We start from the raw sequence: 72,089 nt of genomic DNA, 5'->3' as shown, positions 1-72,089 counted from the left end.
TAGGGTTTTGTCCAACAGAACTTCTCCTATCAATTGGGGAATGCGTTGCAGGGCCTGTGCTGGAGTATTGATAATGATAATATTGGTAATATTCTGTTGATTTCTTGTTCGTGGCTTTCTATTCTAGTCAACAACAGTCGGTTATCCATTCTTCCCTTTGCCTCCACTTGTCTGGATCAGCTGGTATCATCCCAGATTTGGGGCATCCAGAGTTGGCAGAGGAGTTGTTTCTTCAGAGGGGTGGGGTGTAGAGAAGCTTGGTGAGTGTGTTAGGAAGGGAGACAGGGCTAGTGCTGCCCCTTAATAGAAGAATGTGCAAGTTTCCCTGTGGGCATTCAATAGGATTGTCCCCTGTACAAGAAGAAAAGATGGGGGGGTGCTTTGAATTATTATAGGCTGTGGACTAGAACATGTGAACCAGAAAATATGAACCTGGATGTAGAAAAAGGGTTGGAATAGTTTTCTTGAAGCACGGAAGCAAAAACACCAAATTTACATTATATTCCGAACTCCTTTGAAGGTTCACATTAGGATTTGTGTCTCCCCCCAAATTCCCTTGTTTTTATATCATAGTGTTCTCCATTCTCTCATTCACTGATTTCTTCCCTCTGTAGTATTGCTGAGTGCCCACTAAGTGGGGCTATACCTGCGAGTGGGGGAGGTAAGGTCCTAGCCTAGGTAAGGTCCCATTCTGTCAATGCTAGTGTCCTCTCCTGGAAGACACGTTCAGGTGAGGACACTGAAGCCAGAGATGAAGGACTCACCGCTGGTATGATGGAACCAGCATTCCGACCCAGAGTCCCCAAAACTTTACTCCAGTAAGTGGACTCAACTGGACCATGCTGGCGCCTGTTGGTTTTTATGTCTTTCAGGATTACTCCTTATAATTGTCCACTTAGGGGCGCCTGGGTGGCTCAGTCAGTTAAGCGTCTGCCTTCAGCTCAGGTCATGATCCCAGGGTCCTGGGATCGAGCCCCACATCGGGCTCCCTGCTCCGCGGGGAGTCTGCTTCCTCCTCTGCCTCTGTTACTACCCCACTTGTGCTCGTTCTCTGGCTTGCTCTCTCAAATAAATAAATAAAAATCTTAAAAAAAAAAAAAGAATTGTCCACTTAGACTCTGAACACCCAGGGGCAAGAGTGGGGTGTCTTTTCTTGTGTCTTTTGGAGTGATTAGCCCAGTATTGCAGAGATCCTCCAGATGACCTGCATTGATTATGACATGGATTATTGGGAAAGAGCTGTCTATTCTGCTTGTTAGGCTTTGATTCCCAATTCTGGCCATTGCACACTGAAGAGAAACAGAGGGAAAGGGGGCACTTTTGCAATGAGTAGGGCAGCATCAGCTGCGGGCCAGGAATCAGGCCGGACTTGGATTGCTGGAGTGACGAAGGCACCGTGCCAGTGCCAGACCTTTAGCAGCTCGTTGTGGGACTCAGCAGAAGCCAAATAAACATCTCACGGGGAGTCATGGAGAGTAGGGTACAGGGCCTGAGTAGCACAGCTTGAGGGTGGCTGATTCAGGCTGTTACCGCATGAGATGCATTTGAGCCAGGCCCTAAAGGAGGGAGAAAGAAGGATATCTAGTTATTGGTTACAGGGACAAGCACAAGGACAGTGCACGGACCACTTGGGGGCATGGAGTGTCTTATGGTGCGGTCACAATATAGACTTCGTGCAAATGCCTCAGGGTCAACAAGGGTGCATGCTTACTGAGAGCTGACGGCCTGGTTGCACACTGGGAAAATGTGTGGACTTCACTCTGTAGGTCACTCACAGCCATTTTAACGGGGATGGTAACAAGACCCCAGTGACAAGGTGAGAAAGATCACTCGGTGGGGCAGGAGAGATGGAAGGGGATTGTAGCAATGGGCGAGAAAGAGGCTGAGGGTCTGTCTGTTCTAGGGCACTTCCCAGGACGAAAGTTGGAGGGGATGGAGATGCTTCACAGGTGACTAACTGTTAAGTGAAAGGAGAATCAAAAGAGACTCTGAGGCCTTCTGGGTACCTGGTTGGATGGTGGTGCTATGGTGGGGCAACGAGGTACAAGGCTCAGAGATCCCAGGGAGAGATTTGGGCCAGAGATGTAATTCTGAGAATTACAGGGTGTACATGCCCTGGGCGCTTGTGGGCATGAATGAGATCAGCCACGGAGAGGGAAGAGGTTGAACGAGGAGTAGAAATGTAGGCAACACGCACATTAAGCCCCTGGGAAGCAGGGGCCACCAAAGCGGGCAGAGAAGACGGAAGGAGAGAAACTTATCTCAGAAGCCAGGGTAGCAGAAATCTTCTAGAGGGTAGAGGAAAGCAGAATTTACGATGAAACTCTTAGGCTGGAGGTTGATCCATTTTCAAGAATATTCTGTTGTGTTCCATGCTGCACTCCTCACTGAAAAACTTGTGTGTCTTATTAAATGTCCTCCCAGGCTCCCCCAAATCTGTGTGCTTGGGCAGGACTGGGGTTGCCCCTCAGAGTCCTGAATGGACTTCTCTTTATTGGAAATTGAGGTCATGTCACTTAATAAAAGACAGAGTCCCTGAGAAAATGGAATATGCTTGCCTGGGCTCAGAGTCATCACGGAAGGAAAGGCTGAGAATCTGTCACCGGCTCTCAAGGATGGAACCTACTTTTGGGCACCCCATCCTTTGTTGAAAAAATTAATCTGTAAATAGTTTATTAAGGTCGGAAACGCTGCCAGCGACCCTTTGAAAACAGATACAACATCTTTAAGAGATTGCAAAGGTAAATCTTATTGTCTGGGGAAATGACTTCTGCACAGTTATTTCTTTTATTGCTCTGCTGAATGTGACGGCATTACTCAGTTTAATAAATCCTAGTGTATCTCTCAGTCCATGTAGGCTGATATAAATATCTCCAGTATGTCACATTACCACCTTTGTACAGCTATACTGGGCGCTGATGACTGGGGCCTGATAAATGCAAAACCTCATTTGGTTTGTGAGTGATTGAGCGCTAACACTGTTTAGATTTCTTAATATACTTGTATTAGCATGAATAAGTAATGAGTGTGCCAGGCTTTTTTGAATATTTGATTGTATCTTTGTAATGGATTTGTGTCTCTCTCTTTGTGCTAATGTCATTGTAACTTTGTTGGTGTCATAACTCCAAGCCCCGGTAATTGATCTTTATCACCCCATCTGGAGTCAATCACCCTCTCCTTGCCGAATGGCAGCATGCTTGCGCCTTTCTTTCCCGCATGACTCTGCATATTGTCTTTTTGAGGAGAGGTGCTGGTCATCACCCCGTTCTCAGGGAATGCTTTTCCTGCTTTGTGAAGAGCAGGTTTTAGATTTTCAAGCAAGGTGGAGAGAGCCAAAGGTTGAAGGTTGACAATGCCTTCACGTAAAACCACCAACTCTGAGCCAAGTTCAGACCCTTACCCCCAGCAGTGCCCTTCCAACCTGTTCATCACTGTAGGGCTGGTGGGTCTAACCACTGCATAAGCCTCTATAAACAAGGAGGCTCTGAGACCGAGCAGTCTCCTTTCCTAAGTCTAGAAAGGGGCTACAATACTCATAGAAATCTCCTGTAATGAAGGCTCCTTGCTTGATGTGAAGAGAGCGTAAAAACCTTGTCCTTATATGCAAAGACCGAATCTTTTCTGCTTGTGAGAGTTGTCCTCTGATGGAAGATTACCTCATTCCTCAGACCTGCTAGTAATTGGTATTCTGGATCAAACACCTAGCAGGACCGTTCACAAGCTGCAAGCCTGATTCCATATGCAGATGGGGTCACCAGGACCCGGGGTTCTCTGGGTAGCCACCGGGGATGTCAGTGACACTGCACGCTATGTACTCCTGGGGCAGGGAAAGTGGCACGCGGATAGTACTTTAAATCTGGGAAGAAGCATTGAGCAAGCATGCTTAAAGTGCAGGAGCCTGCTTGTGTTTCCGTTGCCCGGTGAAGTTGCTTTGTTACGTAGGAGCTGTGTCTTGAACTGAATCCATCAGTGACGGTGAGGGCTTACAAACGTGTCTGAGTTTTCCCATGTCCCACGTCACAACGGGAGTCGGCAGAGGTGGTACTTTCACGACATGATGGTTATCATGTGTTCCTCGGATCCCTGATACACAAAGAAGCAATAATAATTATTACCATGATCCTCGTAATAAACCGGCTTTGAACTTTTAGTTACTTTTCTCTATACTAATGTCTTTGATTTTTAGCCGTAGTAGGTACAGACTAAATAAACAGTATTGGTTTGGCCTTTTTGTTTCTTCTATAACAATTATTCCCCTTCACCCCAATTTAGTATCCTCAACCTGACCCTCTCCCTGGCCTCTTTCTTTTTTAGTGCTTAGCTTCTCACAGGACTCTTTTCTGTGCCTTTGGCTTCTGCTTTCGTGTCTCCTCTTAGCTGCTCAGAGCCTGCTGATCTGGCTTCCTTGCCCGGCGCTGCCAACTCTGTTTTTTGTGGGCACCAGGGACAGCCTGCTTCCGGGGTCTCAGGATTTCTTCTCTGCTCTGCCTCATCTGCCTGCCCCACAGTTCTGGTCTCTGGGGGTCAGTCTTTACTGCTCAAACCCCTCTATTTTAAATATTTTATTTATTTGAGAGAGAGAGAGAAAGAGAGCTCGAGTGCATGAGCAGGAGGGTCAGAGGGAGAGGGAGAAGCAGGTTCCTCACTGAGCACGGAGCCAGACGTGGGGCTTGATCCCAGGACCCTGGGATCATGACCTGAGCCAAAGGCAGATGCTTAACTGACCGAGCCACCCAGGTGCCCCTGCTTAAACTCCTCCTGTCTTGGCCTTAGGGACCTAACCTTCTTTCCCTTTCCTGTCCCAGGCTTCCTGGGTCCCCCAGGAATGTGACCTGCTGGGTTCCCTTCCTCACCGGCTGATTTGTGCCCCCCAACACATACATATGTTGAAGCCTTAAACCCCGTGCCTCTGAATGTGGCTGTGTTTGGAGACAGGGCCTATAGAAGAGACAATTAAGTTAAAATGAGGCTGCTAGGGTGGGGCCTATTTCATGTGACTGGTGTCCTTAGAGGAAGCAGAGATTTGGACATACTAAGAGACCCATGGAAGAAAGACCACGTGAGGACAATGGGGGATGATGGGCAAAGAGAGAGACCTCAGGAGAGACCAAGGCTGCCATCTTGAAATTCCAGCCTCCAGCACTGAGAGAAAATATGTTTGTTGTTAAGCCCCCCAGCCCAAGTCTGTGTATTCTGTTACAGCAGACGGAGCAAATGAATACACCAACTCTCTGAACGCTCAGGCCCAGGGAGAATGAAATGTGAGTGTCTCTACTGGACCCCTGACCTGAGTCATCCACAGGCCCCTTGGGCCTCTACAATGCCGCTGGAGGAAAATTTTTATTCCTCTTCAGACAGGGTTAACCTGAGCATGCCAGGGGGTAGGAGGAGGGGGCCGTGGGGAGGAGGAGACAGAAGGTGCTGGAATTAGAGGACGTTTGGGGATCTGGAGAGGGAATGACAGAGGGATCAAGTGTGAGGAAGGCACTGGGCCCGGAAAGGTTCTTTGGGATGAGAGCTTCTGTTTGGACTGAATCTGTTTGTGATCAGGAGGCTGCAAAAGCATGTTTGGAATTGTCCCAGGTCCCCGACTCTGCCACAGAAATCTGGGTAGAGATGGTCCAAGTGGAGACGGCTCAGACAGCTGTGGGTGAAGGAAAGACTTACGTGTGTTGCTTTTGTTCTTTCTGGAAGTAGGGAGCGCAAGGGTGGTGTGTGTGGTCTCCGTGGGGCTCTGGCCGGGGCAGTCACCAGCCCCAGCCAGAGGAGGGTCTGAATGGGGCTGTACAGCAGAGATGCGCAGAGGGCAGGATCAGATCTGAGACTTCACGAAACACCCCGCTGGTCCGGGGCCAGACATGAGGCAGAAGTGGGGTGGGCGTGCCTTGGGGTAAGGGAAGCCCTAATATGTCTGGTGCAGGGTCCCATCCCAGAGGGAGTCTCTGGCATGAAAGTAAAGCAGCTTCAACTTCCCTGATGAAGGGAGTTAATGGGACCCTGACCCAGGGATGGCTGGAGTCACTGCAGGTCTCCTGGGAGTGAATTAAAAGGAGATTGGGCTGGGGGAGGGGCAGAGGTAAACAGTAAAGAGTCTTTCCTCAGAGAAGAGGCAAACACTCTGCACCTCAGAGGGGTAGTTATAGGATGACAAACACCAAGGAGAAAAATCAGTGCAGGATGAAAGAGAACTTTCCCCGGGTGGATTAGCAGTTTCAGAGAAAGAACAGCCAGACAGGATCTCAGCAGGGCAATCCCACTTCATACCCTCATGTTTTCAAGCGATGGAGGCGATGAGAAGCCCCCACCTTCTAGTCAGAGAGGTCAGCAGCCCCCAGATGCTGCTGTGTGGAGACGGGATTCCGCTTTCCAAAAATTGGCAGGGCCTGGAATCCCTCCCCTATTTCTCCTTCAAACCACATGGTGAATTTCTTAGCAAAAGATTCAAGGATCTTTTGAGGCCAATGGGATACTGAACATGCATATTTCATTTAAAAAAAGCATGTAGCGATATGACACAAGCCCTATATTCTGGTGTCATCATTCCTGCTCTGCGTGGGGTAGGAATACCTTTCCATGCTATTTTCATTGTTATCATGTAAATGAATGAGTCACCCTGAACCTTGGTGTCATCCTTCTTTTCTTTCCTAAATAGTCTTTTCCTCTGATGCAGTTGTGTAGAGGAAATACACATGCATACACACCCACACACCACAGCCAGATGCATTCTGATTTCCTCCCGTTCTGCTGAAATCGGGCCTCTCCCACTACATGTCACATGACGATGGGGAAAAAAAATGTGTTAAAAAAGAAAAAATCTCCCGTTTGTGTGTGTCATCTTCTCTATGAGCCATCAGTAGAGTTGAATGCCTATAGGAAGCCAACTGCTCTGTAGATTTTGTCCCGATTATTAAACGCTGAATGTGAAGAGCTAAGCATATAGAAGGAAGAGTTATTCTCTAGTTTATGTAAAGTCAGCAGTGAAAATAAAAATTTTGGCATGTACATAGATGTTTATTTGCTTTACCTTATAGTCATACTGCAGAGCTTTGTCTTCTGTGCCAAAGTTTTTTTTTTTTTCCCAGCGATGACAATGGATTATTTCTGTAAGCAAGTGCTCTATCCATTATTAAATTGATTATTCAAATCTCATTTAAAAAAAGAAGCCAGATGGCAATTTTCCATTATTTGTTGCTACTGACAACCACCAACCCTAAACTGAAAGATTTTCCTTTTTTTTTTTTTTCTTCTCCTCCTGGCTGAAGAGCCTGCTGCATTTCCATGCAGGCTAAACGTAGATCCCATATTGGAAACAAATAGCCAATTACCAAACAAGATTGTCATTATTGATTATTTTAGAATCATCTTTGCATTGACAGAACTGTTGTTCTTTTGATGATTCCATAATTAACTTATCTATATTCAGGCACAATAACTTTGTTCCCCATAGTCATTCGGATGTGAGCATTATTGTTGTTATTTGGTTGTCATGACGGCAAGAAACATGTTTTTACATGTCCAGCAGCCTGGTTATTTTAAGATCCTAATAAGTATGCCTTGCTAATGAATCAGAATAATGGCGATCCTGCAAAATAATGATTTTTAAAATTCTAAGGAGGTTTAAAATCCAAATGCGAGATAATTGCTGGCACTTGTGATAATCACGAAGTGTGTTCCTTTCACCACGTGCACTCATGTGCACACTCACGCGTGTGACCTCTTCCTCTTCTCCATGTGAGTGCATTTGTATATTTTTATTTTGGAGTTAGCACACTCTGTGGAGATGGAACTTCCCCTGGAGAACCTTTCAAAACCAGCATTTGTCAGATCATCTCGTGGCTGGGGCTGTGCTCAGCGTGTTTGTGCTTTTAGAAACTTATTGTGGGGACCCATCTTCAAATTCTTTAGTTGCTATCTTTTTAACACTTTATGGATGTGTGTTTGTGTGTGTGTGTGTGTGTGTGTGTGTGTGTGAATCCGCCTCTTTCGATGTCTTCTGCATGTGTACAAGTGGGATTTGTTTTAAGTAACAAAAACTAGGAAGGTCATACTTCTAGTTGATTAGAGATTCTTGCAATTCAAAGTGTTGTCCCTTTCAAGACTCCAGCTTCACCTGAAATTCTGGGTTGGTTGATCTGGCCAGGAGAAAGGGCATTCAAGTTACATAAAAGAGACTCACTTGCCTTCAAAGACACAAAAGTCTTTGGAGGCATCCAAAATGAAACCCGTGGTGTCTATTAGTTCAAGGGAATTTTTTCTAAAACTTTCTGGTTAATAGTCAGTTAATTTCCTTGGCCTGGGGAGGAATCCAATAAACATTTTGGTCTGTGGTGCTTAATTCAAATTCTGGCCAAAAGAATTTGGTTCCTTCTGTCTCATAAAATCAGGATTGTAAGATTGGAATGGTTCCTCTTTTGGAGAACGCCTGGTTGTTAGGGGAAGGCCAGGTGCGAGATGGGTGGCCTCCTCCCCTACTTGTTTCTGGAGGATTTCCAAATAATTTAACAGCTAATAATCAGTTCCAAACTGAATGTACCTCGTAAGCGACTCCGCTCCACCCTCCAAAAGTGAAGTGTCTTGTTAGCATCAAGAAGCACTTCCTGGTAGAAAGACTTCACATATTGTTAACCAGAAATACACTTCGGTTCTGTAATTCAGAATATCTATTCTGGCAATTGTAAGAAACAAAATATTAACATATAAATGCTGTAATGGTAAAAATGCACTAGCATACGTGTTAAGTTTCTAATCAAACATTGCAAAAATGCATTAATCAGTATTTCATAGTTCATTACAGTCTGACTAATTTTGAAATCCCTCATGTAAATTGATTAAATGTCTTCTGCAGGCAGATAAATGGGCTTTTGTTTTAAGCAACCTTTACTGAGAAAACCATAATTCTCTGTGACTCAATTCTTGTGCATTTGTGACTGGAGTTCCTGTAGGCTAGCTCTAGATAACGTAGAATTTTCCTGTTTGCAACTGGACCTACAAGCTGGCTGTAACACACTTTATGGGCTTAAGTATTTAGTGAGCATCTGTTCTGTGCCCAAGATTGTGCTAGGTACTGAGAGAAATAAGAGAAGCATGAGACACAATCTCTTCCCTTACGGATAGAGATGACTCATATATGTGAACAACTACAGGCAACAAATATACACACTTAATCAAGACTGGATTATAAGCTTTCTTTACTTTCCAAAAATATAAACCAACTCTAAATAGCATTTTAAAAAAGACAGGTGGTTATTTATTGGCAGGATCTTGGAGTTGTTTTCACATGAAATCATGGAGAGGCCAGGAACATCTGGAACCAGAGAAATTGATGCTCTCAGAACTTTCTGTCTTTGCCTTTCTCTCTTTACCTTCCTGACAAGACTGGTACCTTTTCTCAGGTAGTTTTGAGCGTGCTTCCCAGTGGAAGGAAGCTTACCCCATGAGCTCCAGTTAGAAACTCCTCAGGAGTGTCTCAGATTGGCTCAGCTGGTCATTTGGACCAATCATTGTGGCTGCTCAAAGTCTGTGATTAGCTTAACTGGGTTATTTTCCCACAACCTCAGACAACAGAGATGGAGTTTAAATGAGTCCAGGTCTCCTGACAGCTCTTTGGGATGTAAGGGCAGCAATGAGAATCATATGCTACTTGAAGAAGGGGACTTGGTTATATAACCATGAAGGGAGCTTTAAGGTTGGGAGGGGGCAGAGCATTGGGAAATGTACAGAGGTTGTCTGAGCATACCCAGTTGGGGAGTGGTGGGAAGATTTGACCCAGGAGGACAGTGTATGTGGGGACATTAAGAAATATGGGTGGAGGCACCCGGGTGGCTCAGCTGGTTGGGTGTCTGCCTTCGGCTCAGGTCATGGGGGTCCTGGGATGGAGGCTCTCATGGGGCTCCCTGCTCAGTGGGGAGTCTGCCTCTCCCTCTGCCCCTCCCCCTGTTCATGCTGTCTCTCTCTCTCTCAAATAAGTAAATAAATAAATAAAATCTTAAAAGAAATATGGATGATAGGACTATGTGAGGCCAAATATAGTGGGACTTAGAAGCCTGTCAGAAAGTTTGTTTTTGAGTGGTTAGGAAATAAGGAAATATTGGCTTCTAGACAGAGAAGCAGAAAGGTGCTCTAGGCCAAGTTGGATGGATGGGGGTGAGATCTAAGAGATGAAGTTTGCTGGGGGCTGGTGCCCTGAGCTGGGAATGAGGTGAACAGAGAATGGTCTGGGAATGAGAATACAGTGAGCCAGGAAGGGTGAATCCCAGGGTCTTCTCCCAGGAAAAGATAGCAAAGCTGGATGTCAGAGTAAGGAAGTCATTGAACTTGAGAACTTTGAAGCATGAGGTATTTGGGAAAGAAATCTATTTAGCAGGGTATAATAATAGGTAATAACTGTAATGATAACTCATACATAGGGAATGCTTTTGTGTTCCAGACACTGGTTCTAAGTGTTTGCATGCATTAACTCATTTAATTTGGCCCAACTACTCTATCAGGGAGATAGTATTATCATCCCAGTTTTACAGATAATGAAATTGGGGCACAAAGCAGAGAAGCAATGTGCTCCTAGTCACACAGGCGTTGAGTGGTAGGGCTGGCTTCTGAGCCCAACGGGCCGGCTCCATAGTCTACTCGGAATGAGTTCAGTTGTTGCCAGGTTGAGCTTCATGTGATACTGGCCCACCCCACTCATGATGTCTAGGTCAGCAGAGAAAGGTTGGGAGAACTTGCAGGAAGAAGGGAGAATGGCTCAGAAGAATAAACACAATTCGAGACTCAGTGGGATTGACAGGTGAAAAGTCAAAAGGGATTCTACATCCCAAACTCGGAGAGCTGAGAAGAGACACACCAACTGATTAATGTTGATTTGTTTGCCAAAAAACGTGGCTTAATTTAAGTGAAAGGCTTTGTCACAGTCTTGCTTTTTGACAAAAGAAAGAGTAAGGAGTGCTTCCCAGTATGGAACCTGGATCCCTGGATCAGTGGGTTAAATACTTCCAGGTGGTAGCAGATGGACTTTTGTGGTGACATTTTTATTTTTTTAAATATTTATTTATTTATTTGAGAGAGAGAGAGAGAGAGAAGTGAGAGCATGTGGGTGGGGGGAGGGGCAGAGGGAGAAAGAGAACCTCAAGCATACTCCCCACTCAGTGCGGAGCCCTATGTGGTGCTCAATCCTATGACCGTGAGATCATGACCTGAGCTGAAATCAAGAGTCAGTCCAACTGACTGAGCCACCCAGGGGCTCCATTAATGTATATCAGAAAAAAACGTTAACTAGCATATGAGAATCATGAATTTGATAGAGCTCATTGCTTAGGATGAGGATAATTTTTTTTAAGTTAGGCAAATTTTTTAAAAAGTAAATTTTAGAATAGATGGTTTGCAGATGGAACAAAAAATGCCAAGGGAGTGAAAATTATAGTTTGAGGAAACTTTGGGCCAAGGTCAGATTTCCAATGTCCTGGCCCCAGAGAGCAGGTCCCAACCCACCTCGATTTATAATCAGACTTTCACCTGCCTGCCTGCATACATTCTTTCCTTTGTGGCAGCCCTAGCTGACTTCTCACCGTTCCCAAACATACCAAGGAGTGCCGCCTACACCGAGCCTTTCATTCTTGCTTTCCTTCCATCTGCACTGCCTCCATATTTATTTCTTCTTATCAGAATCCTACCTTTCATTTACTTATTCCCAGGGTAGCAAATGCACATGCCTACCTGGGCCATTCAGGTAATATAAATGAATATAGTGGGCGGGCAGTAAGACTAGGGAGCACGGCCAAGATCCCGGGGAACCCGAGAGGGGATGCCTCACCGGAAGGCAATCAAATGTAACGAATAAAAGTTCTGGCTCTCCCGAGAGAATGCAAAGTCAGGCGAGGTTTTGTTGCCTAGCTGCTGTTTGCCCCTTCTATCATGTTTATGGGGCACATGGCAAGTGTCAGACACAGGTGACAAAGGAGGTGCTCTTGCATTGGAGAGGGCCACTGTCTGTTGGGGCAGTGGGCACACTTAGTGGACGTGGGCACCCATGACGTGGGAACACAGCATGGACAAGCTCTGCCTCTCCTCTGCGAAACCTTTCTGATCACCATTCTTTCCCTTGGCACTGGAGTTGATTTCTCTCTACCAAATGGGGTAGCTGCAAATTGAGGGGATCTCTCAGCTTGAGTGTCAAGACATGGTCTGGGAGAATCAGGTCTCATGGCTAGGTCTGCATCGGCTCTCTGTTCAAAGCAAAACCCACCACAGGAACCAACACGGTGGCCTAAATGTGCATGTGGAGCATCCCTCCCAGCCCGCTGGGCTGGGATCTCCCGTTTCCCACAGAGAACCCACACCGACCGGCCCTCCTACGATAACACTGTGGATGATCATCCCCATTTTGCAGATAATGGAACATGATGAAAATGTCTGGTGACTGTTCTTTTTTGCCTTGGGTCCTCTGGACTCAGCTCTGTCCCTGCTTGGGGGCTGATCCCACTGAAACAGCTTCCTTCACTCACCTACAACATCTCCAGAATGCATCCATGTGGACCAGATACTGGGTGGAGCCGAGGTCTCTAGCACGTGGCAGTGGCAGTGACCTGGCAAAGAAGCGGGTGTCAACCAGAGTGGACAGTAGGGGACAGCTGTACTAGATGCCTGCTCCAAGTGCAGGAGCAGAGCAGGGGGGAGCAAAACAAGGGGCTGGAGATGGAGGTCTTCCCGACCCAGGCTCTCCAGCAGGTAGGTCTGTCCTGGAGAGAGAATGTGGGGGGAGAATCACCTGCAGGCTCGGTGGCCCCAGCCCTAAGGCCCAGAATAAGCTCTCAGATGCATTTGGAGAGTATGTATGAAATGCAAAGTCTAATTATGAAACACAGTGTAAATGTTCTTTTAAAATATGATCCTTAATAAGGCTCCTCCTTTCAGCCCACAGTCTGGCAGTAGATGGTCTTTAAAGGCCCTCAAGGATCTTAACTGATTCTGCTACAGTCAGATAAAAATAGTTTCAAAAAAAAAAAAAAAAAAAGGCAAGGCAAACTGATTCTTAAACGGACCGATTTGTGCCTGACTTTTCACTCCTCTTGGCTGAGATTATTGAAGTTTGGCTCTAATTTTCTCCTTTTGGTTGTCATGACCGATGGCTTCAGCATTCACCATGAGATGCAAGTAACTTGTGGGGCTGTTACTAGCCACGGCCTTCAGTGACTTTTGTCCCTGTCACCTGGATGACTGACGTGGGTACACACAGGCCCGGCCGTCTCTGCAAGGGGCATGTGGGAGGGATGGGTTTCCTTTGAACAAATCCCAGGGAACCCTGGAGCCAGAATCCGCCCACCAAATGACCTCTGATTATTTTTATTTCTCTTTCAGATTCATCCGTGTTGAAAACGCTCTGTGTGGAGAACAAAGCGTCCCCAGTTTACTTTTTTTCCTTTTCTTCGACTTTCGGTCTGATCTCTTCATTGCCAAATTCTGAGTCTATGGAAAAATTGATCCAATCTCTTCTCTGGGTCGTTAATAAAGTTATGATTTCAGTTTTGTCCCCAAGGATGTTACGATGGAGAAACCACAGATACATAGTTTAACCCTTTTATTTGTTTGTCTGAAGGACACGAGTGTGCTTATATCTGAATAATTAGCTCACCACTGTTATCTGATGGAGGAATGAGACGCAGAGGTGAGGTTTTGTTTTCGGTGATGTGAATTTGTTTACCTGGATTCTTCCCCAGCAAGCAATGAATAAGCCCTGGAATGCAGGCCTTCCACATTTAAAATATTAATAAATCTCGGGTGCCAAGTTACTCTCTCTGCGTGTCTAACATTTCCCTTATCCTGCCATCTAAGGGAAGCTTTCATGCCATGCTTTAGTGCCAAGAGCATCTTCCGGGATAAGTGGTAACCTCAGCAGAAAGATGCCTCTCAGGTTGTTTCACGTCTTGACGGATCAATAGTTCCAAACCTGCCAGCCCTCATTTTCGCCTGGCTCAATATTAGCTGCAGCCCCACGGAGGCCATGTTCGTTCCTGTGCCTTGCCGTGGGTTTACTTCTGGCAGGAGACAGTGGATTAATCGGCTCCGGGGACTTATCTCTGGGTGGGGTTTCATCAAGCTCCTATTCGTAGATGGAGATGAGAATGAAGTGTGTGGGGAGGATGGAGTGGGTTGGAAGGAAGCTGAGTTGAAAGGCTGGCCTTAGCCTGGCACCTTCTCGGACTATGCCGCCTGCTTTTGTTGGGCTGTCAGGCCAGTCTCAGGCTGGGGACTTATCTGGGGGGTCCTGATGAAGTGTGCAGTGAGTCTGAATCAGGTGGAATACTTTTGCTTTCTGGGCAGGGCAGATGGGTGCGCCCTTGGGTACAGAGTGTGGGAAACATTCGTTGCTTTAGCCCACCCAGTGCCCGCCATTCTGTTGTTTTTCAGCGGGTAACAACTCTCCAATCTCCTTTCAGCAAAGGACCCTTTCCCTTACCCACTGTGGATAGCCTCAGTAGGCCTGTTACCAAAGTGCCCTGCATCCCACCCAGGCCAGGGGTGAGCGTGTGGCCCCAGCCTAGCCAATTTTTACACCCTCTCCCGGGATTTTGAAACTTGAGCAGGGCAATTCAAGAACAGAGGGGGGGAAAAATTGGCACAGATTATTTTCAAAGGCCATGCTCTGATGGGAGTGTGGAGTAGTCCCTGCTACGGAACCCCCAGATTCACCCTGGTCCTGCCCTTTGCTGAGCCTGGTTCTACAGCCTTCCTTTGTGATTCTGGAATCTGGGAGGTGACCCACAGCATTCTGGAACATTCTTCTTCTAAGAGTTGATTCTAGTCGCTTACAACTGACCACTCCATGACTAATACAAATATTTTAAGGGTCTGTGGCAAGCCTTTGAATATAACTTTTTGTCTGGGGGAGGAAGAAAGGGAGGGGTTGGTATTACTAATCAATCTCCAACACAGCAAAGGCCTCCTGTGACGGAGGAGAACTGGCTAGTGGGATTGGAAAAAGTGTGTTAGATTGTGACAGAGACCATTTGCAGATGCTGATGATAAGGATTACAGCCATAGTGGGTGATATCTGATCTCTTATTGTGTGGCCAACTTTGTGCTAAGGACATGATATGAAAAACATTTTCACTCTCACAAAAACCTTATGTGGTTGCCTTGTGGCTTATGATGATAAGTATCATCCCATTTTGTAGATGAGAAAATCGAGACCCAGATGTGAAGGAATTTGATCAAGGTCTCCGTGGAAGTAGTAGAGCTGGGGCTTGAACCCAGGTCGGCTGTGTCCAAGGCCCTTGGTCCACTATTTATTTTTCCTGCGTTGATTTTCAAGTTTATCTTTTAAGTCTGTGCAGTGGTTCTCAGCCAGGGGTGATTCTGTTCCCCAGGGGACGCTTGTTCCTGTCTGGAGACATGGAGACGTTTTTGGCTGTCCCGCCAGGAGAGGGGGCTGCTACTGGCATCTAGAGGGTACAGGGTAGGGATGTTGCAAAGCATCCGAAATTTCCCAGGACAGGCCCCCACAACAAAAAACGTTCCAGCCCCCCAATCCCGATAGAGCTGAGGCTGAGAAGGCTTTCCTCCGCACAATTTGACCCAAGAAAAGCTTGCAATGCCAGAAATCGAGGCAGGTGAAACTCAGCGCGGGGGGAGGGGGGAGAGAATTTTTTCTTCGTAATCAGGGTCTGCATCTCCCTGTTCTTCTTTCCTCCTTCCTTTTCAAACACCAACCCCCCCCTCCCCCCCTCGCTGTTTGGAGAAAAACACAAGCCTGGTCTCCTCCTCCGTTCTTCCCGCCCCTTCCCTTTAGCTGTTAGCCACTTTCGAAATGTTTTCGCTGGCTTGGAGTCATTCAGCCACTGCTTATTAATAATTTCCCCTTGGCATCTGCTGCCGCCTCCGTGTTAATGGCTCGGATTGGAGCGGGGCCCGCTGTGAGGAGGACTGCTTCATGTCAGGCGCCTACTTGTCCGAGGGGTTAACCTCCACGTTTGCTGCCCAGGAAGAAGCCTAACTAGGTGGAAGGGAGCTAAGTGCTTGAGGATCACACCACAGGGCTAACGGCACCGAAGGAGCCATTGTGATCTATCAGATAAATAAATATGCCTTTCCGAAATTGTCTAAAGCTTTATTTATAGAGGGCCCCAAATGGCTTGGAAGGGATCTACTTAAGAAGCTCTTAGCTCTTCTGGCAATCCTCAGAGTCAAATGAAACACTTTATGGTTGTTTTCTTTGCCTTAATGATGCTGCAAGCAAAGCCAGGATGGCCCCACCCTCAGGGTGGGAGCATGGGGAGGAAGCCTCGTCTCCTCCTGACCCCCCGCTTATCCCCAGCCTGTGACATATGCCCAGCCCTGGGCCATCGCCAGGGGGGCTGTGGGGGAGGTGGGCACCTGCTGCCCCGTGGGAGCTGCTTTCCGTCTCCTGGGAGGGAGCCTACAGCCTCCAGGCCAAGGGCTGGGTTGGCCACCAGCAGACTCTTGTTGGCCAACATGCGCATAAAGCCGCTATTGGATCGGTTGGCAATCCTAGGAGATTTCAAAAATCCTGATTTGTTGTTTTAATTTTATTTTCTTTTTGTAAAAGAGAACACTTGGCAGCGTTGGTCCAACCTTACCGCATGGCATCAGCTGCCCCCTGTAGCCCCTCCCCTGCCTCTGTCCTCACTCAGGCCCCTGTACCGAACCCCCTGCCCAGCCCAGGCCAGGGCCCTAGTCTGCGGTCGCTGTCCTAAAGAAGCAGCATTTGCTTTAGCCTCCATTCGGGAAGAGTTAAGGAATAACGACGACAACAACAAGAATGGCAAATAAAAGAAGGGAAGGGATCTCATGATTCAGGAGTTAGGGCAGATGGTGAGGCTGGAAGTGATGGAGAGCACGTTGTCCTGAGTGCTCAGGAAGGGAGGGGAGCTGGTGCTTGAGCGTTGCGTCGGTGAGGCTAGGAGGCCGGGAAGGAGGGCTCTGGGTGGGGTTGGTGGGGTCAGGAAAGGGCATGAGGATGAAGGGGAGAAGGCAGGGCTGGGCTGGGCTTGCTGACGGACCCACCTGTGCTGGAGAGGGGTGGTGTTAGGGGAGGAATGACATGGACTAAATGGCCAGGGGAGGTCCTTATTGGTCTCAAGACCCAGAGGCCCTGGAGGTGGCCCCAGTGTGGTGTCTGATTCCTGCTCTTCATGGTGCCCTTCCTCTTTCTTTGTTTGGCTTGAGCAGGGATGTCGGGTATTGAGTTTCCTGCTGCTGAGGAGGTGCTCCAAAAGCCAAGGGTCCCGGAGAAGAGACTTCTGTCTGGTGGCTCTGCCTGTCCAGGGATGGCCGTTGGGACTTCTGAGTAAGAGATGATTAGGATGTTCTCACTAACTCAATTGCAATCGCACTCTTAATCTGCTACATACAAAACTTATCAATGGAAAGCTTAGCTTTTTCTCTGCTGAGGCCTGGCTCTGCTATAGCTCAGGACCTGGGCACCACTTGAATACAGTCTTGTAGGATCGCCCACAGGAAGCCAGACTCTCCAGATACCAGTAGTTCAAGGGTGACATGTCTAGTGTCTCCTTCCAATTCTTGCACTTAGAAATGATCTACCTCTGATGCAATCCCCTCTTTCTTCCCTCCTTTTTTCCTTCCTTCCTTCCTTCCTTCCTTCCTTCCTTCCTTCCTTTCTTTCTTTCTTTCTTTCTTTCTTTCTTTCTTTCTTTCTTTCTTTCTTTCTTTCTTTCTTTCTTTCTTTCTTTCTTTCTTTCTTTCTTTCTTTCTTCCTTCCTTCCTTCCTTCCTTTCTTCCTTCCTTCCTTCCTTCCTTCCTTCTTTTCTTTCTTCCTTCCTTCCTTCTTTTCTTTCTTTCTTTCTTTCTTTCTTTCTTTCTTTCTTTCTTTCTTTCTTTCTTTCTTTCTTTCTTTCTCTTTCTTTGTTTCTTTCTTTGTTTCTTTCTTTGTTTCTTCCTTCCTTCCTTCCTTCCTTCCTTCCTTCCTTCCTTCCTTCCTTCCTTCCTTCCTTCTTTCTTTCTCTCATCAGCCAAACCACATGTGTGAGACTCTATGCAGTCATTTTCTTGGCAAACTTTTTATTTATAAAATTACCACAGTGTGGGAATCCAGGGGAGGGCACTTGGAATCCATATGGACAGGCAGAGGGGAGAACGCTGTTTCTCTGATGGTTTGTGCTATAGAATAGAGCACAGTGTGAGAAAAAAAACCTTGTATGGACTGGGATCAGGTGGGTAACAGTCAAAGAGAGGCTTGCCAACCTGCAAAGCTGTTCATGATGGTGGGAACACTCAGAACCCCAGCACCTGCTGGGCCATGGTGATGCAGGTAGTGCACCCAACACATGAGCAACCTGGGTGTAGCGCCTCTGTGTCTGAGGCCACGAGGAACACACACGTGATTTCAGAGACTATTTTTGACTGGGGCAAAATAAATTGTATGTTCCAGGATTTGAATAGATTAAAAACATTAAAAAAATATTCTGCTTCTGCTTCTATTGTATTTTTACTTTATTGCTGGTGATTTCTCCTTTGACTCGCTAACGGGAATGTATTTTTTTCTTGGTACTGCCATTACCTCTTCCTGCTACTTTCCAGGTCACTAATTTTTCTGCTTAGAGTTCATTCTGTTTAGACTGATATGCTGTCTCTTTTAATGAGGTTATTTCTGGGTTATTAGCCTTCCTGTTATATGATACCTTATGTGGAGGCCCTAATTGATGTAAATCAAACACAGCTTGCAGAAAAAAATCAAAGTCATTCTTCAGATATTTGGTGGATCTCGGGGCATCTCAGGATTTCAGTGTTTAAAACTACTTCTTCAACAAGAGGTTACATGTAGCTAATAACACAAATAAATCCTTTCTTATTCGTAAATTAGCAGGTTCAAAGAAGTGGAAATTGAAAGAGAACATTGGCATTTTGGTTTGCTGAATAAGCTTTAGACAGAAATTAGACTGAAAAGAACCGAGTGGGAGGAGTTTAACTGTACAGTTCAATAACCTTGCCAACATATTTTTATTAAGGCATTCTTACATAAGCCATTAAGTTTTAGGTTAATTTTTACATATTTTTTCCTGCCGCACTTAACGAAGAGGGGCAAGATGAAGCAAAAGGAAGAATTTCCTCTAGAGCTTTCAGAGGTCTCCCGGCTCAGCTCCACTTGGGAGGGATTTGGGGAGCTATGTGGTTGTCAGAGGGGCCTGTCGTTATGTTTGCATTAGCAAGAGGAGGTTCTTTTGTTTTGTTTTGTTTTGCTCCTGGACATTAGCTCTGTCATGGGATATTCTGACGTGCAGACATATTATTTTTATCTCGAAAGAAAGAAAAAAATGGTTTGCCCTCCTTTTTCCTTAAGGTCTTGTTCATTCATTATGTTCCCTGCCTGTCTCGGAGAGAAATTGCTCTCCACCTGGAAAGGTGTGGCCAGCTCAGAGCTCTCCAGAGGGAGCACCTGGGAGCTGGCGTCTCCATGGAGCTGGGGACTCTTGGTGGATGCGGGGTCGCACTTGGGTGAATGGGGAATGTGGGCGCTGGGTACCACCAGGAGGCCACACCCACTCGGGGTGGCCTTGGTAGAATAGAAGGTGTAGAGGTGTGGGGATCAGAACACCTGGGTTAAATGCCAGTTCTGTCCCCGAATAACCATGTGGTGCTAGAGAAGGGTCTTACCTGGCAATTAAAACATCAGAAACTCCCAGGTAAACTGACCTGACCCAGCTCTCCAGATACCCAAAGTCATCTGGAGTTGCCCACTGCCTCAGCTCTCCCGAGACACACATGTGGCCTCTGGTTTGGCAAAATGATGAGCACATCTCCTGCGCAGGTTGGTTCAGGGGGCTTCTTGCATGTGGATAAAAGCAGTGTGTACACTGCCAAGTATCCTATACAGTGTTTGCTGTGGGGTCTGTCCAGTGACAGGCACAGAAGTCTGAGGAGCACCAGCGGCGGTGTCCAGGTGACTGTGGCCCAGCCTCCTGGGCAGGGCACCTCAGGGTCACACTGAGGTCAAAGCCTGCGATGCTTCTTTCCCACAGCCCCTGAACCATCTCTTCCCCTAGTGTGCAAAGGCGGAGAGAGTGTGGAGAGTCTCTGTGTCGTCATCAGGGTCATGGGCTTTCACCCAGGAGGGTGCCGGCTGCCTGTGGGCCTCTCAGGAGACGCCAGTTAGCGGGGAATCGGTGCCAGGGCGCGTGCTGTTCCCACATCCCATCGGGATGCACCCCAAGATAGATGTGCCCCTGGGTCCCACCTGCCCGGAGGCCAGGGGATGATCCAGTTCCAGGCTGGCTCCTCAGAGGGTGGTAGATCATCTGGTCTATTTATGAAGATTGATAGTAACCTCCTGTCATAGAGCTTAAGTTTCTGGAAGAAACACTCAGATTTTGTATCACTGAATCATGGAGAATGAGAGAGGGATTCAAAGTTCCTCTAGGGCAGTTTGTCCAAACTTACCCCTCAAGGATTATTCACTTCATATTTTTTTAAAATTGAACTTCTTTTTAAATGTTTACATTTAGTTCTAAAGGAAAGTATATGTCAATTTGGTACCTGGATCCATAGCATCTGCCATAAAGAGGTGGGGAGTTCTGAAATGGCCATGATGCCTGGCCCATCTGCCCACTGTGCTGTCCGCAGAGGCTCCAGCCACACGCAGAGTCACACATGCACACCCGGTGTGTGCACCCAAGGTAGTGCAGCGTGTACGAGACCCACTCATCCCACACATCCGACATGATGCACACACAGGAGACAGTCCACCACACAGATGACACATAAACACAGGGTATGTGCAGTAGATACAACACACACTCACATGCAGCACCCATGCTGACACTAACACCCACCATACACAACACACATGCACTTAATGCTGTGGCACACAGAACACACAACCACCTAACTCTTGCAACACTGACATGCAACCCAGCCACAGACGCTGCAAGTCACAGCACATGCAATGTGCATGCATCCACACACAGCATCCACACACTTAAGAAAAAGAAATGTGCAAGGAAAACTCGAAATGCTAGCAGGAATCATCTTTAGGTGGTGGTATTTTGGGTAATTGTCAGTTTCTTTGTGGTTCTTTTCTGCACTGTCTCAATTTCCCACACAGGACCAGGTATTGATTTGCAACTTTAAAAGAGGATCACCATTTTGCAAGCCAATGGTTCCTTCCTGTGGCAGTCCCTGGCCCCCGTGGATCGGTGGCCTGATGCCCATCATGTTGGGATCCTGGCAGAGGAAGGAGCCGGTGGCCTGAGGAATCCAGGGATTTTCTGAGAGGGTATCACTCAGCCTTGGGTCCCACCATCTGCCTGGCCCCAAAGTTAATTTGGCTCCAAGGATGCCAGGGTAGGGGGTCCCAGGCTCTGGCTCCCTGCAGGGCCTCTGGCTCACTCCCACCACCCTACCGTGGCCTCTGTGACTCTCCTACCACTTCATTTCATTGAAGCTGTTAGAGTGTCCTCTGTCCTCTCATTGACCTTTGAGAATGTGCCTATTAATGGCCTGAGGTTGTTTTTATTTCTGTGCCTGGATTCAACAGACCCTCAACTGTGGGCAGGCACCCTATTTCAGACCCTGTATTTCAGTAAATAGTCACCCGTTGTGAATCAGGCACTGTGCTAGGCTCTAAGAATACGGCAGTAGATCAGGGGAAAAGCAGGCTCTGAACTACTGAAATATATTCATTATTTACAATTGCAGAGGGCCGACCTGATAAGACTGACTATTAGCCACAATGATGAATAATATTCAAACAGAATTGCGGTTAAGGATGGCACGCTTTGTTTCCCACATTTTCACACATCACCTCCAGGAGGCCAAAGAGCACAAACGAGTAGGCATTCACATTCTGGCTTTATAATTTGTTCTGTTTGCTCGGTACCTCAACTGATCTTCTGGACTCCCAGAGCCATGCTGCTCACCTTCCAATAGCAACCCAGATTCCCTGAGAGGTAAGCATTGCTTTGCTGACTTGAGGCCTTCCCAGCTCCTTGCTGCCTTTCTTGGGGGCAGTGATGATAGGTATTGATTCTAGAAGGAGCAAAGGTGCTGGAGCTGAATAAGCATTGTTGTGTGGCAATCATGAGGTGAGACATCTGGACAAGATATTTTAATACTAAGGTTCCCAACACCACAGTGGTTCTAGTACAATACAATGCTAATTCCAGAGTGGCCATCTTCCCTCTGTGAGTGAGGCTCACTCATGGTGTCTGTCTCCGTGGGGGCAGCAAATACTCCATGATGAATAAAATCAGGTTTCTTGTTTTGCTTGTGTTTCCCCAGAACCCAGGGAGACCATGGCCATTGGGGGCCTGGTGCCGGTGCTGGTGATTTCATAAACAAGCTGTGAAAGTGTAACTAGCAAGGAGACTCACACACGTGGGTGTATCCACCAGTGGACGTTGGTGGTCCGAGGGCACAGGGACATTGAAACTGGAGCCTAAGGTGTACGTAACGGTGGATGAGCAAAGACGGGGTGAGAAAACTGTTTCATGCCAAAGGAACCCCTCTCCTGCGTGGAAACCCCAAGGCAGGAGAGGACAGAGGATGCATAGGACCTCCAAGGAGCCAAGTGGTGACAAAAGAGAGAGACAGTGAGTCCACAGTAGCCGAGACTGAAGGGCTGGGTCGGGGTGCAGACCAGGAGGCCATATCAGGTTTTGGTGTTTAGATACAAGGCAATTTAACCTGCGAGAGCTATGTTTTTAACATGTAGTCGGCAGTATTTGAAGTATTCAAAAATATGAAAAATAATACAACCCACCCCACGTGTGTTTGACATCTCTTTGCCTCCACATGGAGTCTCTACTCTTGTTGGGCTGACCTGGGCTCCGGAGGGCTGACCCCTCCTCACCTCCACCTGGTGTCCTCTGGGGTCCGTCCAGGGGGAGCTCCAGCAGGAGGCTGGAGGATGCAGGGAGTGAGGGCCTGCTTAGGGCCCGGCTTTGTCTCTGCAGCTGTGTTCTTCCTGGCCCCAGGTTCCTGTAACGGCGTCCCCCTTGCCTCCTTAGCTCAGCCAGTGGGAAGCATCCCGAGGGCCCCTGTAGTATCCCAGCATGATGACCTCACCTTTGTGAACAGGACCACACAACTTACTCAGTCGGAAACAGCAGGTTCCCACCTCCTGGCCTTAGGAATAATAAAGACCAGAGCATTTGTGTACCTCTCCTTGGTTAAAGCTCTTCTCATCCCTCAGAAGTAACCACTATACTTCATGCTGTGTTCTCAGTCCCCTGCTCGGTCTTATGCTCTTAGTCCCTTCCTTACAGCAGCCACTGCCAGTGCTCTGCCCTGCCCTTTCTAGCTTGGTGCAGTCTTGAGATCAACTCCCAGTTTCCAGCAATAATGCTTTTGTTTTGCCGGAGGACTTTCTCTGGCCATCAAAGTCTACTTTGTCCCCATCACTGCAGGCCAGAAGTACCAGGTCATTAATACCTGCTCCCAGCAGCCTTCAAACAAAGCTGGACAGGAGCTGGTGCATACATACTCCAACTCCCTCACCTCTCTGATGAGATATCCTGGGGCACAGGGTTTCTTTGTGGGATTAAACTCTACCTACCCATGATGGAAGCTGGCTTGACATTGTACCTCTCACTGCTTGCTTCCCCATCGCTCCCACTTCCCCTTTCCCCAACTAGTGTTTTGTAAGATCAGCTCTTAATTTTATCTCACATTCCCTTTTGTGGAAACTGCAATAAGATGGGTGTGTCTATAAGCAAACACAGTATTGTGCTTACTTCTAGGCTTTATAGAATTGATATGACACTGCCTGCAATTTTCTGTAACTTGCATCTGCTCTCTATCATGTTTGCTAGATTCACCCATAATGGTATCAGTTTCTGTATTTCGTTCATTTTTCACTGCTGCATTATGTTCCGTTGTGTGAGTAGTCATTCTCCTTTGATGAGCCCATAAACATTTCTTTTGCTTTTTTGAAGCAATACCGCTATGAACATTCTTATATTTGGGTCTTTATATATCTGTGTACAAGGTTTTCTTGGCTAAAAACCTAAGAGTAGAATTGTTGGGTTTGAGGGGAACACAAATTTTCAAATTCAGTTGTTCCTTAGCGTGGTTATATCAAATGATATGCTGTATCATATGATATTTCGTGATTCCTTTCGCTCTCTATCCCGCCAACACTTGATATTGTCAGACTTTCTAACACCTTCCTTTTTACTGGGAGGAGTCATTATAGTTTCAAATTGCATTTCCTTGGTTAACAAGAGGTAGAGCCTCTTTTCATATGTATGGAGTCATTTTTGTGAATGGCTGGTTTACAGTTTTTCTTTGGGGTTGATTTTGTTCTCTTTTTGATTTTTTTTAAAACCTTCCAATATTCTGTGAATAATTATTTGCTGATTAGACATATATTAGACAAATACTAGAAATAGCTTCTAGTTTGTGGCTTATCTACTCTCATCCTTTTATGGTGTCTTTGAATGAACAGAACCATTATGGAATTTTTTAAAGATTTATTTATTTGTTTGAGAAAGAGAGTATTCAGGGAGGGGCAAAGGGAGAGAGAGAATCTCAAGCAGACTCCCTGCTAAGAGATGGAAAGTAAATGAGATGATTCCTAAATGAGATGTCCCAGCTTGCTGCCTGGGAAGAGGTTCCAGGACATGGTGAAGGGAAAGAGAGCAGCAAGGCAAAATGGACAAATCCACAAATGTAATCAGAGAGCTCACACCCCTTTCTCAGTAATTGATAAGAGAAGTTGGGAGAAAATCATTAGGGATATAGAAGATTTGAACAGTACTACCAACCAACTTTACGTGGTTGCCATCTATAGAACACTCCGTCAAACAACAGTGGAACACACTTTTTAAGTGTACATGGGACTTTACCAAGACAGAACATATGCTGGGCCACAACAATAAGCCCAGTGAATGTTGAAGGATTTGGATCATGTCAAATATACGTTCTCCAACCACAGTAGAAGTAAATTAGAAATAACAAGAGACAAATATGTGAAAGATCTCCCAAAATTTGGAAAATAAACAACACACTTCTAAATAACCTATTTGTCAGAAAATAAATAAAAATAGAAACATGGAAGGATTTTGAACTGAATGGAATAAAAACACAGTATGTGAATGTTTGTGAGAAGCTGATTAAAACAGCACTTAGAGGAAAAAAATAGAACAGCATTTCGAGGGAAATTTATTAACATTAAACATCTATATTTAGAAAAGAAGAAAGATCTCAAACAAATTACCTGTTTAAGCTTAAGAAACTAGAATGAGAAAAACAAATGAAACTCAAAGTAAGCAGAAAAAATGAAATAATATAAATCAGAGTGGAAATCAATAGCCAGATTGATTGACAGAAAAATATACAAAAAATTAAATGGAACAAAAACCAGTTTCTCTGAGAAGTTGAATAAAATCAGTAGATTTCCAGCTATTCTGGTCTGGAAAAAAAAAGAGCAAAGGCAATAATTAAGGCAATAATTATCAATATCAGAAGTGAGAATATACTTTCTATAGATATTAAGAAGTTAATAAAGGACAATTATAAATAACTATATATAAATAACTATAAATAAATTCATCGACTTAAATGAAATGGATTCCTAAAAAGACACAAACCACCAAAGATTACTCAGGAGGAAGCATGAATAGCCCTATATCTATTAAAGAAAATTTTAGTTAACAACCTTTCCATCAAGAAAACTTCAGGCCATCCAGTTACACTTGTGAGATCTACCAGGCATTGAAGGAAGAAATGGTACCAATTGTACACAAGTGTCTGTACAAAATGGAAGAGGAGAGGATGCTTCCCAACATACTCCGTAAGACCAGAATGACCCAGATACTACACAGACAAGAAGATACAAGATAATTACAGTCCAATATTCCACACTAACATAGATGCAAAGGTTATTAAACTTTTTTAGTAAACAGAATTCAAAAGTATAAAGGGTAATACATCGTGAGGAGAAATTTGGGATATATTGAGGGGAGCAGTGTTAAGGGAGGAATTTTTGTAATGGCAGACTTAATTGTGTCTAAATACCAAACGGGAAGGAACCACCACTCACAGAGGGAATAACACACGACCCAATCTTTTCTAGAGTGGAGCTTCTCAACTCTGGTTGTGCATTCAAATTTCCTGGAGAACTTTGAAAAAATGCTGATGCCCCAGCCACTGTCCCTATCCCTCCCCACCCCCTCCCCAAGCTATCACTCCCTCCTGGAATGAGTCTGGGATTCCTTCCTTCCTTCCCTCCTTCCTCCCCTCCTTCCTTCCTCCCCTCCCTCCCTCCTTCCTTTCTCTATCTCTCTCTTTCTCTCTCTCTTTCTTTCCTTTTCTTTCTCTCTCTCTTTCCCTCCCTCAATTTCTTTCTTTCTTTCTTTCTTTTGTTTGTTTCTTTGTTTGTTTGTTTGTTTCTTTTTTTCTCTCTCTCTCAGATCTCTTTCTTTCTTCTTTTTCTTTCTTCTTTCTTTCTTTTCTTTCTTTCTCTTTCTTTCTTTCTTTCTTTCTTTCTTTCTTTCTTTCTTTCTTTCTTTCTTTCTTTCTTTCTTTTTCTTTCTCTCTTTCTCTCTCTCTTTCTCTCTCTCTTTCTCTCTTTCTTTCTTTCTCTTTTTTCCTTTTACATAAAAGCTCACCAGGTATTCAAATGTGCAACCATGGTTAAGAACCACTGTCCTTGGGGGATGGGCTAAATGAGTGAAGGGGAGTAGGAAGTACAGACTTCCAGTTATGGAGTGAATAAGTCACAGGAATAAAAGGCACAGCATAAGGAGCATAGTAAATGATATTGTAATAGTATGGTAACAGATGGTAGCTTACACTTGTGGTGAGCAGAGCATAATGTAAAAACTTGTCAAATCACTATGTTGTACACCAGAAACTAATGTAACACTGAACATTGTGTGTCAATTATACTAAAAAAATAAAAAAATAAAAAAGCAACCATTGTTCTGGAAGACACGATCTGGGATCCTAATCATAGAAGAAGCAGTTTGCCTTAGGTGTGAGGTGTGTTCATTGTAACAGCAAAGAAGGAAGGAGGAATCAGATGCAGGTAAATTTGAGAGCTTGATGGGGAACATTAAGGTAGGTCCCCTTAGTTGGCTTATATTTTTAGGAATCTTTACAAAAAGTAATTGTATAATTCTTTTAAAAATATTATTATTGTAGTGTAGTTTATATACAATGTTATATTAGTTTCAGGTGTACACATTGTGATTTGGCAATTCTATACATTACTCAGTGCTCACTGTGGTAAGTGTAGTCATCTTCTGTAATTGTAATATTATTATAATATTACTGACTATATTCCCTATGCTGTACTTTTCACCTCTGTAACTTTTTAATTTTATGACTGGAAGTTCGTACCTCCTAATCCTCTTTGTCTATTTTGTTCACCCTCTCCTCCCGCCCCTCCGGCAACCACCAGTTTGTTCTCTGCATTTATGAGTCTGTTTTTGTGGTTGTTTGTTTGCTTTGTTTTTTAAATTTCACATATAACTGAAATCATAGGGTGATTGCCTTTCTCAATCTGACTTATTTCACTTAGCATAATACCTTCTAGGTCCATTCATGTTCTTCCAAATGGCAAGATCTCTTCCTCTTTCATGGCTTAGTAAATATTACATTGTATGTGTGTATGTATATATACACTGCATCTTCTTTATTCATTCATCTATCAATGGACATGTGAGTTGTTTATATATCTTGGCTATTGTAAGTAATACTGCAGTGAACATGGGGGTGCATATATCATTCTGAATTAGTGTTTTCATTTTCTTCGGGTAAATACTCAGTAGTGGAATTACTGGATCATATGGTATTTCTACTTTCTACTTTCAATTTTTTGAGGAACCCACATGCAGTTTTCCATAGTGGTGGCACCAGTTTACACACCAATAGTGCATGAGTGTTTCCCTTTCTCCACATTCTTACTAACACTTGCTATTTGTTAGTTTTGTGATGATAGCTATTCTGAGAGGTATGAGATGATATCTCCCTGTGGTTTTGATTTGCATTTCCCTGATGATTAGTGATGTTGAACATCTTTTCATGTGCCTGTTGGTCATCTGGATGTCTTCTTTGGAAAAATGTCTATTCAGATCCAGTACCCATTCCTCGCTGAGCCAGGAGCCCAATGTGGGGCTTGATCCCAGGACGCTGGGATCATGACCTGAGCTGAAGGCAGATGCTTAACCATCTGAGCCACCCAGGCACCCTTAATTGGATTTTTAAAATTATTCTTTGTTGTTGTTGCTGTTGGTATAAGTTGTATAAGTTCTTTACATGTTTTGGATATTAACTCCTTATTGATATATCATTTGCAAATAGCTTCTCCCATTCTGTAAGTTGCATTTTTCTTTTGTTGGTTTCCTTTGCTATGCAAAAGATTTTTATTTTGGTGTAGTCTCAATGGTTTAATTTTGCTTTTGTTTCCTTTGCTTGAAGAGAAATATTTATAAAAATGTTGCTAAGGTTGATGTCAAGGAGATTATTACCTATGTTTTCTTTTAGGAGTTTTATGGTTTCAGGTCTCACATTTAGGTCTTTAAATCCATTTTGTTGATTTTTGTGTATTATGTAAGAATTGGTCGAGTTTCATTCTTTTGCATGTAGTTGTCCTATTTTCCCAACACCATTTATTGAAAAGACGGTTTTTTTCCCCTTGTATATTCTTTTCTCCCCTGTTGTAGATTAATTGGCCATATTAGTGTGGGTTTATTTCTGGGCTCTCTATTCTGTTTCATTGATCTATGTCTGTTTTTGTGCCAGTACCATACTGTTTTGATTACTACAGCTCTGTAGTATATCTTGTTTTTTGTGAGGTTTCATACAAATTTTAGGACTATTTGTTCTAGTCTTGTGAAAAACGCTATTGGTATTTTGATAGGGATTGCCTTGGGTAATATGGACATTATTTCCTGTAAAATAATGTCACAATTTAACAATATTAATTCTTCCAATCCACGAGCATGGTATATATTTCCATTCGTTTGCATCATCTTCAATTTCTTTCATCAATGCCTTATAGTTTTCAGAGTATTTTATCTCCTTGGTCAAATTTATTCCTAGGTTTTTAATTTTTTTTTTTTTGGTGCAATTTTAAATGGGATTGTTTTCCTAATTTCTCCTTCCGCTAATTCAGAACCATGGAAATGTCATGTCATCCACAAATAGTGAAAGTTTTACTTCTTCCTTACCAATTTGGATGCTTTTTTTTTTCTTGTCTGATTACTGACTTCCAATACTATGTCAAATAAAAGTGGTAAGAATGGATATCCTTGTCTTATTCCTGATCTTAGAGTAAAACCTCTCAGTTTTTCAGCATTGAGTGTGATGTTAGCTGTGGGTTTTTCATATATGGTCTTTATTATATTGAGGTATGTTCCCTCTAAACCTACTTTGTTGAGAGTTTTTATCATGAATGGATGCTGTACTTTGTCAGATGCTTTTTCTGCAACTATTGTGATGATCATATGGTTTTAATCCTTCCTCTTGTTAATGTGATGTATCACATCAATTGATTTGTGACTATTAACCATTTGCATTCCTGGAATAAATCCCACTCGATTGCAGTGAATGATTCTTTTAAAGTATTGTTGAATTCAGTTTGCTAATATTTTGTTGAGGACTTTTGCATTTATGTTCATCAGGGATGTTGGCTTGTAGTTTTTTATTTTCTTTTTATGTAGTATCTTTGTCTGGTTTTGGTATCAGAGTAATGCTGGCCTCATAGAATGAAGTTGGAAGTTTTCCTTCCTCTTTGTTTTTTGGGAATAGATCCATGACGTATTTAGAAGATTTTGTTTTATTTCTAAGCACTGTGGACTTAAAAAACATATTTTATATTTGTTAATTTCTAATTTAATTCTAATAATTTAATTCTATTATACTCAGGGAAAATACTCTGTATGATTTCACTGTATAGTATTTACTGAGTCTTTTTAAATCAACAAATGGTCTATCTTGGTGAATGTTCCATGTGTACTTGAAATGAATATGAATTTTGCTATTGGATGTAGTGTTTTATACAGTTCAGGTTAAATTGGTTGATCATATCTAGATATTAATTTTCCTTATAGTTTTTGTTTGTTTACTTGTTCTATTAACCACTGAGAGAGAATAAAAGTCTTCAGTTGCATTTCTAAATTTGTCTATTTCTCCCACTAGTTTTGTAAATTTATGTTTCATGTATTTTAAAAATATGTTGTTATGTGCACATTCATTCAGGGTATCTTTTTCATGAATTAACCCTTTATCTAATAGATGTCTTTCTTTATCTTTTGGAATATTTTTTATTTTGAAATCTTTATCTGATTATAATATAGTTGCATCATCTTTCTCATTCTTATCATTTACGTATCTTTTCTCACTTTTACTTTTAACTTATCTGTGTCATTATGTTAAACAGTGTTTCTTCTAGGCAGCATATAGTTTGCCCTCAATGTTTTACTCTAACATTAATGATATTTAGTGGTATTATTGATGTTGGGTTTAAGTCTACCAATGTATTGTTTTATTTGCTAATTGTTCATTTTCTTCCACTTTTGGATTAATTGAGAATTTTTAGTGTTTCACTTTTTAATTGAAGTATAACTGACACATAATGTTAGTTTCAGGTGTACAACATCATGATTCAACATTTGTAGACTTTGTAAAATCATCACCACTATAAGTCTAGTTACCATCTATCACTATACAAATTACAGTTTTTTTTCTTGTGATGAAAACTTTTAAGATTTTCTTAGCAACTTTCAAATTTGCAATACAATATTATTGACTATTGTCACCATGCTGCACATTATATCCCCATGACTTATTTATTTTATAACTAGAAGTTTTACCTTTTGATTGCCTTCACTCATTTCACCACCTCCACTCTCTCCCATCTGGCAACCACAAATCTAATCTCTGTAGCCATAAGTTTTACTTTGTTTAGTTTATTCATTTTTTTGTTTTGTTTTCTGATTCCATCTGTAAGTGAATTCATATGGTATTTATCTTTCTCTGTCAGACTTATTTCACATAGCATAGCATTCACTTATTTCACTTGTTCTCAAGGTCCGTCCATGTTGTCTCAAATGGCAAGATTTCATTCTTTTTTATGGCTGAGTAGTATTTCATTGTACCTATCTGTGTATCTATCTCACATTTTCTTTATCTGTTCACCCATTGATGGACACTTGGGTTGTTTCTACATCTTGGCTATTGTAAATAATGCTTCAATAAGCATAAGGGTACATATATCTTTTCAATTAGTGTATTCATTTTCTTCAGATATATACCCAGAATTATGTTGCTGGATCATATGACAGTTTTATTTTTAGTTTTTGAGAAATCTCCATACTGTTTTCCATTGGGGCTACATCATTTTCCACTCCCACCAATACTGCATGAAGGTTCTCTTTTCTCCACCTCCTTGCCAACACTTGCAATTTCTTATCCTTTTGATAATAACCATCCAGACAGGTGTGAGATGTGGTTTTGATTTGCATTTTCCTGATGATTAATGAGTTGAGCATCTTCTCATGTGCCTGTTGGTCATCTGTATGCTTTCTCTGGAAAAATGTCTATTCAGGTCCTCTACCTATTTTTTGATTGGATTGTTTTTTGCTTGCTTGTTTTGTTTTGTTATTGAGCCGTATGATTTCTTTATATATTTTGGATATTAACTTCTTATTCTATGTATGATTTGCAAATATCTTCTCCCTTTCAAAGTTTCTTACTTTGATGTAGTTCTATTTGCTTTTCTTTGCCTTTGTTGTCATTGCCTTTGGAGTAGGATCCGAAAGAACATCTCCAGAAGGGATGCCAAGGAGCTTATTGCTTTTTTTTCTTCTAGGATTTTTATTGTTTCTAGTCTTACATTAAAGTCTTCAATCCATTTTGAGTTAATTTTTGTGTATGGTGTAAGATAGTGGTCCAGTTTCATAGTTTTTAGATGTGGCTGTCACCGAGGCCCTTGTCAACCATGACAGCAATGCCATACCCCAAGTAATTAGTGTAGCAAAATCATTGGATGTATGATTTTTAACTGACTGAGTGTATAATTTACTTATTGTGTGGGCAACTTCTTATATAAATCCTCCAAATCTCTCCCTCCTGGTATCACACTTCTGGTAATCCCCTACTCTTGAGTGTAAGCTGGACTTAGCAAGTTGCTTTGAATGAATAAAATACGGCAAAATTAATGGGAAATCACTTCTATGATTAGTTTACAAAGAATTCCTAGCACTCTTTTGCACTTCCTCTGCTTGCTTGTTATGATGAAGTAAGCTGCACTACGGAGAGGCCCATATGGCAATAAACTGAGGGTAGGCTTTTAGCAACAGCCAAAGAGAAAGTGAAGCCCCATTTGCAAGAGGTTGCAAAGAACTGAATCTTGCCAACAACCATATCAGAGAGCTTGGACATGGATCCTTCTCTCGTTGAGCCTTCAAAGAAAACCTCAGCCTCAGCTGTCATCTAAGAGTAGTCTTATGAGAAACTCTCATTTAGGGAACCCAGAAAAGCCATGACCAGATCTCACAAACATTGTGATATTATAAATGTTGTTGCCTTAATTCACTAAATTTTGGGATAATTTGTTACACAACAATAGATAACTCCCCACACTTGTATTTGCTGTTAAAAATAATGCTGAGGGGGTGCCTGGGTGGCTCAATCAGTTAAACATCTGACTCTTGATTAGGCTCAGGTCATGATCTTAGGGTGTGAGATGAGCAGTGCATTGGGCTCCACACTGGGCATAGAGCCCCTCTCCTTCTGCCCCTCCTGCCTCTCCTTCTGCCCCTCCCAACCTCCTCCTCATATGCAGGCCCTCTCTCTCTCTCTCAAAATAAATAAATAAATAAATAAATAAATAAATAAATAAATAAATAAATAAATAAAGCTGAAGTAAATAGCCTTGGGCACATCTTCTTCATCTTCAGAAGTGAATTTCCAGAAGTAAAGCTGAGTCTAAAGGTATGAGCGGTGCTCACTTTAGTAGTGCATCTAATAAAAACTTGAAATGATTCAGAGAAGATTAACATGGCCCCTGCATAAGGACGACATGCAAATTCATAAAGTGTTCCATAGGTTTTACAAAGCCCTAAAAGCAATTCAATGGAGGAAGGATAGCCTTCTCAACAAATGGTGCTGTAGTGCTGGGACATCCGTAAGTTAGACAATGAACCTCAGCCTGAACTTCATGTCTTGTACAAAAAATTAACTCAAAATGGATGCTGGACTTCAATTAAAAACATGAAATTATAAAATCTTTAGGAAAAACAGAAAGAAAAACACTTTGGCATCTAGGACTAGTCAAAAAGTTCTTAGACTTGACACCAAAAGCACAGTCTAGAAAGAAAAAGAAATGATCAATTAAACCTCATCAAAGTTAAAAATGTATCTTTTGTGAAAGTCTAAGTGAAGAAGATGAAAACAAGCAACATACTGGGAGGAGATATTTATAAATCACATGTCCCACAAAGGAATAGTATCTAGAATATATAAAGAACACTGAAAACTCAGTAGAAAAAGAAATCAAATTAGAAAATGGGCAAAAGGCACAAACAGACTTTTCAATGAAGATGATATGCAGATGGCAAACACACATATGAAAGATGTTCAGCATTATGAGCCATCAGGGAATGCAAATTAAAACCATAATGAGATATCACTACATATGGATCAGAATGGAGAAAATAAAAAACAGTGACATTACCAAATGCTGGCAAGCATGCCGAGGCACTCGATTACTAATACATTGTTGGTAGGAATATAAGATGATATACCCACTCTTGAAAACAGTTTGGCAGTTTCTTATAAAACTAAACATGAAATTACCATATGAATAAAAACTCTACTCTTGGACATTTATCCCAGAGAAATAAAAACTCTTCATAAAAGCACCTGTAGGTCAATGCTCAGAGTGGCTTTATTCACAATAGCCCCAGACTAGAAACAGCTCTGATGTCTGTCAGTGAGTGAATGGTTAAATTGTGGTACATATATACATGGACTATTACTCAGCAATACAAATAAGAGAACTGTTGATACATACAATGACTTAGATGGGTCTCCAGGGAATTATTTTGAGTGAAAAAAAATCTAATCTCCAAATGCCACATACCATGTGATTCTTTGATATAACATTTTTGAGATGACAAAATTTTATAAATGGAGAACATAGTAGTTTCAAGGGGTTCGGGATGGGGGAACAGAGATTGGGGGGGAGAAGAATAGGATTGTAAAAGGGCAAAATGAGGGATTCTGGTGTTGATGGAATCATTCTGTATCTTGACTGTGGGGATAGATGTATAAACCTATACATGTGATTAAATGGTATAGAACTAAATACACATCTACACTCAATGGACACAGGTAAAACCGGGAGTGTCTGAATGGCATTAGTGGATTGTATCAATGTCAATATCTTGGTTGTGATATTAGTTTGCAAGATGTTGCCACTGGTGGAAACTAGGGAAGAGACATACGGATCCCTCTCTATTATTACTCTCAGCTGAATGTGAATCTACATTTATCTCAATAAAACTTTCCATTTTAAAATGGGATGAGCATTTTTATACTTTTAAACATATAGACAAATTTTACTCTAAGAAGAACACAATAGTTTTTACTTCTACTCACCATATAAATGAGTTACTTCACCAGCACACTCGCTATTACAGCTCTGTCAATTCTTAGCCCATGTTAATATGATAGGAAATTCTATGCAACCAACATGAAGCAAGAAAAGAAAGTTGTTTTGTACTGATAACAAATTCAATTCTCCACAATTGTATAAGAATTACACAATTCTTATATAATTAATGACTTTTTAATTCCTTCCACGACATTGCAGACAAGTATCAAGTAAAACTCCATGACAATAACATGGCATTTTCTTTTTGGAAATTAGCAGATCAGGCAGATAATAACAATAGAGAAACACTTAAAATACTACCAAAAAGGTTGATTCCATGTCTAAATCAAAACCTGTATGTGACTCTATCTGTATATTTGTATCAAATAACCAAAATTACTCACTTTCACATGTCTGTGGGATATTAAGAATTAAACACACACACAGCAGACAACTTTAAAAAACCTAAAGAATAGAAACCATTCAAGCCAAATTATCAGACCATAATGTAGTCAAAGCAGAAAAAAAGAAAACTTTGGGCTGAAAAAATTCAGTCTGATTGCAATTTGAAAATAGTGTTCTGAATCCTCATATAGTAAAGAAGGAACCCAAGCTGAAGGCATGCTTCATTTGTAAACACTAAATGTTGAAAGTAAACGACTGAGTTATTCCATTAAAGAGGCTATAAATTGAAAAAAGAAAAACAAAACACCGTGGTGCCTGCAGACATGGCCACGAATTCCTCCCCTCCCAGTGTCCACGCTCTCAGGTGTGTCCTCCCACACTGGCTGCTCTCGGCCACGGGACCTGCTTTAGCCAATGGACAGCGGGAGATATGCTCCAGGCTGAGACTTGAGAAGCACATCCAGCCTCACTGTCTTGCTCGGACCACCATGTAATGAGGCCAGGGCTAGGCGGCTGCATGATGACCACCATGTGGCCCAGTCAGCCTCGTCCCCCTGGCCAATAACCTGCCACCTGCTAGCCACATGACCGAGGCCACCTTAGATCTTCCAGACACCCGCCCACTCACTAGCTGATCAGAGATGCATGAGCGAGCCTAGCGGTGAATGAGCTGAGCCAGTCTGGACCAGAAGAACCACTCAGCCAACCCACAGAAGCATGAGCTCAGTGCACGCTGGTTGTATTTAAGTCATGTGTCTTGGGGTGGTTTGCTGCACAGCAAAGGCAGTGGCATGAAAACATAAGGGTAAAGAGAAAAGGCAGTTGTCACAGAAAGTCCACAGGTGTCATTGCTCTTGCACTGTCTGTGTTTAGGAAATGAGATGCTATGCAAACGGTCTTAAATGGTCTGCGTGGGGCTACGGAATTCTAAGCAGGTGCCCAGGGTCAGGCTAAGAGCAGGAAATAGCCCTTATGGCATCCCCGTTTCTTCCTGCCCTATGTCTGTTTTTCACGTGGGTTTATGGGCCACTTTCTCCAAGGACAGGATGGTCAACAAGGGGATAGGCAGGGTCCTGCTCTCCATGCTAGGGTCCTAGGACTAAGTGGAAACAAGGCCAGGTAAGGGAAGTGATCTGGGCAGTGAGGAGTCCGACTGAACCAAGAGTCAGCTCACAGACTGACCTCAAGGCCAAGTGGTCCATGGTGGGTCCTCCACACAGGTCGATGAATGTGTACACATTGGAAACATCATGTGCACATGAGGTGTGGTGATGCTAAAGTGCCCAGGATTATCCTCTGGGTGATTCAGGTTTCTCCGGGCTTAGAGCAAACGTGTACAGAAGAACCCAGAATCCTGTGCAGATGGGGTTGCAGAGCCGGCTGGCTTAGTCTCAAGCCATCTGAACGGAAGTCAAGGATTTCTGCAGGGACCCAGCTTCCACAGGTGCTCCTGCAGCATCGTAAACAAGATGGAAGGGACAAGCTACATCTGTCTGTTTGTAATAAAAAAAAAAAAAAACCCTTAAGAACAGGCAAGATGGTGCAGAGGAACCACATCTGTCGCAGTGAGACAAGCGGCCGCCAGCAGTTTTTATTTGGCTTTGTTTGTGCAGCTGAGAGGCGGGCCTGCTGGGAGGTTACAGTGCTGGCTTCCTGAGTGCCAGCAGCAGGAGACGATTAGAGCCATGCCCGGCCCTGCAGGATCACGAGCCGTACCGGCCCTTTCTGAGGGGGCTGGTGACCTGCCCTTGGCCCCAGCTGATCACTGCCCCCAGGGCAACATCACCCCTGCCTTCACATTGTGCACAGGCTTACGAGATGGGGAAGGTCCCCGGGAATCCCACAAAGATGATGAGACAAAATTCAAAATCAAATTCTCTTTTCCAAAAACAACCATGCAAATGTTAAGTTGGATTTTACATGTCTTCCTTCCTGATTTGGGGATCTGGACGTTCTGGGTAAGGTCACTACCACTGTGCTTTCCTTGCTTGCAGCCCTGGGCGGCCCACACATTTGTAAATAGGCCAGCTCGGCGGTGCAAGAGCTCAGCCTGCTTTGTATTTGAAGGGGTCCCTCACCTCGGAAGATGTCTGGAGCTCGACTGTCCTCAGGTCATTCATTCAGTAACCCACTGGTCAGTAAACTCAACTCCAGAGGATTTCTAGAGATTCCTTCAAACGGTCAGTGTCTCTTGCAAGGTCTTCCGATTCTTCAAAGATCTGCATTTGTGCACCTCTGCGGCAGGGGCACCCAGGGGGGTGACCCACATGATGACTCACACTGTCAGCGTTTGGCACTTTTTAGTTTTTTGAGCCCTATATAAACTCTGAGTTAAAAGAATTAGAAGTCAGGATGAGCAGTAAAAATCAATCAAAGAAACGAGCAAATGAAGAAAAATCTAGAATTTCAGTGGGCAGTTTGGGTGGGCATATGCTGCCGCCTAGTCAGGGACATGTGTGTGCTGCCTCACTGATCCCAGGAATTGCATGCCTTCCGTCTCTCTGCAAACCTCGGTCCTTCTACTTCTGAGCTTTGTTATCAAACCTGAACCACGGCTTATTCTCACAGCTTCTCCTCCAGCTTCCAGTGCACTGAAAGGCTCTGGGGACCTGGCACATCTTCCATTCATCTGCCCAGCTTCCCTCTGCCCATTTTGTCCTGCATTTTCACCGGGTGGCCACTGACACAAGAAGCTCCAAGATGCTCGCACGTCCTGAGCCAGAGTGTTTGTGAACACTGGTAGTGCCAAGGTGGTCCCGGTTGACACATCTGCCCATAAGAGGAAAGACAGCACCTTCCCTTAGCTTTGAGTTGAATGTATTTTTGTTCTATGAGCCGCAAAAGTCCAGACCCATAATGCCTATCTAAAAATCTAACCATATCAAAAGAAAACCTGTGCTCTATAAACAAGATTAGCTATCTCCCAATTTCGGTGTATAAATTGGCTCTCCATTTAGACTTCCTCCTCTGCAGTACTCCTTCATTACAAACCATCATTGCGTCAGGATAACATTGGAAAACAGAAGAGCAACACAACAAAATACTTAATTTCATTAATCTGTTTAGCAATACCAATATAATGAGGCATAATATTGATTTTCTTACTTAGGATTTTAAAATCTCTACTTCTTTCCACAGAATTAAATGCTTCAAACTGATATTCCACCTCTTTACAGTCGCATCTTTAATTTAGTTGTTATAATTAGGCATTAAAGGGTGTCAGTACGATAGCCAGTTAGAGACCATTCTGTTCTGCTTGTCTTGATTATCACAGTTTAGATGTAAAGTAAATTAGAATGAAAGACTATACAGTCCAATTACAGATAAAAGCAGCAAACTGCACTGTTGTAATTAGATGCCAGGACTATTTTTCTTAGATTTTGTATCTCTCAGGGCCCTTCTTGTAGCTACTTGGCTGAAGCCACTGCTAAAAGATTGCAGAATGGATCTGAGTTGTTGCAGCCATATTGTCTCTTGCAAAACTTGAGCTTCTGACTGGGAAACTTTCTCAGCCAGAGCCCATGTTCTGGACTTGCTGGGGTTTTTCTCCCTTGGGGCTGGGGGTCTGCAGCCATCCCTGCCTTCACTGCCTGGGAAGCTCAGGTTGTGCATGCACATGACACTCAGAACATGAGGTCATGTGCGTGCACACCCAGAACGTGAGAGCATGTGCGTGCACACCTGAAGTACAAGGGTCAGTTTCTTTGTGTGTCAGTCTGGCTGCTTCTACCCCTCATCCTCCTCTCCTTCCTCCTTGATGTCAAGTCTTGGGTATCACCCTGATTTGGGGGCCCAGAATGGTGGTCAAAACTAGGCTTTCAACCCTGGTGTGGCATTTTCTAGAAGCGCAGATATGCTAGGGGGTGCTTTCCTGTAAGGGCTGCTTATCTTTGAACAGAGAAAACTGGCCATGTCAAATGTGGCCACAACAGTAACTTGGAGATAGCAGGACCCATTCATTCATTTAACAAACATGCACTGACTGCCCGCCCTTCCAGGTTTGAGGCTGGACGGTGGGTTCACAGACACATACCTGCTGGGGGTGGAGACTCAAGGTCTGGCCATGTGGGGTAACCATGGAAGAGATAGTTAGAGTACACTGTGGGGTAAACCTCTGTGTCCTATGAGTAACAAAGCATGACACCATTCCCATGTAAGAGGTGAGAAATATCTACCTCCACCTTAGGTTATGATACCTGAGTTGTTTTTTTAAATATTTTATTTATTTATTTTAGATAGAGAGCATGAGCATGAGCATGAGCAGGGGTGGAGGAGGGGCAGAGGGAGAGGGAGAAGCAGGCTCTCCGATCGAGCCTGATGCGGGGTTCGATCCCAGGACCCTGAGATCATGACCTGAGCCAAAGGCAGACGCTTAACCGACTGAGCCACCCAGGCGCCCTGATACCTGAGTTGTTTTGAAGGGTGAGAGGGGGGAATTATTTAGGTGGGTGGAGACGAAGCAGGGAGTTCCAAAAGGAAAACCATGTTCAAGTCAAAGGGAAAGAGGTGGTCTCAGGTGGCAGTGTGGTGGGAAATGAAACCACATGCAGTAGGCAGGCTGGGCCATGAAAGATCCTATGAACAAAACTGAAGGAAATGGCTCAGTTAATGACTCTGTCATGGGAAAAAGTCGTGGGTACCTCCTGGCATTGGACTAGATTCCCCGGTCCCTGGTCCTATTGAAATCCTGGCACAGACTGGCATCTCTGACCTCTCATTTCCATGTGATTACTTTGAATTAGCCCCGGGGTTCCAATGGGGAAGACCTTGGTTTGTGGGTCTGTTAGAGGGACCCATGGTGCCCTGAGAGTGTCTAGATGCTCGGATAATGGCTTGTTGGAATCTAGGGGTGGGGGATGGGACTCATAAGAGAGATCTGTCACTGCAGAGGGCATAAATGGCTAATGTGTATCCCAATAACATCCTTTATGAGGAGAGCCAAAAGCAATACCAAAAAGTGTCTCTGACCCCTAACGGCCTTTGGGATTACAAGTCCAGCTTCTAGGAGAGACCCACTGTTAATTTAGGAAAATTCCTTTTTTCCATGATGAATTAATTTCCTGAAGATCATTTAAGGTATGATCCAGGCATATATTTTCTTTTGCGACCAAACGGATCTCACCTCTTACTAATTTTGCCTACAATTAGTTTGGTGTAATTACCGCCACTTACAATTCAGTCTGCTTTCACTAAAAAAAATTATTGTTCATGGGGTCATAAAACTCTTTAAAAATTGCTTAATGAAAAATGGAGCCTTGGGAATGTTGCACAAGATAAGCCCAGCCATTAAATCCAGGACTTCCTGTGTGCATGAGGTAGTAGTTTGTGCCGGAGGCGCAATAGCAGTGTGTGTGTGTGTGTGTGTGTGTGTGTGTGTGTGTGTGTGTATGTGTGTGTGTGTGGGGGGGAGGTGTGGAGCAGCATTCTTTGGGAGAGCTCTCTTTCGTCAAGTGTCCTCTGTGGCCCTGGGCATGTGCATTGTAGCCCAGCAGGACTTGAGATGCCAGTTCAAAACAGGATAAGCAATATGCTGTGTTTTTATCTCCTGCTTGTTTCCTGATGGGTCAGAATAAACAGATCCAACCAGAAGATAGAAATAAGGAGGGAGCAGCATAGAGGAACAAATACTGTCCTCCAAGCCAGTTTCATCCTTCAGGTTAGATATGGGGTGAGCTTGGCCCATTCTGCCATGTTCCCTGAATGGAGACCTCACATTCTCTCCAACACACATCTCTGAAGTGTGACGAATGCACCGGCTAACTTTGTTTTCATGTTCTGGGCGCGCACACACATGCTCTCATGTTCTGGGTGTGCATGCAATGCTCTCACGTTCTGGGTGTGCACACACACGCTCTCATGTTCTGGATGTGCATGCACATTCTGGGTGTGCATGGAATACTCTCATGTTCTGGGTGTGCACACACATGGTGTCATGTTCTGGGTGTGCACGCATATGCTCTCATTCTTTTATCCTGGGGCAGGGCCAGGGGCTGAGAGTGAGAAGGCCCTAAAGATGAAGAGGACAAGTGTGAAGAGAATGGGAATTCCAGTCCATGGGGCTCCCTGGATCATCACTGCAGGGTCTTCAGAGCTAGATGCCTGAGCATATGGCCCACAGGGACAATCCTTCCCCTGAATCAAACCTAAAGCTCCTACCCCCAGATACGAGAGCTGCCCTGAGCCCACTGACCAGTCCAGCTTTGCTTCTTTAGCTTAGAGTGGACAGCTCCTGCATAGAAGGTGAGTGAGAAATAAAAGGTAAGCCCCTAGATGAGCCACTGTTTCTGAGAGTGCAAAACCAGGCGGGGTTTGGATGTTGGGCATGTGGCACACCAGTTTGCCTCAGTGAACCGCCACATACTCTCAACAAGCTCCATGCTGCCTTGAAGCTCTGAGGCCTCACACCTCCTTCCCTTGACTGATTCCCTTTGCCTGCCCGGCCCCCATTCCCAGGGTGGTCCCCAGAGTGTTCTCTAGGTTCCCAAACTGTTTGGCCTGTGAAGGTAAATCCAACAAAAGTCCAAAGGTCATGTTAGTACTCTCCATAAAGGGCTTCCCATCACATTCACAATAAAACCCAAACTCCTTGCAGACCCCATGAAGTCACTGTGATCTGACCTGTCCTGTCGTCTGGGCTCATCTGCCCTGTCTCTGCCCCGCCCCCCCCCGACCTCACTCTGGCCACACCAGCCAGCCCTAAAGGAGCCTGGGCTGTGCCCTGCCTGGGGGGTCCCCAACACCTCTTCGTGACTCCGTTCCTAGAGGGGATTCCCAGAGAGGCCACCCTGCTCACCCCCATGGCTCCGTGTGCCCTCACCTGCCTTCATGCCATCATGGCACCTGCCACTGCTGACCTTAGGCCCGAGACTGGGGGTTCTGATGGAAGTCTGCCCCCCTGCAGCTCTATGATCTTGAGCAAGTCACCTAGCCCTTCCATGTCCCACTCTCCTCATCTGAAATGAGGGAAGACAGTACTTCCTCATACGGTGGGTATAAGGTATCAAAAGAGGCAACACCTGTAAAGAGCTTAGAATGGCATTTGGCAGAGAGAATCATTAACTTATTTATGATTACATTTATATAATATGTAATTATATAATTTGTATAGTATACCTTTAATATGTAATACTGATTAGTAGTAGTATGTTATTTCCTATTAGCCAAAGCTGAAGCCTGCACGCAACTCAAACTAGGGATGGAAGCGCACATCCCAACCTGTATTCCATGTTGTGCCATCCAAATGACACACGATTTTGCATGAGTGCGGAATATGATCTTTTTATAAATGTATGACCCCCAACTTTGTTATCCCCTGCAGCACTTTTTAAAATGAAGGGATATTTGGCAAAAGTAAGCCACTGTCTGCCTAACTTAAGTCAAGAACCCTGTGCCTGACTGGCCCCATTTTGTTACAAAATTCTCTGAGAAATATAATTACATTGGCTATGGGATTCACAAGTGCAGCATGGGAAGGACAATTTAGCAGTGCACGGTGCTGGCGACTTCATATCTCATGCTCAGGATGCCACGGAGCCCTGGCACTTGAGTGTGGGTCGTGATAAATGGACTTCTTTTGTTTACATAACTTAAATCTGGGTATTCTCTCCAAGGCAGGAGAGCTCCTTCCAAATTGTCTTTAGGCAAAAAAAAAAAAAAAAAAGTTCTTTAGATGCAGCATTCACTCCCATTAAGGGAACAACATCTTTTGTGAGGTATTGTTTCTAGAATTTAGTGCTGGGATTTTGTTCAACTGTGCTCCCTGCTCTGTTTCCTTGTTTTACTCACCATTTCTTGATTCTTAAGCCCTTTAAGTTGTATCTGATGAATGTACTCTGTATAATGTCACAGAGTTCAAAGATAAAATGATATAAAAAAGGATGCAGTGATAGGTTTTGTATGGGTTTTCTGCCTCTCATTCTTTCCACCCCCAAAATTTCATTCATAACTGAAAATAACTTCTTTGATATTTTATTTTTCTATTTCTAAAAAATAGTTGAAAGTTGAATGGCATAGCCTTGGATAAGACCTGAATCTTTTTACTTTTAACTATGGATCAGTTTTTGTTTTATTTATTTTTTACTTGAGTACAATTGACTCACAATGTTACATTAGTTCTGGGGTGTACAGTATGATGATTGGACCAGTTTTTCCATGAAGCTGCACTCAACACAAGGGTGGCTACCATCTGTCACCACCCAATGCTGTTACAATGCCATTGACTATGTTCCCCGTGTGGCTGTGCCTTTTGTACCCTGAATTACTCATTCCATACCTGGAAGCCCGTATCTCCCACTCCCCTTCGCTCATTTTGCCCACCCTCCCACCCCGTTCCTCTCTGGCCACCACCCAATGGTTCTCCGTATTTATGGTCTATTTCTGCTTTTCCTTTGTTCATTTGCTTTGCCTTTTTAGATTTCACATCTAAGTGAAATCATATGGTATTTGTCATTCTCCCTCTGACTTATTTCACTTAGCTTAATCCCTCTAGGTCTATCCATGTTGTTGCAAATGGCAAGATCTCATTCTTTTTTATGGCTGAGTAATATTTCTCTCCCTCTCCCTCTGTGTGTGTATGTGTGTGTGTGTATGTGTGTATCACAGTTTATTTATCTATTCACAGAGTACGTTTTGAGAAACAGCACATATATGAAGCAAAGGATGCAATAAATAGAGTTAGTGATTCAACATTCATTAAGAAATAAACATTTGTGGATTTTGAAAGCATCATCCACCTTATCTTTGTTTAGACACAAAATAAAGTGGTCTTGGCAGTATTCTGTTGATTTCAGGAGGGAGATAAGTCCTGAGCTCACCTTCACTCTGGAAATTCCTGATTCATCCATTGGAATGCAAGTGGCAATGAACGGGTCCTTGATCAGGCCCTTCTGGGCATTGACGTGTGTTTTTTCATGCATTTTTCCCTAGGCAGCAAGCATTTATTGACTATCTACCATATGCCAAAACTTTATGCTGGGGGTACAGCAGTAAAAAGAGTCTGAGATGTCTGCTACCAAAAACTTCTTGACTACCTGTCAAGTGCCCAGGTCTGCCATGCTGGGCCTAGCGACACAGCAGTTCCCTTCACTGTGCTCATTCTCAGGTGGAGAGGCAATCAGCAAGAGCATAAGTGATGTAAGGTCAGCAGTGACAGGTGTCACAGAAAGTGAAGGCAGGTGAGCACACAGGGAGTGGCAGAGGGTGAGCAGGGTGGCCTCTCTGGGAATCCCCTCTAGGAACAGAGTCATAAAAAGTGTGGGGGAGCCCCCAGGCAGGGGACAGCCTGGGTTCCTTTAGGGCTGGCTGGTGTGGCCAGAGTGAGGTCGGGGGGGCAGAGACGGGGCAGATGAGCCCAGACGACAGGACAGGTCAGATCACAGTGACTTCATGGGGTCTGCAAGGAGTTTGGGTTTTATTGTGAATGTGTTGGGAAGCCCTTTGAGGGGGGTACTAACATGATCTTTGGACCTTTGTTAGATTTACCTTCACAGGCCAAACAGTTTGGGAACCTAGAGAACACTCTGGGGACCACCCTGGGAATGGGGGCCGGGCAGGCAAAGGGAATCAGTCAAGGGAAGAAGGTGTGAGGCCTCAGAGCGAGCATGGGGCCGTGGCAAACCCAAGCACAGGTCTCAGCTTCTCTGCAGGGGACAGATACTTTCTTCAATAAGATCCAGGGAGATCAAGAGTATTGGCACACAAGTGGCCCAAAGGAGCCCTTCATCAATAGGTATGGGCTTCTATGTGGGCAGTATTTTTTCAGCAAGTTTTCTGGACAGCAAACTCACATGCTCAGCTTCTGGTGCTAAGCGAGGAATCTAGAAATCCTGTCCTGCCCAAGCCCACAGGGTTGCAGAGACATCTGGACCTCCCGGAAAGGCATCATTTTCGTCCCCTCCTCTTCATGGGCAGGGAACAGGTGTCCAGGTATAGCTGAGTGTCTCTGCATGTTAATACCTGTGGGTTCTTACAGGCAGCCTCTCTGGACCAGGGCATCGGTGACGTGTAGCTGGGAGCGAGGCACGTGCCTTGTGGCTTGTCTACCTTGAGACTCCTTCCAACCTTTTCTACACCCAGTGAGCCAGGGTGGCTTTAGCAAAGGAACAGGAGCAGAAGTGACCTGCAATGATGTCTTGTGTTGTTCCTCTCAGCCCTGAGGGGCCCATGCCCTTGGCTCTGCCCACGTGCCCTGTGTCACTGTGGTTGGACTGGGGGGGCTTTCCTGCCCCTTGACTCTGAAAGCATCATTGTGCTGGTGCTTTTCCTCTTCCCTGGCCTTTAGCTGAGGCAAACCGCCGCGGGGTGCTGATGGGAGGCCTCCGAGCACCCTGCGTCCGTGTTATTACGGCAAAGTTAAGAGTAGTAAATAAAAGGAACAAACAAAATAAAAACACAAAATGAAAAAATAATTAAAACAATAACTATTCCATTCATTCTGAGCACATCATCCAAGATTGCATTAGAAAAAACTACAATAAAAACATGCTTTTAATCTGATAGTAAAAAAGCCCAATAAAATAAAAATGAGCTCCATTAATGAAAATAATGGCTCTTACCCCAGCCAGTTAAAATGCTGAGCTTATGTGTTTTGGGGTTTGGGGGAGCTGAGGACTGTTGTTTTCCACAGCTGGTGACAAATTTGCTTCTGTTACGTACTGGAGATGGCCCCAGCTAATTAGGATTGCTCAATCTGGATTCTTACCTTTTGTATGAAGCCCAGAGAAATTCTGTAGGAAGACAACCGAGACCCGGGGAGATGGGCAAAAGGGAGATCCGTGCTCTATTTAAGATTTGGACTTCCAAAAGGCACTCACATGTGTAGCTGCGTGTGTATTTTATTTCTCTCTCTTTCTCTCTTCAGCTTCCTCTTTCTCCCTTCCTTCTCATTACTTCAATTTGCTTTTGCCCCTTTTAGGAAACGACTTTAATTTTCTTGCAGATGACAGGTAAGCCCCACCTCAGACCCTTTTTGGATGAAATGGAGGTATAAATAGATCTAAGTCCCCAGTAATAGGAGACCTAAGCAAGACCCTTGCCTTCTATTCTTGCTAGAAAAATTGCGTGCAGAGTAGAGCCCACCACTTCCTCCCTCACTGAGCGTCCGCGTCTCGGGTGGCCTTCCCCAGCGCACCCTCCTCTGGGGGCTCTCTCCCCTTTCCGTTCTAGTGTGTGTTCTGAACCATAATTTGTAGTGACTTGTATATTTACTTGCTTAGTTCTGAACCCCTTGAGTGCAGCTACAAAAGGAGAAAAGCCACCGTTCACAGTCCACGTCTTGACCCCTGAAGACTTTACTGGGAGCTGACCTCACAGAACCCAGGATGAAACTTGTTCAAAGAAACTCTCTGTCCGTTTAATCAACTCCTCTGCTGCCCTCCCAGGGCCCTGATGCTACCACTACAAGTACTTATGCGTTCAAATGAATATTAACATTGTAATTTAGTACCTAATTATGCTTCTCTAGTCATAACTGGAAAATGTGGTATTAAAATCCTTACATGCTCTTTGGCTATCAGCATGTACCTTTGTCAATATCCTGGAATTGCAGAGATTTCGTTAATGTACAATCTCTCTGTACTCAGGTCTCTCCCTGTCGCTGATCCTCCCCTGTAGCTTGCAGATTTACTCTTTGCTGCTGCACGTTGTGTCAAGCACCACAGCGTTGCTTGAGTAAAATAGAACCTCTAGGAGTTCAGCTCCTTCCTGAAGAGGTGTGTGCACAGATGGGTTTCAAAATGGCTTTGTCTTTGGTCTGATCGTAGTACCAGCCAAAGAACATAGGTCTTAGAATTCCACTGTGGGAAACCCGCCACCTTCAACAATTCTGCCTGACACATAGGAAGTGCTCAATAAAGTTAGCTTGATGAATACTTCTCATCTTGTCTCGTATCTCTAGGCCAGCGGTCCTCAGTCCTGGATGCACATAAGAAAGCATGTATCTTAAAAAAAAAAAAAAAAAAGATTCTCATGCCTGGTCTCATGTCAGAGCAATGAAATTTGCACCTCTCTGGATGGGGCTTCCAGATGGTTCCAATGGGCAGGAAGGATTGAGATCCTTGCCCCAGGCACGGCTAACATATGCGTGTTTTAAAGAGCCACTGTTTCCTCTAGGACTAGTTCCAGGGTTGAGCAGCTATTAACGAGTAATCAGAAACTTGGCTTCTGCTTGCAACTTTTCTATGAACTGATTAGCCATACCTAAAAGAGCAGCAGTGAAGGAAGGGGATGTAGGTTTTATGTCGGTAAAAATACTTTTGAAGAGATCTATCCATTTCAGAAAACGACTTTCCCAATAGCAACTATTTGTATCTGAATGACATTTGCTGTTCTAACTTCCAAGTGCTTTATGCAAGTTCTCCCATCAGGCAAAACCCCCTGTCGGGAGGACTGGGTGGACATTCACACAGTCAGCAGATGGCTCATTACCAACAACCCTGCTAGCAAGACTCAGGAACACATCCAGGAGCTTCTGCTTTGAAAAGATCTACTTGCCACTGAGGGAAAAAAAGAAACACAACAAATGGTATGTCAGTAAGTCACCCTCTAAGAAAACATAAGTCTTCTGACACTTCTACTGTGTTTAGAGATGGTCTTTCTGCACAAAGAGCACCCATGTGCTGGAGGATCACAGGGTAGCATGGAGGTGGCATGGGCCTCCTGTAGGCTGACCCCCTTCCTCACCAAGAATCATCATCCACATCCTCAGACATGTCCGACAGCCTTCTTGCCATGCACATGAAATTCCCGACCACTTAATGCTGGTTGTCTTCATCCAGCAGCTTTAGCACCAGCTCACATCAGGAAAACTTCACTAAGTGGATTTGGGTCGATAGCATCCCATGCATGAGCCTTTGCACAGTTAAAGCCGATTCTTTCTGGGCCGTACCACAGAATCACCTGGTGAACTTCCCAAAGCTCCATTCTAGGGCCTGGAGTCTGTAGATTCTGATTCTATGAGTCCCTTAAGTGATTCAGGCAACCTGGCTCCTGGGAACCCCGGCTGGAGTGCATGCAATACTGATGAACACTTGCCTTGACCCACGAAGGCCAGTGTGACTCCAGAACTTTCTCCTTCTTGCCCATTATCAAATTGTCTCTTGCGCACCATTTTCTCTCTTCCCAACTTGGTGTCATTGTGTACAGATTTCCTAAAAGTTCTTTGTCTTCATTTTATGTAAATTGTAAATGACACATCAGTTTTAGTGAACTATAATTTACCTTAAATTGAAGTAAATTTATAATTTGTTGAATGCAAGCGCCTACTTTAATGAGTTTTGGTAGATGAATACAGTCAAATATACGTTTACCTCCTTAGTCATACAGTAGAACATTTACATCACCCCCTAAAAGTTCCCTTGTGTCTCTTAAAAGCCATTCCCCCTCCCAGCCCTAGTCATTAGCAAACACTGTTTGGTTTTCTGTTGCTATAATTTCACCTTTTCTAAAATTTTACATAGAATGAATCATGCAGTAGGCGGTCTTTTGTGTCTGGCTTTTTTCACTGGAAATGCCTATAATATTGTGTTTGAGACTCACCTGATTCTTTTTTTTAATTTGCTACTTTTAAAATGATTAATTAATTAGTTTTTAATTGATGTATGGTTGACACATAACATTACGTCAATTTCAGATGTACAAGTCATGTTTCTTGTCTATCAGCAGCTTATTCTTTTTTCCCAGCTGAGTAGCGTTCTATTGTATGGATAGATCATGATTTATCCATTTACAAATTGATGGACATCTGTATTATTTCCGTTTTATGAAATGATGAATAAATTTGCTATAAGCATTCACAAAAAGGTTGCTTTATAGATACATAAATATCTAGGGATGGGGTTGCTAGGTTGTATAATACATGCATCTTTGAATTTAGGAGAGATGTTAAATTACAAAATGACCATGCCATTTTATACTCTGAGCAGCAATTTATGGGATTTCCAGTGATTTCATCTCTTTGGCAGCACTTGATTGCTATTTTTTAAAGCTATTTCAGTAGGTATTCAGTGGTTTTTCATCGTGATTTTAATATACATTTTTCTGATGATTAACAATATTGAATTATTTTTTACATGTTTTTATGCCTTTTGTATGTCTTTGGTGGAGTGCCTAATTCAAATATTTTGTCCATATGTGCTTTTTTTCTTTAAATTTTTTATTGTTATGTTAATCACCATACATTACATCATTAGTTTTTGATGTAGTGTTCCATGATTCATTGTTCGTGCATAACACCCAGTGCTCTACGCAGAACGTGCCCTCTTTAATACCCATCACCAGGCTAACCCATCCCACACCCCTCTCTAGAACCCTCATTTTGTTTTTCAGAGTCCATCGTCTCTCATGGTTCGTCTGCCCCTCCGATTTGCCCCCCTTCATTCTTTCCCTCCTACTATCTCCTTCTCCTTTTTTTTTTCTTAACATGTATTGCATTATTTGTTTCAGAAGTACAAATCTGTGATTCAACAGTCTTGCACAATTCACAGCACTCACCATAGCACATACCCTCCCCAATGTCTATCACCCAGCCACCCCATCCCTCCCACCCCACCCCCCACTCCAGCAACCCTCAGTTTGTTTCCTGAGATTAAGAATTCCTCATATCAGTGAGGTCATATGATACATGTCTTTCTCTGATTGACTTATTTCACTCAGCATAACACCCTCCAGTTCTATCCACGTCATTGCAAATGGCAAGATCTCATTCCTTTTGATGGCTGCATATATATATGTATATATATATACACCGCATCTTCTTTATCCATTCATCTGTTGACGGATGTCTTGGCTCTTTCTATAGTTTAGCTATTGTGGACATTGCTGCTATAAACACTGGGGTGCACGTACCCCTTCAGATCATGTAGTTGCTTTTCATTATTGTTTTCCTGTTTTTAATTTCATTGATTTCTGCTCTGGTCTTTATTATTTCCTTTCTTTTGTTTGCTTTGTGTTTACTCTTCCTTTTCTGTTTTCTTGAGGTAGGAATTTTGATTTGTGACTTTTCCTCTTTTCTAAAGTAATTTAATGCAGTAAATTTCTTTCAGCATTGCTTTAGCTGCATACCACATATTTTGACATATTATATTTTAATTTTCATTCATTTTTATGTATTTTAAATTTCTCTTAAGACTTCTTTTTTGACCCATGGAATTTAGAAGTATGTTTAATTTCCAAATGCGGGATGGAGGGAAAAATGTATTGACTCCTTGAAATAGAAAATTTGCCAGGTTTGCTTTGAGAAAGTAACATGATATAAGCCTTCATGCTCACATGAAGGGTTTTACATACCCTTGAGAAATCTACATGAATACAGGAATTCCTCTAAAAGAAACCCAAGGGAAACATTTGCTTCCTTTACTTCTTAGACATCCCTCAATTAGGAGCGTTAATAAATCCACTCATTCAGTCACTCATTTGTTCAAAACATCGCTCATTGTCTTTCCCAGAGCACCATACTCTGGACTCATGTGCAGGGTCTTCCTGGACCCAGAGCCCACAAATCCCTTCACTCACTGTGTTGTTGTGTCTCCCATTCTGAATTCTGCCTCATGAGCATAAACTGCTGAAAACAAATGCCCTTATAGGGTATTGAGGGTGCAGATTATGAGATTGTGGTGGTACTTGGCTATTGATTTGGAGATGTGAACAATTGAGCAACATTCACAACCCAAATACAGCAATTGTTAACTAAGGTTATGGTTACACCCTTCTTTATTGAAAATGGTTTCTTTTGGCTATAGATATTTAGATAATTGCCTCTGCTTTTCATTTTATGGGATGGTGATGATGTTTAGATGATGATTAAGATGAAGAGGAGGATGAAGATGTTCTGAGATTCTAAGTTCATCCGCTGTTCATATCTATTATTCATCCATCCATCTGTCCGTCCATCCACTGATTTTTTTATTATCTGTTCTTGGTCATCATACTTGCCAACCTCATCATCACCTTAGGATCCTTTCATTTGCTCTTCCTCTTTCTGGAAGGCTCTTTCCTTGACTTTTCATGTGGTTGTCTCCTTTTTGTCATTTCTTCAACAAAACCTTTCCTAATAATTGTATCTAAATGAATTTCCTTGGAGTTACTGTCACATCACCCTGTTTTATTCTTTTTAGATACTTCTCACTCTTTGAAATTATGTTATTTATGTTTATTAGTTTATTTATTTTCAATCTTCCTTGTTAGAATATAAGTTCCATGAGGGCAGAGGTCTTATCTATCTTGTTTTCCACTGTATTCCCAACATATGGACTAACAGCCACACAGCAGATGATCCATACATACAGTTGCTTATTAATTAAATTAATAGATGTTACTCTTCCGACGATATAAGGTAATGATTAAGAGTGCAGACTCTGAAACTAGAAAGCCTGCATTTAATTCTGTCTATGCAAACTTGGAAATTCAATGACCTTGGCAAGTCTTTTATCATTTCTGTGCCTCAGTTGCGTCGTGAAACGAAAATGATATAAATAGTATGAAACGAGAATAGCACATAACTTACAGAATTGCCAGGAGGATTAAACAAAGTTTTAAAAAAAAAAGGTTAAGTACCTAAAATAGCATCTGGCAAACTGTATGCATTTAAAAACAAACAAAACAACAAATAATAATTCCCAATTTTTGGAAAATAAAATAAAAAAACAATAAATGCAACAACAACAAAAGAAAACAGTTCTTACTTTGAAAATTTAAGGGTAATGAGTACTTCTGAGGGACTTTCAAATTCTAGAAAGTGGCTTCAGCTTTTCCACAGCCCAGCCCCAAAAGTCACTACTAAGTCCCAGATGCCAGTCTTTTAGGAGTACCCTCACAGTTGCCGCCTTTATTGTAATGAGTGAGATGGGGCAAAAGGCACTCCCTTGTGTGCACACAAGCATGAATGATAATAATTAATAAGACCCTGGCAATTTTACCCAGTGATGTGCAAGATCAGGACAATGTGCTCTGCCAATCGATGGTGGCACTGTAGAGCAGGTGAGTGGCAGAGCAAAAAGTGAATATCACCTAGCTCAGAATTAATGTCCTGACAGAACCAGCTGTCACTCATTCTCACCTGGCCAGCATGCAGTATGTGAGGACTGTCAGTCTCCCTGGATGGGGAGGTGGGAGGTGTCTGATCACGAGCTGACTTTCTACATGGTAGAGGTGGTGAGCCTGCAGGGGCCCTTGTTCTGAGCAGCGTGTTTGAGCTCACAAAGGGAGCAGTACCCTTACTACTCTCCAGGACTCACCCAGAATGCCCGTCTAGGGCAGAAGAGGCCTCCTTGCTATCCTACATGTTTTGATGGCGCAGAGGGAGTCAATAATGCCTTACCCTGGAGGGCTCGCCAGAGGGAAGGTAGAGAGAGGGGCACGTGTAACTGAAGATGAGAACTAGCCCACAGACTCCTAGCTCCTGGTCAGGACACCTAAGTTTTGGCCCAAGTTCTTCTACCTGCTCACCCTGAGTCCTTAGAAACTCGCACAATTTCACTATGAGGGGATGATACTGTCAGGCATTAGGTCTCCCATCCCCCATTGCCCTCAGGCCTTCTGCCTCTCCCTACACCCATGTACACATCTAGAACAGGAATTCAAAGGCAACCTCAGGTAGTTATTTCCTTAGATTTCGAGCCTCTATGGGCCAATGTTTTGGCCTAAAAATAAGTGTAAAGGAGAATTTGCTCGGCCCCTGTCCTCGCTCCTGTAGGGACCAAAGGCAGGCAGTGCCAAGACGGGCCACTTTGGCATAAGAATTATTTTGAGTTAAATGCAATTAAAACCCAGGGGCGCCTGGGTGGCTCAGTTGGTTAATCGACTGCCTTCGGCTCAGGTCATGATCCTGGAGTCCCGGGATCGAGTCCCACATCGGGCTCCCTGCTGAGCAGGGAGTCTGCTTCTCCCTCTGAACCTCTTGCCTCTCATGCTCTCTATCTCATTCTCTCTCTCTCTCAAATAAATAAATAAAATCTTTTAAAAAAAATGCAATTAAAACCCAGAAGGTTCAGGAAAAGCTCTTTACCTCCTCTTCAATTGCCTGCCTTGAAGCAGGCAGAGAGTTATCAACAGGGATTCCTCTTTGAAAAAAATATTTATTTATTAGAGAGATTATGAACAGGGGGAGGGGCAAAGGGAGAAGGAGAGGGACACACATTTCCCACTGAGCCTGATGTGGGGCTCCATCCCAGGACCCTGAGATCACCCAGGTGCCCCTAACACAGGGATTCCTCTTTTAACCCAGGAAACTTATTTGCATAACAGGGAAACCTTGATTTTCCAAACATCTCCTCTCACCTTCCTGCTAATGGTCTTTCTCCCCTTTGCATTCCCCAGACCCTGACGCTCTCCTGAGCTCACATAAGCCTCATGTCACCGGACTGTCATGTCTGTGTGGATTTCCTGTATGTCTGAAACTAAATTTGATTTTCTCCTATTAACCTGTCTCATGTCAATTTGATTCTTGGTCCAGCTAGAAGGACCTTGAAAGGCATAGTAAATTCTTCCTCCCCAACATGCCAGGAGAGAAGAGATGAACACTCTCCCCAGGCTGAAGGGTTAGAGCTATGTGGAAGGGACAAGGCATCCATTCCTTTCTCTGGGTTGGTGACAGAACCTTCAGGGAAATTGAGGGACCTGAGAGCAGAGGATCCCTGGGCCTTGCTTCCCATGTGGAATCTGTAAAGCAGGAAGCCCAGAGTGGTCCCACACCCTGGCATGGTCTGACTGCCATGGAGCGGGCCTGGCAGCAAGGTGATTTCAGCAGAGGGGCAGACTCCAAGCTTCCTGCTCTTCCCTGTGTTCCAAAAAACTGGACATTGGCCCTGGAAAGAAAAGAAATCTACCAGAGATGACTTGTGCTTCTTTCTAATGTTGTTTATTTGCTATCTGGGTTATATCTTCTCTAAATCTTCTCTTCATGATGCCTCCTTATTTCTTTCAAATTGGCTTGCTTTTTTCAAATTAGTTTGCATAAATTTTTTGTGTGGTGTGGAAAAAAACCTTATTAGAAATATTATTTTCTAGCTATATATTTTGCATGTTGACTTACATTTTTGCCAAACAAATGTTTTATATTCATAGGGTTAGATACAACTCCCTCTACTTTTTTAGTAGAAATTAAATAATTTTTTATTTATTGCTTTATTTTAGTATAAAATAAATAAGAATACAAGAAATGGGTAAGAATGAATTTTTACTCTTATTTAGGAAGACCACATTAACTCCTGATTGTATGACTGACTTCATTTTTTGGTAAGATTTCTTTGTTTTACTTGAGCCTTTTATCTAGTTGAAATTTATTTTTTACCTATGGTTCTGGGATGAGAGTCTTTTAAACTTCCATTTCACTTTGATAACCAGTTTTGCCAGCCTTGTTTATTAAATAGTCCATTTTCCCACACTATATTGAATAAAACACTGTTTTTGTTGAATATAAACTTCCTGTAGTTAGGGATCAAATTCTGAATTTTCAGTTAATTTCCATTGATCTATTTGTCTATTCATATGTCAATACTATGTTGATTTTTTTATAATGGCTTTTGAGAAGATTCTGGTAAGTTATAAGGTAAGTGTCCTCTCATTTTTCTTTTTTAACAGTTTTGGAGCAGGTTTTAGGCAAATTCTTTTACATGAATTCAGGAATTATTTTAACCTTTTGGAATTCTCACTGGAATTGCATTGAATTATAGATTAATTTTAGAAGAATTGACAGGTGTATATCAATATATATCGGATCTATATTGATATATATCATATATGGATATCATATTTCATGTATGATATGTCAACATACCATTTATATCATATATGTTTGAGAATGTACTTTCTCATCCAAGAGCATGGTACACTTTTTCAGGCATCTGGCTCTGTTTCACTCTTCTTATTGCAATTTTAAATTTGTGTCCTAGCGTCCTGTGGCTTTTGGGGTAAATTTATTCCTTAGTGTGTTTTGTCATTTTTATTGTATTATAAATTGAATAATTTTTACCTAATTCTATTCCAAGTGTTTAGTGTACTAACTAAAGTAGCTCTCAATTTTTGCAGACTTAGCTTATATATGGTTACTTTATAATTGTCTCTAATTACTCTTAGGAGGTTGTTTTTGTTTGTTTTTACTGAAATATTGTGAGTTGTCTAGGTGTACAGTCAGCAAAAGAAATTTGTGTGTATATTCCAGTGCTTGTTGCAATTATTTTAACTTCTTATTTTGCATTTTCTAGAACTGCCCTATCCAATATGGTAGCCACTTGCCATATTTGACTATTTGAATTTAAATTAATAAAATTAAAAATTCAGTCCCTTATTCACACTAGCCACATTTCAGTTGCTCATGAGTCACATGCGACTAGAAGCTATCATATTGGACAGCATAGTATATAGAATATTTCTATCATTTCAGAAATTTCTATTGGAAAACACAATGCTGGAATGTTCAATATAATATGTAATAATTATAGTTACAGTGGTAACTTCTATATAATTCTTGATTTTAATAGAAATGTTTTACTATTTTGCTACTTAAAGTAATTCAGTAGTAGTCAAGGAATGCCAATTAGATTAATGATGAAATCTTATATTCAAAAATAAAAAAGATCTATTATCAACTAAAATTGGTAGGCATGAAGAAATATGATACTCTCTATGTTGCTGGTGAAAATGTGAAATGTTACAACCTTTCAGAAAGCAGTCTGGCAACATTTAAAAATATATATGCCATTCAACTCTGTAATTATCCTCCCATAAAATGACCCCATGGTCATTGAAAGGGACCTACCTTTCAATTGTATACCTAAGGACAGACAGATGTCAAGGGTATTTATTGCAGTGTTGTTTGCACTGGTAAGAAACCTAAAACAGAATAGATATTGCCAACCAGAATGGCTAAGAAAGTGAGTATGACTTCGCCATGGGATAGCATGCGATCATTAAAAAGAAGGAATTGGAACTATATTCAGTGACTCTGGGCAACTGCTATGAGGTATTATTGAATAGAAAAAGAAAATGCAGGAAAATGTGTAAGATGTACCATGTTTATAAGTGAAACAATGAAAAATGTTTCAAAGATTACATGTGAACAGATATAAACATATAAATAGGATTATAAAGAATTATTCACATAGGTGTGTATAGAATTACGTGAGTATGGAGACAGTTGTGGGTTGTTAACGCAGGTTACCTGGCAGAGAGGACTTGGGGTGTGTGTCATGAGGAGGATAAGTAAGGGGGGGCATATGTACTATTATTATTTATGCAAAATACATATGCATATGTGCATATGAATGAAGAAACATAAATGAAGAGATGATTCCAGGGGTTAACAATAGTCGGTTCAAGGTTGTGAGACTTCAGAAGAGTCCTAGTTTTTTCTTTGTAATTTTGTATATAGTTGGATCCTACATAGAGAGCAAGTAAGGTGAGTTAAAAACAAACTCTTTTATTGTATGGATCCTTCCTTCAAATGCTTAACGCAATGCCTGATATATCACCGTGTGCAGAGAAACTAAAAAGACCAAAGGTTGAAAGGAATTGTATTTTTGCCATCATTCTTTGAAATCAGTCTACATTCCTAGGCTAAGTAAGTATTTACTTTATTTTTTGACATTTAAAAAATTACATACATCACATCATTTAATCCAGCTAATAGAGAGCTTTTAAAAAATTTAACTCCATTTTTTTCTTCTCAGATGCATAAAAAAACTCTTCATTTAATGTATAATTTAAAAATATATTAATTTTTGAAAATTAAGAAAATAGAATTTAGCACTATTTTATTTTTGAACTGCATTCTCTTTCTTGAGAGGTTCGTGTAAGTTTTCCTTCTCTTTTCTTCAAATCACACTCGTCACCCATGACTAAATGTACACACCTGCACACACACACACACACACACACACACACACACACACACACATACACACTCCAGGTTAAAGATTACTAGTCAAGGGTGTGGAGTAAAAGCAATTTCCCCTCATTATTTTCTTTTTCTCAACTTCTGGCATTATCAGCAATTTATTTTTCCACATAAATTTTAAAATTATTTTGTCAAGTTTCATCTCTCTCCCCAAAAAGATGTTAGGATTTTTTTTTAAGACTGCAAAAGTTCAATACATTATTTGGAAAGAATTAGTATCTCTGAAATATTTTGTCTTCTTATCCAGAAACATAAGGTTTGCATTTTTCCTTGGAAAATTCTTACAAGTTTTCTTTATTTTTTTTAAGACTCCTGTTTAAAATTCAGGTTTATTGAGTGTACTTTACAAACAGCAAAATTCACCCTTTCCAGTGAACAGTGCTGCAGACTTTTGACAAATGTATGTAGTTGTGTGAGTGCTGCCTCAATCAAGATGAATATTGACATCACTAAAGAAAGTACCCTCATTCCTTCTATATCAAGCCTTCTCCTTCTGACCTCCGGCTTTTTCTTTTTCTCCCCGAGTGTCCTATAAATAGAATTCTACAGTGTGCAGCCTTTTGTCTCACATAATATAATGATTTTCAGATTTGTCCATATTGTTGGATGTAACAGGAGCGCATTCAGTTTTATCAGTCGAGTGGTATTCCATTGTATGGATATACCACAATTCACTTGATGATGGACATTTCTGTTGTTTCTATGATTTTACTACAAATAAGACCCTGTCAACATTTGTGTGTAAGTTTTTGTGCAAACATATATCTCCATTTTGCTTGAAAATGTCATGTGTATGTTTAATATGCTGGGTAAAATATGCTCAGAAAAATGTATTGGGCTTTACACACTGGGTATATGTTTAATTTTATAAGAAATTATCTGTTTTCCAAAGAGATTATATCTTTTTTTTAAATTTTAGAAGTGTGATTTTTTCTTAAGAAATTATTTTTCTTAAAGATTTTATTTATTTATTCGACAGAGAGAGAGACAGTGAGGGAACACAAGCAGGGGGAGTGGGAGAGGGAGAAGAAGGCTTCCCGCCAAGCAGCGAGCCCGATGCGGGGCTTGATCCCAGGACCCCGGGATCATGACCTGAGCCGAAGGCAGACGCTTAACGACTGAGCCACCCAGGCGCCCCACTTAAGAAATTATTTTATTCAGAGCTGATACTAGGCGTTTTCAATAATTTGTTTTTATTATTTATTTTTAAAAATTTTTATTAAAGTATAATTGACATACAGTGTCATATTAGTTTCAGGTGTACAATATAGTGATTCAAATTGCTGTACATTACTCAGTGCTCATCATGATACCACATCCCCTCTGGCAACCACCGTTTTGTTCTCTGTATTTAAGAGTCTGATTTTTTTTTTCTTTGTCCCTTTTTCTTTGCTTATTCATTTGTTTTCTGTCTTAAATTCCACTTACGAGTGAAATCATATGGTATTTGTCTTTCTCTGACTTATTTTACTTAGCATTATACCTTCTAGGTCCTTCTATGTTGTTGCAAACAGCAAGACCTCACTATTTTTTATGGCTGAATAATATTCCATTGTATATATGTGCCACATCTTCTTTATCCATTCATCTATTGATGGACATTTGGGTTGCTTCTTTATTTGGCTATTGTTAATAATGCTGCTATAAACATAAGGGGATATATATATATATTTGAATTAGTGTTTTTGTTTCTTGGGTAAATACCTAGTAGTCAAATCACTGGATTATTTGGTAATTCTATTTTTAATATCTTAAGGAATCTCCATACTGTTTTCCACAGTGGCTGCCCCATTTTGCCTTCCCACCAACAGTGCATGAGGGTTCCTTTTTATCTAAATCCTCAACAACACTTGTTATTTCTTGTCTTTTTGATTCTAACCACTCTGGCAGGTATAAGGTAGGTCATTGTGGTTTTGATTTACATTTCCCTGGTGATTAGTGAAGTTGAACATCTTTTCATGTCCGTTGGCAATCTGTAGTTCTTCTTTCGAAAAAGTGTCTGTTCAGGTCCTCTGACCATTTGATCATCATCATTATTATTACTTTCAGGGGCATTGGGTTGTATAAGTTCTTTGTGTGTTTTGGATATAAACCCCTTGTCAGATATATCATTTTCAAATATCTTCTCCCATTCAGTAGGTTGCCTTTCTGTTTTATTGATGGCTTCCTTTGCTATGCAAAAGCTTTTTATTTGGTATAGTTCCAATAGTTTATTTTTTGTAACTTTTACATTCCCATCAGCAATGTATAAGAGTTCCAGTTACTCCCCATTCTTTTGTTTTAATAATTTTTTATTGTTATGTTAATCACCATACATTACATCATTAGTTTTTGATGTAGTGTTCCATGATTCATTGTTTGTGCATAACACCCAGTGGTCCACGCAGAACGTGCCCTCCTTAATACCCATCACCAGGCTAACCCATCCCCCCACCCCCTCCCCTCTAAAAGCCTCAGTTTGTTTTTCAGAGTCCATCGTCTCTCATGGTTCGTCTCCCCCTCTGACTTACTCCCCTTCATTCTTCCCCTCCTGCTATCTTCTTCTTCTTCTTTTTTTTCTTAACATATACTGCATTATGTTTCAGAAGTACAGATCTGTGATTCATCAGTCTTGTACAATTCACAGTGCTCACCATAGCACATACCCTCCCCAATGTCTATCACCCAGCCACCCAATCCCTCCCACGCCCCACCACTCCAGCAATCCTCAGTTTGTTTCCTGAGATTAAGAATTCCTCATATCATTGAGGTCATATGATACATGTCTTTCTCTGATTGACTTATTTCACTCAGCATAACACCCTCCAGTTCTATCCACGCCGTTGCAAATGGCAAGATCTCATTCCTTTTGATGGCTGCATAATATTCCATTGTGTATATATACCACCTCTTCTTTGTCCATTCATCTGTCGATGGACATCTTGGCTCTTTCCACAGTTTGGCTATTGTGGACATTGCTGCTATAAACATTGGGGTGCATGTACCCCTTCGGATCCCTACATTTGTATCTTTGGGGTAAATACCCAGTAGTGCAATTGCTGGATCGTATGGTAGCTCTATTTTCAACTGTTTGAGGAACCTCCATACTGTTTTGCAGAGTGGTTGCACCAGCTTGCATTCCCACCAACAGTGTAGGAGGGCTCCCCTTTCTCCACATCCCCGCCAACATCTGTCGTTTCCTGACTTGTTAATTTTAGCCATTCTGACGGGTGTGAGGTGGTATCTCATTGAGGTGTTGATTTGGATTTCCCTGATGCCGAGTGATGTTGAGCACTTTTTCATGTGTCTGTTGGCCATTTGGAAGTCTTCTTTGGAAAAATGTCTGTTCATGCCTTCTGCCCATTTCTTGATTGGATTATTTGTTCTTTGGGTTTGAGTTTGATAAGTTCTTTATAGATTTTGGATACTAGCCCTTTATCTGATATGTCATTTGCAAATATCTTCTCCCGTTCTGTCGGTTGTCTTTTGGTTTTGTGGACTGTTTCTTTTGCTGTGCAAAAGCTTTTTATCTTGATGAAATCCCAATAGTTCATTTTTGCCCTTGCTTCCCTTGCTTTTGGCGATGTTTCTAGGAAGAAGTTGCTGTGGCTGAGGTCAAAAAGGTTGCTGCTTGTGTTCTCCTTTAGGATGTTGATGGACTCCTGTCTCACGTTTAGGTCTTTCAACCATTTGGAGTCTATTTTTGTGTGTGGTGTAAGGAAATGGTCCAATTTCATTCTTCTGAATGTGGCTGTCCAATTTTCCCACCACCATTTGTTGAAGAGACTGTCTTTTTTCCATTGGACATTCTTTCCTGCTTTGTCGAAGATGAGTTGACCATAGAGTTGAGGGTCCATTTCTGGGCTCTCGATTCTGTTCCATTGATCTATGTGTCTGTTTTTGTGCCAGTACCATACTGTCTTGATGATGACAGCTTTGTAATAGAGCTGGAAGTCCGGAATTGTGATGCCGCCAGCTTTGCTTTTCTTTTTCAAGATTCCTCTGGCTATTCGGGGTCTCTTCTGGTTCCATACACATTTTAGGATTATTTGTTCCATTTCTTTGAAAAAGGTGGATGGTATTTTGATGGAGATTGCATTGAATGTGTAGATTGCTCTAGGTAGCATTGGCATCTTGACAATGTTTGTTCTTCCAATCCATGAGCATGGAAAGTTTTTCCATTTCTTTGTGTCTTCTTCAATTTCTTTCATGAGTATTTTATAGTTTTCTGAGTACACGTCCTTTGCCTCTTTGGTTAGATTTATTCCTAGGTATCTTATGGTTTTGGGTGCAATTGTAAATGGGATCGACTCCTTGATTTGTCTCTCTTCTGTCTTGTTGTTGGTGTATAGGAATGCCACTGATTTCTGTGCATTGATTTTATATCCTGCCACTTGACTGATTTCCTGTAGAGTTCTAGCAGTTTTGGGGTGGAGTCTTTTGGGTTTTCCACATACAGTATCATATCATCTGCAAACAGTGAGAGTTTGACTTCCTCTTTGCCGATTTGGATGCCTTGGATTTCTTTTTGTTGTCTGATTGCTGTGGCTAGGACTTCTAATACTATGTTGAATAGCAGTGGTGAGAGTGGACATCCCTGCCGCGTTCCTGACCTTAGGGGAAAAGCTCTCAGTTTTTCCCCATTGAGAATGATATTCGCTGTAGGTTTTTCATAGATGGCTTTATGATATTGAGGTATGTACCCTCTATCCCTATACTCTGAAGAGTTTTGATCAAGAAAGGATGCTGTACTTTGTCAAATGCTTTTTCGGCATCTATTGAGAGGATCATAGGATTCTTGTTCTTTCTTTTGTTAATGTATTGTATCATGTTGATTGATTTGCGGAGGTTGAACCAGGCTTGCAGCCCAGGGATAAATCCCACTTGGTCATGGTGAATAATCCTTTTAATGTACTGTTGGATCCTATTGGCTAGTATTTTGGTGAGAATTTGTGCATGCATGTTCATCAAGGATATTGGTCTGTAATTCTCCTTTTCGATGGGGTCTTTGTCTGGTTTTGGGATCAAGGTAATGGTGGCCTCATAAAATGAGTTTGGAAGTTTTCCTTCCATTTCTATTTTTGGGAAGAGTTTCAGGAGAATAGGTATTAATTCGTCTTTAAATGTCTGATAGAATTCCCCTGGGAAGCCATCTGGCCCTGGGCTTTTGTTTGATGGGAGATTTTTGATGACTGCTTCAATTTCCTTAGTGGTTTAGGTCTGTTCAGGTTTTCTATTTCTTCCTGGTTCAATTTTGGTAGTTGATACATCTCTAGGAATGCACCCATTTCTTCCAGGTAATCTAATTTGCTGGCATAGAGTTGCTCATAATATGTTCTTATAATTGTTTGTATGTCTTTGGTGTTGATTGTGATCTCTCCTCTTTCATTCATGATTTTGTTGATTTGGGTGATTTCTCTTTTCTTTTTGATAAGTCTGGCCAGGGGTTTATCAATCTTGTTTATTCTTTCACAACGCAGAGTACTAACCACTATACGATCACGGCCTTGTTAATTCTTTCAAAGAACCAGCTCCTGGTTCTGTTGATCTGTTCTACTGTTCTTTTGGTTTCTAGTTCATTGATTTCTGCTCTGATCTTTATTATTTCTCTTCTACTGCTGGGTTTAGGCTTTATTTGCTGTTCTTTCTCCAGCTCCTTTAGGTGTAGGGTTAGGTTGTGTATTTGAGACCTTTCTTGTTTTTTGAGAAAGGCTCGTATTGCTATATACTTTGCTCTCAGGACTGCCTTTGCTGTATCCCAAAGATTTTGAACAGTTTTGTTTTCATTTTCATTGGTTTCCATGACTTTTTAAAATTCTTCTTTAATTTCCTGGTTGACCCATTCATTCTTTAGTAGGATGCTCTTTAGCCCCCATGTAATTTGAGTTCTTTCCGACTTTCCTCTTGTGATTGAGTTCTAGTTTCAAAGCATTGTGGTCTGAAAATATGAAGGGAATAATCCCAAACTTTTGGTACCGGTTGAGACCTGATTCGTGACCTAGGATGTGATCAATTCTAGAGAATGTTCCATGGGCACTAGAGAAGAATGTGTATTCCGTTGCTTTGGGATGGAATGTTCTGTATATGTCCGTGAAGTCCATTTGGTCCGGTGTGTCATTTAAAGTCTTTATTTCCTTGTTGATCTTTTGCTTAGATGATCTGTCCATTTCAGTCAAGGGGGTGTTAAAGTCCCCCACTATTATTGTATTGTTGTCAATGTGTTTCTTTGCTTTCGTTATTAATTGCCATATATAATTGGCTGCTCCCACGTTAGGGGCATAGATATTTACAATTGTTAGATCTTCTTGTTGGATAGACCCTTTAAGTAGGATATAGTGTCCTTCTTCATCTCTTATTACAGTCTTTGTTTTAAAATTTAATTTGTCTGATCTAAGGATTGCCACCCCAGCTTTCTTTTGGTGTCCATTAGCATGGTAAATGGTTTTCCACCCCCTCCCTTTCAATGTGGGGGTGTCTTTGGGTCTAAAATGTGTCTCTTGCAGACAGCATATTGATGGGTCTTGTTTTTTAATCCAATCTGATAGCCTGTGTCTTTTGATTGGGACATTTAGCCCATTTACATTCAGGGTAACTATTGAAAGGTATTAATTTAGTGCCATTGTATTGTCTGTAAGGTGACTGTTACTGTATATTGTCTCTGTTCCTTTCTGATCTATGCTGCTTTTAGGCTCTCTTTTTGCTTAGAGGACCTCTTTCAATATTTCTTGTAGGGCTGGTTTTGTGTTTGCAAATTCCTTTAGTTTTTGTTTGTCCTGGAAGCTTTTTATCTCTCCTTCTATTTTCAATGATAACCTAGCTGGATATAGTATTCTTGGCTGCATATTTTTCTCGTTTAGTGCTCTGAAGATATCATGCCAGTCCTTTCTGGCCTGCCAGGTCTCTGTGGATAGGTCTGTTGCCAATCTAAGGTTTCTACCATTGTAGGTTACATATCTCTTCTCCCGAGCTGCTTTCAGGATTTTCTCTTTGTCTCTGAGACTCGTAAGTTTTAATATTAGATTTTGGGGTGTTGACCTATTTTTATTGATTTTGAGAGGGGTTCTCTGTGCCTCCTGGATTTTGATGCCTGTTTCCTTCCCCACATTAGGGAAGTTCTCTGCTATTATTTGCTCCAATATACCTTCTGCCCCTCTCTCTCTTTCTTCTTCTTTTGGGATTCCAATTATTCTAATGTTGTTTCTTCTTATCGTATTGCTTATCTCTCGAATTCTGCCCTCGTGATCCTGTAGTTGTTTCTCTCTCTTTTCCTCAGCCTCTTTATTTTCCATTATTTGGTCTTCTATATCGCTGATTCTCTCTTCTGCCTCATTTATCCTAGCAGTTAGTGCCCCCATTTTTTATTGCACCTCATTAATAGCCTTTTTGATTTCGACTTGTTTAGATTTTACTTCTTTTATGTCTCCAGAAAGCGTTTCTCTAATAACTTCCACACTTTTTTCAAGCCCAGCTAGTATCTTTAAAGTCATGATTCTGAACTCTAGGTCCGACATCGTACTAATGCCAGTATTGAGTAGGTCCCTGGCAGACGGTACTACCTCTTGTTCTTTTTGCTGAGGCGATTTTTTTCATCTTGTCATTTTGTCCAGAGGAGAACAGATGAATGAGAGAACAGAATGCTAACAGGTTAACAACGTCTCCAGCAAATATACTCTATACAAATCAGAAAAGACCTGAAACCAGGGGACAAGAAAGGGAAAGAAAGAAGAGAAAAAAAAAGGAAAAAGAAAAAGATAAAAACAAACAAAAACAGAACAAAACAAAAAAAAACAGAATATGATCAAATATGATCAGGCTAGTGCATAGATCAGTGCCACACACTAGCTTTTGGGCATATTTTGGTCTGTTAGAAGAAAGTGCCTGCTAATATTTTAAAGGAAGAAAGACTTATATATGTACAAAATAAGAGTTGATACCATGAAGGGATGGAAGATGAATGTAAAGAGGAAAATTATAAAAGATTTTATAAAAGGAATTGATAAGATAAGAAGTTGTTTTTAAAAAGAAAGAAGAAGATTTAAAAAGAAAAAGAAAAAAGTAAAAAAAAGAAAAAAAAAGGGAGAGAATGTGATCAGGCAGGAGAATAGAACAAAGCCATACACTAGTGATTTAGGGTATATTTTTTCTGTTAGAAGAAAATGTATCTCAAAATTTTAAAGAGAGAACAACTTATTTATATATGCTAAAAATAAGGGTAACTACTATGAAGGGATAAAAATATGACTCTAAAAATGAAAAATAAAAAGTGTTTTTTAAAAAAGGGATTGATAAGATATTGTTTGCAAAAGGGAAAAAGAAAAATTGAAAAAAAAACAGTTAAAAAAATTAACTTTGAAAAACTAATGAATTATGGTAAAAAAAAGCCATGAATTCTATGTGCAGTATTCCCCTAGCGCTGGAGTTCTCCCGTTCTCCTTGATCGGTAAACTTGGTCTTGGCTTTCTGGCTGTTCGTGCTGATCTTCTGGGGGAGGGGCCTGTTACCGTGGTTCCCGAATGTCTTTGCCGGAGGCGGAATTGCCCCGCCCTTGTGAGTCCAGGCTAAGCAAGCTGCTCCGGTTTGCTCTCGGGAGCTTTTGTTCCCTGCAAGCTCTCGGTACAGCTTTGCAGGACCAGGGTGAAAATGGTGGCCTCCTAATCTCCACCCGGAGGAGCTGAGAACTCGGGGCCCCACTCCTCAGTGCGCCCCCAGAGAAAAGCAGTCACTCCTGTCTCCGCGTCTCTGGCCACACTGCGTGCTCACCCGGCCTGTGATCGAGAGTTTCTATGTCTGGCACCCGACCCCGTGTGGAGTCTCCAAACCCAGCAGATCCCTGCGGTGTGCATCCGCACCGCTCCTCCTGGGGAAGGAAGGGGAGTCTCCCGGGCTCTGCTGCTTGTTGGGTCCCTGCTGGAGGAGCAGTGGCCCGACTGGGCCGCGGATCACAGTTTATGGCCACCCCGAGCTGAGAGCCTGCGCCTCGGCTCTGTCTCTGCAGCCGGCTTCCCCGCTCCGATACCTGGGAGCTCTGCCGCACTCAGGCACCCCCGGTCTTTCTGTGACCCCGAGGGTCCTGAGACCACACTGTTCCGCGAGGGTTCCACCCCCCCCCCCCCGCTTAGCCACTGGAGCGACATCCCTCAGCGGAGCCGACTTCTAAAAGTTCCGATTTTGTGCTCCGCGGCTCTAGCACTTGCCAGAAGCGGCCGACGGAGGCCCCTCCCCCGCCGTCTATCCTCCCGAATATCGCCTCGGATTCACTTCTCCGCACGTCCTACCTTCCAGTAAGTGGTCGCTTCTCTGTTCAGAGAGCTGTTGCTATTCTCCTCTTCGATCTCCTGTTGAGTTCGTAGGTGTTCAGAATGGTTTGATCCCTATTCAGCTGGATTCCTGAGACCAGTCGAAATCCAGGTCTCCTACTCCTCTGCCATCTTGCTCTGCCCCCCCCAGTTACTCCCCATTCTATTCAATGTTTGGTATTTACAGTCTTTTTAATTTTAGCCATTCTAATGTATGTGAAGTCATATGTCATTGTGGTTTTTTCTCTGTTGACTAACAATGTTGAGCCTTTCCCCCAACTTACTGGTTATTTGTATATCTTCTTTGGAACGTATCTGTTCATGTCTTTTGCCTGTTTTCCTCTTGGGATGTCTGTCTTTATATCACTGAGTTATAAGAGCCCTTTATATATTCTGAATACAGTAGTTTATTGGGTATTGGGAATATCTTCTCCCTGTGACTTGCTTTTGCATTTTTTAAATTGTGTGTTTGAAGAGCAGAAATTTTTAGTTTTGATGAAGTCATTTTATCAGTATTTTCTTTTGATTTGTACTTTTTGTATCCAGTGATTCTTTGCATAACCCAAGGTCATGAAGACTTTTCCCTATGTGCTTTTCTAGGAGGTCTCCAGGTTTAATTTTTACATTTACATATAAAATCCATTTCAAGGTAATTTAAGGGCTGTGGTTTTTTTTTTTTTTCCCATATGGATATCCAATTGTTTTATTATATTTATTGAAAGATTGTCTTTCTCCCATAAATCACCTTGGCCCCCTTTTACCATATATATACTGGGTTTACATCTGGACACTTTATTCTGTTTCTTTGAATCTATACATTTATTCTTGTGCTGGTCCACATTGTCATGATCACTGTTGTTTTGTACTGAATTTTGAAGTTAAGTATTGAAAGACTTCCATACTTGTTCTTCATAAAATTGTTCTGGCTGTTTATTAAATTTATCTTTATGTCTATTTGGTATCATTAATACAACTATAGATGTTATTTTAAAATTTCAATTCTCAATTATTTGTTGTTAACATAGAAGTGCAATTGATAGTTTGTGTATTTATATTGTCTCCTGTGACCCTGCTAAACTCATGTATTAGTTCCAGTTATTCCTTTGTAGAGCCCTTAGATCTATCTAGAAAATTGCTATCTGTAAATAAAGACAGTTTTATTTCTTTATTACCCATATGTATATGAAGAGAAACTATACCACCAAGTTTTATAAAAGGTGATTTTTAAAGGCAGAATAAATGATCAACTTAAGTGAGTTATGACCTGGGCTTGAGGACTTACTCAAAAGACCATTGTCCTCTCCACTTCTCTGCTCATCCCCTTACAGAAAATTAAAGCTTGTGTCTTTTGAGAATAGAAGCAATGGGTCAGATGAAAAAGCTGTGTCTGAGAAATAATCTGGTGAATTCAAACTGCATAGATATATTCAGAACATTCAGCCTAAAATACATCATATATACCTTCTTAAAAAATTCCAGTGAAGTTAACGTACACTGTTATGTTAGTTTCAGGTGTATAATGCAATGATTCAACAATTTCATACTTCACCATGCTCCTCATGGTAAGTGTGCTCTCTAATCCCCATCATCTATTTCCCCCATTTCCCTACCCCCCTCCCTTCTGGTAACCAACAGTTGTTCTCTATAGCTAAGAGTCTGTTTCTTGGTTTCCCTCTTCTTTTTCCCTTTGCTCATTGGTTTTGTTTCTTAAATTCCACTTATGAGAGAAAGCATATGGTATTTGTCTTTCTCTGACTGACTTATTTTGTTTAGCATTATACTAGCTCTATCCATGTCATTACAAATGGCAAGATTTCATCCTTTTTTACGGATGGCTGAATAATATTCCATTGTATATATGTGCCACATCTTCTTTATCCATTCATCTATCGATGGACACCTGGGCAGCTTCCATAGTTTGGCTATTGTAAATAATGCTACAATAAACATAAGGATGCATGTATCCTTTTGAATTAGTGTTTTTGTATTTTTTTGGGTAAATACCCAGTAGAGTGATTACTGGATCATAGGGTAGTTCTATTTTTAATTTTTTGAAGAACCTCCATACTGTCTTCCACAGTGGCTGCACAAGTTTCCATTCCCACCCAAGTGCACGAGGTTTCCTTTTTCTCCACATCCTTGCCAACACTTGTTGTTTCTTGTGTTTTTGATTTTAGCCATTTGGACAGATGTGAGTTGATATCTCGTTGTAGTTTTGATTTGCATTTCTCTGACGGTAAGTGATAATGAACATCTTTTCATGTGTCTGTTGGCCATCTGTATGTCTTCTTTGGAGAAATATCTGTTCATGTCTTCTGCCCATTTTTCAACTGGGTTATTTGTTTTTTTGGGTGTTGATTTGTATAAGTTCTTTATATATTTTGGATGCCAGCCCTTTATCAGATATGTCATTTGCAAATATCTTCTCTCATTCTGTAAGTTGCCTCTTAGTTTTGTTGATTGTTTCCTTCACTGTGCAGATGCTTTTTATTTTGATATAGTCCCAATAGTTTATTTTTGCTTTTATTTTGCTTGCTTCAGGAGACATATATAGAAAACTCTTGCTACAGCCAATGTCAGAGATATTACTGTCTCCTCTCTTCTAGGACTTTTATGGTTTCGGGTCTTACATTTTAGGTCTTTAATCCACTTTGAGTTTACTTTTGTGTATGGTTTAAGAAGGTGGTCCTGTTTCATTCTTCTACATGTGGCTGTGCAGTTTTCCCAACACCATTTGTTGAAGACTGTCTTTTTCCCATTGCATATTCGATCCTGCTTTGTTGAAGATTAGTTGACCATAGAGTTGAAGGTATATTTTTGGGTTTTCTATTCTGTTCCAAATGTATATATACCTTTTGATTAAAACACACACAGACTCACATGTGTGTATGCATATGTATGTATATATGTGTGTGTGTGTGTATGTGTATATATATGTATATATCTTTTAATTTATCTGCTTTTATGCTTCATCAGAGTCCTGCTTCTGGTGTACCTTGCTGGGTAATCTTTGAGACTATTGCGGATAATTCATGTTCTATGCCTTTGCTCACAGTAGGCTCAAAAAATACTTCTTTGTGGAATCTTGTTGGGATACTTTCTACCACAGAAAATTTATCCTAATTGCCATAAGGAGACAGACAAACAAATTACTTGATGAGCTCTTATGTTTGCTCAGGTGAGTGGTACTTAGCACTGTGCCTTTAGGCCTGGTTGGATCCAGGAAACCTTTCTGTAGCTCTTGGCTTTGTTCATGTGCAACCTCTCCCCAGTCACTGCAAGATGGCCTTCATCAGCCCCAAGCTTGTCTTCCAGGAGCTCAGCAGCCCTGTGGAAAGGGTGCTTAGCTTATTTACTGGTTACAACAGAAGTCTTGGGCTTGAGTCACTGGCTCAACTGGCATCATGTGCTCATCCCCGAATGCCCCACCTGCGACTTTGAGCAGGGAGCTGGGATTAGCTTCACCTAAACCTCAGAATAATCGAGGATTCATTACCAAAATGAGGGGAAGTAGATGCAGAGTGGACATAAACAATGTTGTCCACCATTAGAGTGTGACAATATTTCCGTGGTGAACAATTCTCTGCCTCCCCAGAAGCTGTGGTCCTATGTTCCAAGCCAGTACAGAGCTACACCTGCACATTGCCGTCACTGAACACATCACCTTCTTTCAGGTCTGACTTATTGTTTGCAAGCAGCTTTATAGAAATTTGCAACCTCTCCTCTTCCATTTCAGAGTTTGAGTTTACCAAGCAATTTCCCAGATGCGGCTTCTCAAGTGAAAGAAGGCAGTCACCAAGGACAGATGTGGTATGATTCCGCTTAGAGGAGGTACCTAGAGTAGTCACATTCATAGAGACAGAAGGTAGGATGGTGGTTGCCAAGGGCTGAGGGAAGGGAGAATTGAAGAGCTTTGGTTTATGTGTCTGGAGTTTCAGTTTGGGACATAAAATAATTCTGGAGGTGGATGGTGGTGATGGTTGAACTTAATACCACTTCACCCATTGATATGGCTCAAATGGTAAACTTTGCATTATATACATTGCACCACAATAAAAAAGTAGAACTAGGCGTGGCAGTTTGCCTTTGGGGAGACAGCAGAGTGGCTGGTGCCAAATCCTGCTGTAAGACCTACTCTGTCTCTTACCAAGTGGTGCGTTCCTAAGCTAGCCACTTAACCCCAGCCAGCTTCTAGTTCCTTCTTAGCAAAGCAGCTCTGACACTGACTACCTCCAGGGGTTCTTTACAAGACAGTATGAGATCATGCACAAGAAGCGCATAGTAGCAGATTGCCTGGCCATAGGAAGCATTCGACAGGTGCTGGTTATGTAACTATGTTAACTATGATCTTCATTCCCCAGCTTCACCCACTCAACTGAGGGGCTTCTTCACCAAGCCTACTCAACTCAACGGCCTGACTCCTGTCAGCGCACCGATGCAGCTTCCTCTGACTGCTGGTACACACCTTCTCCAAACACCTCTAGCTGAAATGTGTCTGGGGAAATGATCGAATCACAGTGTTACACCTGTCTGCAATGCTACTGGTGAAATCAGCAACGTGACAATATCCAGTTACTAGAAATCCCTGACATTGTAGGAAAAACTTGGTTCCTAATTTGTAAGTTTCCTAATTTAAAAGCCCTAACAATGTACTCAGCACATAAACTGTCAAAGCAATTTAAATAAAAAAAAAATACATAAAAATCTACAGCATGTTAGAAAAGCATGCAGAACACTATTTTAAAAAGAATCTCTGGCATAATTAGGAACAGTTTTATTATTATTCTAATTGATGATTTTATTATTGACTGGTAATAATTTCAGTAGTTTTGATACCAAAATATATCCACATTACGAGGATAATTCCATATAATCTTTAGTATTTGTAATTATATATGATGATAATTATATTCATAATAAACACACAGAAGTTCCCCTTTTTAACCTAATAGCAATAAGCAGTGAAAAAAATCAAGAATATAAACGTCCAGGAAAAATTTTTTAAGAAGAATGGCATAGAATTTACTTGAAAAAAATAAAAAAATTTACTGATGCATATTTTAAAAATATCTTTTGATTCAAGAGGACTATAAATATAGCTGAACAAGGAGACTGGATGTCTAAATTCCCTTTAAATGAAGTTAGGGTTCAATGTAATCCTAATCAAACTTTGAAAAGGCTTTTTCTTTTTTTTTTTTCTTCCTGGAGGGCAGCAAGGAACAAAATGTTTCTAAAGAATACCTGGTAGAATGATGGACAGGCAACAGTTAAACAATTAAAATCAAAGAATCACTGGAGGAAGGGGGGCTGATAAATGCATGACAAAGCAAGAATTACTGTATCAATTTGATACTGGCACAAAAATAAATATACAAGTCTAAATATACAGACCAGAGAGATCCAAAACAGTTTTAGTAGAAGGTTTCACTATTTGGAGAATTATTCCCCAGATGAGGCTGGGATGGATGAAAACCTCCAGAGGGGAACAGCAGCTTTTATCCTTGTATCAGATCCCAAAATAAGTGAAAAGATTGAAAAGTTAAGTGTTAAGGAAAAATAAGACCATAACAAGCTAGAGGAGAGCATCCGTACATACTGAAATCATCTCTAGGCTGGAGATGATGAAGCTTAATGCTATAAAAGAAATCACAGTGGATCCATGGATTTGGCTACGTAAGATTGAAACACTGTATCTGTCACCAAGGTCACAAAGAGAACTTGTAACTGGAAAGTATTTTCTACAAATACAACAAAGTTTTTATCTTATGTACATTAAGAATTCATATACATAAATAAAAAAATATTAAGTCTCAAAAAAATTGCAAAGGCCACATAAAGAAAGTTGAATCATAAGAGAGTAAAGGGGGGGCCCCTGAGTGGTGGAGTTGGTTGAGCAACCAACTCTTGATTTTGGCTCAGGTCATGATCTCAGGGTCGTGAGATCCAGCCCTGA

The 72,089-nt window shown here is 42.1% G+C and overlaps 1 non-coding gene across 1 annotated transcript; it reads left to right on the top strand.

Moving 5' to 3' along the window:
• The first annotated feature begins 32,916 nt into the window (after positions 1–32,916).
• LOC114224475 (U6 spliceosomal RNA) lies at positions 32,917–33,025 on the top strand. Its single transcript, XR_003612380.2, has one exon. It is a non-coding gene; the product is annotated as a U6 spliceosomal RNA (small nuclear RNA).
• The last annotated feature ends 39,064 nt before the right edge of the window (positions 33,026–72,089 follow it).

The sequence above is a fragment of the Eumetopias jubatus genome, unplaced genomic scaffold (assembly GCF_037043125.1).
Source record: "Eumetopias jubatus isolate StellerSeaLion01/CBP00866 unplaced genomic scaffold, mEumJub1_p1.0 scaffold_10, whole genome shotgun sequence".
NCBI lineage: Eukaryota > Metazoa > Chordata > Mammalia > Carnivora > Otariidae > Eumetopias > Eumetopias jubatus.
The sequence above is the reverse complement of the archived record's forward strand: the minus strand, read 5'-3'. Positions and strand labels throughout refer to the sequence as shown.